General features: G+C 42.2%; 1 protein-coding gene across 1 annotated transcript; it reads right to left on the bottom strand.

The window, feature by feature from the left end:
* Positions 1–39149: 39149 nt before the first annotated feature.
* NUP58 (nucleoporin 58) lies at positions 39150–71633 on the bottom strand. The gene is made up of 15 exons (XM_080926946.1): positions 71388–71633; positions 67280–67422; positions 65082–65231; positions 64038–64175; positions 62032–62142; positions 60524–60548; positions 59385–59450; positions 58361–58535; positions 54740–54819; positions 53238–53356; positions 52794–52876; positions 49639–49840; positions 44321–44419; positions 42561–42656; positions 39150–41157 (listed from the first exon to the last, which is right to left on the bottom strand). The coding sequence occupies exons 1-15, from the start codon at positions 71492–71494 to the stop codon at positions 40988–40990; spliced, it is 1764 nt and encodes a 587-aa protein (XP_080783072.1). The 5' UTR covers positions 71495–71633; the 3' UTR covers positions 39150–40987.
* Between the last annotated feature and the right edge of the window lie 456 nt (positions 71634–72089).

Below are 72089 nucleotides of genomic sequence, written 5' to 3'. Positions count from 1 at the left end.
ATCTTGACTTTAGACTAAAAGCAGAAAAACAAAGCAGCCAGCGGGATTCTGATCCTACTCTTGCAGATGGCATCATTACCTTTCCCTTTACAAAAGGTGGAGGAGCCTCCTGGGGCTTGGAGGGCTAAGAATGAGGAGCTGCAGGAGGTAAGAAGGCGTTTGGCTCAACACGACTCAGTAGCCGGTGCTGGTTCAAACTTCAGGAGTCTGACCACGAGTGGATTATTTTAAGCATATTTGGCACAGCCGAATTTGGGGGGAAACTATTCTGGTGATGAACTCAATCCTGTGTGCACAACAAAGTATACATAAACCTTAAGAAACAAAGACAGCTAAATACAGATTGGACGAGACTACATAAACCCATAACGATGGGTTCTCTAGATTGACTGAGAAAAACAAGTTTTTGATAAGAGTCTGGGGAAGGGTCTGGTGCCGGGAAAGTCTCTGAACACACAGATAGAAAAAGAAAATGTCACCAGGCTAGGAACCACCGTCAGCCTTCTGGAGCTGTAACAGGTATTAATTCTTTCCTTTGAAGGAACAACCCTGTGTGCTTACCCCCAGGTTCCCCACGTGGGTTATCTGTGAGCACAAATACCTCCATGCCTCCTGCAATAAAGCATGGACTTTGGCCCTCAGGGTAAACATTGTTTCTGAGAAGAAAAGGATCCTAGCAGGACCAAGGAAAGAGAAATGTGTCAAATGTTGAACAGAGTTCAGGGCAGCAGAACTCAGCAAGTCTCCCAGGCTGCCGGGAGTGCTCTCAAAGCTTAGGATGACCTGAATCTTTAAAAACATTTATCAGTTATTATATATGTCATCATTATCCCCCAGACAGGAAACAACCGTCGTAACTCAACGAGAATAGAAAAAATAGACAGTGGTCCTTTGACTTCACAGAATCACAGCATAAGCTGGGCCGATTGCGCCTGTCTTTGTAAGTACCTTCTGGTAACCAAAATGTCCAACAGCTCTGGAGAAATGTGATGGTGGTATCATAGAACGGAAGGAGTCTTCCTGTGCTGGGACCCTGGGTGGCCTGATCTCTCTCCCAGGTGTAGCTCAAGATGACTTGAAACAGGAGACTATCCTCCTTCCTCAGCCTCCCGTGTGGGGATGACAGGTGTGAGCTGTCACACATGTAGGAGGAGCATTAAGCCAGTTCACTTGCTACACACAGGATAGATTGTCAAGGAAACAGTGTTTCACTTATTTCCGCAGTATATTCCCCTTGCTGCCTGGCATTAGCTACAGGATGCAGACCTCAGTCCCACCACTGAAATGACCAGTATTTCTTAAGCATACCATCCAAGGGCTACATAAATCACTCATAAGCTATGCTGAGCAGAAACCCTGTGTCCTTGTCAGAGATAGTCTGGGCTAGGTAAAAGTATGGAAGATTTGCCAGCAAGAGGAAGGAAAGGCAGACACAAAATCCAGAACAATGAGAGAGTCTGGGAGATGTATTTTATCTCTGCTTGTATGAGAGCAAAACTTTCAAGATAACTGCCTCAATTAATCGGCCAAGGCTGCAAGTTTTCCCGAGCTGGGAACAGAGCAGCTCATGGGGAGAGGGATGAGGCTTTGGGAGAGCCAGCATCACTGAGTGTGTGACTAAGACCAGCTCTAGGGCCATTTCTTTCAAAAATGTTTATGTGTGTGACTTTTTATAAACAAACATATTTAAAATGTAGAGAAGATACACCTCACTGTAAACACCCCAGCAAGGCCTGTAAGCCACCCCGATTCTCTCCATTGCTCCTATCCACAGACCAGCTCCTTCCTTACCTTTTATTTCTTCCTCCCCCCCTCCCCCGGTATTTACAGACCAACAAGCTAGACTCCGACAGCATGAGGTAAAGGGTCTTTGAAAGGAGATCACTTCGTGAAAATCTCATTCTTGTTCAGATTCTTATTAAATATCCCATGGATGCGTTTTGATGGCCTAATTCCTGTTTGAATTCTCATTTTCTTTTCTTTCTGGGGGGGAGCAATGTCCCAAACTGCACACAGAAAAAATATTTAGTAGGTTGTGACTCAAGGGTAGTAATGTAGGGATAATGTTTTTATGCCGCATGTGAAGATGTGTCTCTGTCCTTCCTTGCCTGCCTAAGGCATCTTCAGATTGGTTAAAATTATAAGTCTGCGCCTATAGCAAGAGGCAGAATAGAATGTGGGACATCCGGCAGGGTTGGGAACTCTGGGAAAGACTCCACTTAAGATTCCCCACTGAGACAGAGAGCAAGTCCGACATAAAGCTGAGGGGGTAACCAGCCAGAATGTGTGGCAGAACCTGATTAGTATAAATGGGATCGTTAAGTTACGAGCTGGATGGGAACAAACCTAGCTTAAGGCCTGGGCATTAATAAATAAAAAATAGCCTCTGTGTCATTGTGAGGGAACTGATCAGACATAGAAAAGCTCATACCGTTACACGGTAACCAAGGACAACCATCTACTGTTTTATGTGGCTCTTCACACTCATTTCTGGCATTGATAATGGCCAGCACTGAGGCCTCTCCACCTGGGCCTCTTGAGTCCTGGTGAGTGGATTCTGAGAGCAGATATGTCAAAAGACAGGGTCACCCATCCTGACCTGGCCTGGGAATGCATGGGACACCACTTCTTACACATCACGGTTGTCCACGTAGTCACACGGGCCCAGTCAGCACAAGCAGAGAGGGAACCAACTGACAAGATTCTGGAAGAGCATGCGAGTCGGAAACATCACTGCAGCCACTGCGGGGAGATGCGGTCTCACAGAACTTAGTGTGCAACGCAGCACGTTTAAGTGTGTAAAGGTATCGCCGGAAACCACACTGTAAGATAGGATATGCTGAAAACTTAATGAAAGATGTACAAATCCTCCACACTGAGTACGTGGCATGCGGGCTCCCAGGGAACTCGCTAGGAGCATTTACCATGCAAGGAGACAATAAATAGAGAAATAGCTCACCGAAACGGAACAGAGAGTCTAGAAATAGATCAGAGCCATACGGTGACGTAATGTTGGTAAAGACACTAAAAAGCAAGTCGGTAGAATGGAGACGGTCTTTTCAGTAGAAGATGGCGGGGCAGCTTAATGTCCAGACTGGAGGGATGGGGGGACAACAAAACCTTACCTTTTATCCATGCACAACACTTAAAATGAATCATAAATGCTAAAAATAAGGTATTTCAATCTTCTGGGGGAAAAGGCTGTCATTCAAGGCCATGCAAAGTTCGAGCCATAAAAGTAAGCATTTATAATTAGTGTCAGAAATAAAGCTACTCAGCAAACGACAAGATGGAGGCGAGGCAAGCCACAGACTGGGAGAGACTTTAACAATGGGTAAATCAGACAAGGGTCGGTTATGTGTGTAAATACCTGTATATATGTAAATACCTCATGCAAATCATTTTTTTTAATGGGCAAAGTACCTGAACGGAGATCAAATGGAGATCAGCAAATAGCACATGGTCATCTGAAAGGTGACAAATGTCAGCAATCATCAGGAATGTGCAAATTAAACAGCCTGCTCCACTGTGGCCAGCATGCCCAAACATTATGGAGAACGCTGGGGTGGGGGTCAGAAATTGGTGTAATCCCTTAAACAAAGACCTCGTGGTTTCTCACAAAGATGAAATACACCTTCCCTACAACCAAGAAATTCTACCTTCAGATACTCACCCAAGAGAGATGAACATGTATTTCTACAAAAACACCCAAACGTAAAATGGATAGCAGCCTTGTACATGATGAGTCCAACTTAGAGACGCTCCAAAAACCCATCAACAGGTCAAAGGAGGCACAACTGTGGTCTGTTCCTAAAGTGGATGTGACTCAGCCACAGGGATCGAATCGGCAAACAACATAGATGAACCTGGAAATCCATGCAAAATGGCTCTGCGTGAGCCCTAGGCAGCTGGATTCAAAGCAATATGTTTCGGAAATCTACTGGGAGGGGAAGGGGCTCCAGAGGACTGGGGGGGGGGGGGCTTGTTTAAAGGGTAGATACGAAATGCGTATGCTAGGACTATCAGACTATATAATGAAGAGGTTCATCCACAATTCACAGTAAACTATCTTGACTTTAAAATACTAATAGAAGACTAAACATTTTAAATGCTGAAGTATTCATGTTATTTTTAACAGGAAAAAATCTGGAAAACAGGCTAAATGAGCAGGAAGATATACACATAAATTAAAAATAAGTTATTTTTAATGTTTAAAGTTAGTGCCCGATGGGAGGCGCAGTTCCGCTGTGGCCTTTTCAAGCACACATTTTATCCCTCTCACCTGTTCCCTCTTCTGTCCTCTTTCAGCCCCGTGCCTGCCCCTAAATCGCCCTTTTTCCTGCTGGTTGGTTTTTGTACCAAGACAGAGTCTCACTGTATAGTCATCTGACTGATCTGGAACTTGATATGCAGACCACACTGGTCTCCAACCCACAGAGACCCTCCTACCTCTGCCTCCCGAGACCTGGGGTCAAAGGTGTGCACCAGTACACCCAGCCAGGGCGTTCTATTACCTTACCTTCCACAACCCTCCTTCAACATACCCTCTTCCTCTCTCATGTTTTTTTTTTTCTGCCTTCACAAGCTACACATGTGTGTACCTCGCTTAAGTGTGCATGTACACACACACACACACACACACACACACACACACACGGGCCTAGATTCTGCATATGAGAGGCAAGGTGGTATTTCCCTGGGCCTGGCTTGTTTTGCTTAACATGATTCCCTGTTGCATGCATTTTCTGGTAGATATTATTTCAGTCTCACAGCTAAATAAAATTTGTGTGTGTGTGTGTGTGTGTGTGTGTGTGTGTCACATTTTCTCTACTATTCATCTATTGATGGACATCTAAGCTGTCTCCATGTCCTCTTGGTTGTGACTGGAATAGGGAACTCGGTGGTACAAGCATCTCTGTGACGTGTTGAGTCAGAACGTTTCAGACACAGACCCAGGAGTGGTGTAGCTGTACCTTACAAGAGTTTTCTTTCTCTTCTTTGGAGGAACCTCCAAGCTGATTTTTATAGTACCTGCACCTGTTCGCACTCCTGTTCGTGTGTAGAAAGAGAACCTTGCTTCTTTTTAAATACAAATGGTTTTAAGACTGTTTGATAAGTTGGAAAGTATTTTAATGTGATGCGTTAAATTTTACATTAGTTTTATTTTATGTGTACAGTGTTTTGCCTGCATGCATGTATGTATGTATGTGCACATGTGAGTGCCTGGTACTCACAGAGGTCAGAAGAGGTCAGATCCCCTGAAAACTGGAGTGGTGGATGTCTGTGAGCAACCAGGTGGATGCTAGGAATTGAGCCAAGTCCTCTGGAAAAGCAACAAGTTCTGTGACTCCCTGAGCCATTTCTCCAGCCCCTATAAAATACCTTTAATGGAGAAAGAGCACATGCCTATCATGGGGCCCAAACTTGTAGTCCCATTACTAAGGAAGCTGAGTCAGGATGATCTCGAGTTAGGGACCAGCCTAGGCTATGTAAAGCAAGATTTTTGTCTCCAAAATAGGGGAGTGGAGGAGACTCTCTCTCCTCTCTCTCTCTCTCTCTCTCTCTCTCTCTCTCTCTCTCTCTGTGTGTGTGTGTGTGTGTGTGTGTGTGTATGTGTGTGTGTGAAAATTACACTTACCCATTTTCGATACACATATAAATTACTTGTCTTCATCAATGTATGTCTTCATATTATGTGTCTGCATCAACATCTAGAGAAACTTTTGGATCCTTCTTTAGACTTTAAATTTTCTTTTTATTGTGCTTGTTTGTTTGGTGTGGATGACTGGGATGACTGTATGCCACAGCGCTCATATGGAAGTCAGAGGATGATCTGTATCACTGATTGGGCCCATGCCCTGTCATGGTGGGTTCCCACAGCATGCATCTATAAAACATGAGCAGTTGCCCTTCTCTCTTCAGACGACTGGTCCCTAAATGCCCGCAGAGACCAAGATCCACAAGTACTTAAACCCCTGGTATAAAACTGTGACATTTAAGAATCATTATGTTTAATCTATACACACCAAGAAAACTTTCACTATTTCCATGTTATGTTTTGTTTTACATGTACTTTATGCTTATTGTAACTAGTAAGATTTCAATGCATATTATCAAACCTTTAAAAAAATCAAGTACTGACAAAATATATTCATATAGTTTTATGCTAAAATGCCTTTACTAAGATGTACATGTACCTCTTTTTTTTAAAAAAAAATAAAGTTGTAAAAAAAAAAACTGTGTGGCATTTGTATAGACCCTATATGCTTCCTCAAGAATAATTATCAGATATGTCCGGCCTATGGCCCATAGGATACCTGTAAAGATGGTTCAACATTTTTACAGAGTCGTGGTTCAATGTCAAAATGTTGGACACCCCCCCCATTACTCCTAAGTGGAATATGATACCTTCTACAATTCAAACAGCACACAAATAGTTATAATGTTAAATTGCTTGGGAAATAATGACAAGAAAACAGAGCCTGGGTGTTCAGCACTGGTACAAATTGGTTTTGTCTATTTTCCATCTGATTAATTACATCCATTATAGGATGCAGAACCAACAGATGTCTAGATACAGCTTCAATATCTATCCACCATTAAATTTCACTGGAGCAGGGCTGGAGAGATGGCTCAGTGGTTAAGAGCACTGACTGCTCTTCAGAGGTCCTGAGTTCAATTCCCAGCAACCACATGGTGGCTCACAACCACCTGATGCCCTCTTCTGGTGTGTCTGAAGACAGCAACCATGTACTCACATACATGAAATAAATATATCTGCTGGAGTGTACACTGCTGATGTGTGCACAGTTCCGTGCCTACTCACATATTTGAACTATGTGCTGGAAGCCGAGGTGAGCAGCTCCCTCTGGAAGAATCAGCAGTAAGCTATGAAGTTGGGAGTCTCGGTTTTGAGGTCTCTCCTTTGCTCTCAGGACATCCATATGACTCACAACTATCTGTAGCTTCTGTTCCAGGGGCTCTAATGCCCTCTTCTGGTCTCTAGGGCTCCTGGAGGCACATGTCACACATTCATACACTCAGGGACACAAATACAGGTGAAAGAAATGATTCTTTAATTTTTAAAAGTTGTGTTGTTCTGGATGGAAAACCTCACTTTATTTATCTTTCCCTAAGGAGTTGAATTTATGTGCCTCTAATGTGACGGACACTGTCTGTGCTTCTTGTAGATCACATGATTCACTGCGTAAGTGTTTCCGATTCTATGGCTGGGGACAGAAAAGTGAATTTTGAAATACATAGTATTCAATAGCTAAGTCCAGGATTACATCCAGTTTTTTTAAGTCTAAGAGTTCTTTGAACTGAGGGGTCGTTGAAAGATGAAAGCAGTGGTCCCTAAAATACAGCAGCTTGGCTCCCCTTGGTTTCGGAAATGCACAGGAGACCTAAGGGGCTGTAATGTCGTACAATCGGATCATGTGAAATTACAGAGAGAACGCACTGCTTAGATGAAGAGGAAAGGGGAAAGAGGCTCCCAGAAGACAAAGCCTGAGGAGGAAGTGAGTCTACAGAAAGCTTCTGTGCCTCTTCTGATTGGCCCTCGGAGAAAATGCAAGCCCTTCTGATTGGCCCTCGGAGAAGATGCAAGCTTTTCTGATTGGCCCTCGGGGAAGATACAAGCCCTTCTGATTGGCCCTCGGAGAAGACGCAAGCCCTTCTGATTGGCCCTCGGAGAAGATGCAAGCCCTCCTTCCAGCTTGGGGAGCTGAGCTTCAGCACTCAGAAAAGCACTCGGAGATGTTTGCATTCTCTGTGTCGACTGAGCCTAATGCTGTCGGCTACAGTAAACATGTCTCCACCCCCTCCATTATCTGGACTGCAGCCTAATGTAGGCCATGGGATTAGGAGAGTGGGAAAAAAACTTAGACTACCCTATGCTGAAGGAGGACCCCCCCCCATGAAAATGATAACTTACTAGACAAATAAAAGAATGTACGTACACACTCACATACACATACACACAAATACATAATACATGCACATATACATACACACACACACACACAGACACACACACACACACACACTCATTTCTGAGTTCTCTGAATATCAGGAGATAGCAAAGGGAGACACATTTCGGTCAAGGCTAGTTCCGAACAATTTAACCCCCAAAATGCTGTAGGAGGCATTTTGGCAGAATGGAGTCACTCAAGACCTTCTAAATACACTGGCCAGTGAGGAAGAGGAGGGTCCAGCAGTAGAGGTCTAATGCAGACCAGACATGAGTGGGACATGAGTCATGGGAAGTTCAGAGGCAAGATAGGTTCCCTCCCCAGGGGGTCCTCCCCCTTCTCAGAGGAGGAGGGGAGGACGATATGGGGAATGGCATGTACGGGGCGGGGGGAGAGGAGGAGGGCTGCAATTGGGATGCAAAGTGAATAAATGAATTCATGGGAAGCAGACAGGTTCCCTCTATACTGCTTTTTACCCGTGGAGCTCTCGACCCACCGGAGAGAGGGCAGCCATGGCTGCCAGAGGTTACTAAACACAGCCTGGCCTGACAGAGAGCAGGCAGACCCCACGTCTGCGGCTTTTCAGTAGCTCTTCCAGTACTGCACATATGACTGTCCCCCAGGATGGACCCACATGTCCCACCCTGAAAAACAGTGCCTCCCCAAAAAACAGCGCCAATGTATACCATTTCCTCGGTGACCGGACTTTAGGAAAACAAGTCTCTTGAATACACTCAGCCAGATTCTCCTCTCATGCTCTGAAGAACAAGATGCTCACTTATGAATGACGGTAGGTAGGAACCTGTGGGAGGTGACATGCTCCTATCAGCTCAGAGGGCAGAGGCACAAGCATTGCCAACTCCCAAATGTGGAGACCAGAGGACTGGTTTGCCAAAGGAGGTTACCAGGCCCTCGGGCTCTGAACAGTCAAGGGAAAGCATGGATGCCTCTGCCAGCCTCCAGCCACCCACCCCGACCCTCTATTCTCTCCCTTCCCTATGGCTTCCTTGGCAGGCTCCAGGACTCCTGCATGTACATCTCTATCCCTCCCTTCCCCCCTTAGAGAGAGAAGAAAAGCTCACATAATAGGGAAGACCCAACCACAAGGACTTAGAAAACTGAAAAGCCACACATTCAGGAAGGTCAAGGGCACAGAGAGTTCCACTTAAGATGAGTCCCCTGAGAGCAGCCAGTGGCTCTCAGCGTAGCTGCTCAGGGGAATCAACTGCCTACTTTAGAAACTCGCATAGCTTTGCTCAGAAAAACTACATACTTCTCATGCTTCTTGTGATAGCCTTCATCTTGGGAGGGTTTTGGGTGGTTTGTTGGTTTGTCATGGTTGTTCATCTGTTGTTTATTTGTTTGTTTGTTTTTAAGATAGAGCCTCCAAATCTCACTATGTAGCCTTGGCTGTCCTGGAACTACGTAGACCAGGTTAGCCTTGAACTCAGACCTATGCCTGCCTCTGCCTCCTGAGTGCTGAGACTAACAGCATGTACCACCATGGCTGCCACAGACATTCTTAAGTCTGCTTTCCTCTAATTGGTACTTTACTCACACTATATTTTGTTATTTTTATTTCAATTTATTTTGATTTTTTTTTCTTTGAGCTAGGCATGGGATCTCCCATGCCGAAACCAATTTCCCGTTCAAGATTCTTGAATGTTAAAGTTTTCAAACACCATGATTAACCTATATGAGTGGTTCTCAACCTTGCTAATGCTGCACCCCTTTAATATAGTTCCTCATGCTATGATGGCCCCCAACCATTGAATTATTTCCACTACTACACCATAGCTTTAATTTTGCTACTGTTTTGAACCATAATGTAAATCTCTGATATAGAGGATATCTGCTATATAACCCTTAGTTCAATCTCCAAAGGGGGGTGACCCACAGAACCGATTAGACATCACGGCTCTCAGAGAGCCAATGAAGAATCAGGGTAAGGCCCTGCCTCTTCGATGTAGATGCCAGGCTGGCCACTGAGCCACCTGTTGCCCACACTGTTCCCTAGTTACACTTCCTGGACAGAGCCCGAGGGACCAAGACATCATAGGCCACTATGCTCACAGGGGTCAAAAGAGGCTATCCACAGTGACAGCTGCAGGTAATGTGGGTCCCAGGAGAAAAAGGACCAGGAAAGCAAGGCTGCAGAAGACAAAGTGCTTCCTCCTGCTGAACTCTTCCTCCCCACCCCACCCCCTTCACCACGTTGAGTTTTGTGGCATTTGTGTCAGAAAACCCTCTTTACCTCAGGCTGTTCCTTAAAGCAACCATTCATTTTTTGGGTTTGGGGGTTCGTTTTTGTTTTTTGTGTGTCTCCCTTTTCATATTCAAACCTTCATCTCTTTGGACTATGGCTCTCGGATGATAGTAAAGGTTATTACTAAGCTCCTGGGAGCAGAAAGAATTAGGATGGGCAGGAAGATGCAGCTGTTCATTTTAGCCCCATGTATCCTACAGTCACTCCGCAGAGTAAGTGGCTTCCTCGTCACCAAGACACCACTGGGAAAGCAGTAGCTTTTCTTGTTTTGTTCTTTGATTTATTTTCATGGAAAGGTTTTTAATCCTAATCTTCGAGACAGCTTCGGGTGCTCAAGTCATACCAGGAAATGCTCTTGTAGCAAAATATCTTTGCTAATGCTTCATTTCAACTTTTCTGTGCAGTGGAACAGTAATGGAGCACCGTGAGGTGACCTCGCCGTAGCATTAAGACTCTTCATCCCCCCTCTTGCTTCCCTCCTTCCCTTTGCTATTTTTCAAAGTTTCCTAATAGGCATGTACTTTTCTTTTCAGAGCAGGGACTGAGAAGTGCTAAAATGGCTTATTAATGGTTTGGGGTGAGGGAGACCTCATTTTTAAACAGACATGTGCAATCTGGATCCAAGTTGTTCTCATCCTTCACTGACTCCCTGGTCCCTCTGCAAAAGGGAGCTGTGTGTTTCTCTCAGGATGTTGAGAGGGCAAAGGAAAGGACAAGAAAAATATGCCTAAAACTGTCATGAACTCTGCTGAAGAAAAACATAGCAGGCAATGGGGGACCCAAAGATGGGGTTAAGGGACATTCTGCCTGCTGCATTATGAAGCCACCAAAAATGCAAAGACAGGTTGCGTTCAGAGGCAGATTGTTCCAGGACCTGATAAAACCATCATGAAGAACTCACTGAAAAGGCCGCATCTGTCTCTACCGCTGGCAACTGTGGTTTTGACTTCCAGAAGGAGTCATCTGGCTTCCTGAAAAAACCATTCCAACAAACCTCCTGCTCGAAGTCTCTCATACTTAAAGATTGAGGGGACACTGCTTAACAAGGTGACCACTGCTGCAGAGTTAGGGCATGTGGACTGCAGGTCCTGTGTAAGTGCTCCTGTCTAGTGACCGCTCAGGGAAAAGTAATGGTTTCTAGTGCCTCATACATGAAGCACTTTGTGATTCTGCATTCTCAGCCACTCCACTGTGCCCTTTTCTATGACACTTACGTTTTTCAGGATTATTTCCCTTTCTCTCTCCCTAGGCTATAGAAAAAGTGTTTGTTTAGACAGGCTATATGTAGCCCCAACTGGCCTCAAACCCTGACTTTTCTAGAGTTCTGAACTCCGGGCATGTGCCACCCAGACCCTGCTCAAAGAAAGGGTGTTTTTGCTAAGCTGCAGAATCATCCCAAAGGCCTATAAAGAAAACGAGTTTCTATTAAACACCCCTTTCCCAGACCAGACCATGTAAGGTGACCTGCCGGGTAGTGTAAAGTATATGCTGCCTAACTCAGGACTGAAAGCTCATCCCTGGGTCTCAGATGATGGAAGGAGAAAACTGACTTTTGAAAGCAGTCCTTTGGGCTTCACAAGTATGCACTGCTATTCACATACCTACCTACCTACCTACACACACACACACACACACACACACACACAAATAAATGTAACAGCTCACCCCCATACGCAAGGCATGTGTCTAGTTTTCCCATGTGGTGATTCAATGACCCCCAACTACTAGAGCAGTCCTATAAGAGATATGTACATCTCTCTTGGGGAATACAGCTATGAGCTAGCCTAATCATTTCAGTTTCTCTCTGCCTAACAGAATAATAACCACCCTATTCTGAGGGAAATGGGCAGTCCTGGGTCACGGACATACCTATCAAATGGCAAATTCTGTCTATGAAAGAGAAAAGTGGGAATCAAGGTCAGGGGACCAGCTGAGTCAGCCTTGTGGGGAAATCGGAGGATGAGTGAGGATGGGTACTTAAGTCTTAGCATCGGAAGCTGGCAGCTTAGAGATCACTCAGCAAAATGGCTAAAATCCTCAGACTGGGCTCTGGGGAGCTGGGAAGAGGACTCAGCGGGCTTGGAAAATCATCTTGCACTGTGAGCTGGAACCGCACACACCACAATCAAGCTATAAATAGATGACAAGGTTTTGGGCTTGTCATTAGCCTCATCTGCTGAGACAGGAATGAATGTATTAAGGAAAGCCTGCTTGTCATTTCCAGATCAGACCACGGTGCACACAATCAAATCAGCTGTGCCCTCTGGTACAAAGGATTCTGACTCAGCCCCTCTTCTGGTCTGCTGTGTCACAGGTAATAATAGCTCTTCGTCATCTACGACTTATTTTCTTATGTTTCTGTACTTGTAGTCAATTCCTTCTGCTCTTTTTAGTGTTTCTCCCTGATCAGGTTAGTGACAGCCCAGTGACATGGAAGATGATTGAAACAGAAAATAGCCCAGGCCTGATAAGTGACCGCTGAGAAAGTTTACAGAAAAGGTACTATCTTAGGGTCCTACTGCTGTGAAGAGGCACCATGACCAAGGCAGCTCTTACAAGGGCAGCATTTAATTGAGGCTGGCTCACAGGTTCAGAGGTTCAGTCCATTACCATCAAGATGCAAGTGTAGCAGCATCCAGGCAGGCATGGTACCGGAGCAGCTAAGAGTTCTACATCTTCATCTGAAGGCCTCTAGGAAAAGGCTGTCTCCCAGGCAGCTAGGAGGTGGATGTCATTGCCACGCAGAGTGACACACTTCCTGCAACAAGGCCACACCTACTCCAACAAGGCCATACCTCCTAATAGTGTCACTCCCTGGGCTAAGCATATTCCAACCACCACAGGTGTGGAGAGGGTAAAGGAGAGTGGGGACACTCTAAAGAAAAAGCAGTGAGTTAAAATGAGACCCGTGAACCATGTGGAAACTCTTAAGATGGGTAAGGATACCTGAGGCAGTATTTCCCTCTGAAACACAATAGAACTGGGAGAACTGAACCCCCTGGATAAACTGAAAACCTCCAAAAAGAAAAGCATACCTCTGGTAAAAAGGGAAGTTTCAGCTGGGGAAAAAAAGAGTTTGTGGTTTAAAAAAAAGTTACTTAACAGTCCAACTTGGAGAACAGGAGGATGGAAATAATTAGTCATCACAAGGGTGGATGCCCAGAGGGCCAAGAGGGTAGTGGCCACCAACAGCTGAACCTCGACACAATGTTCAGCAAACACTGAAGGATGGATGGAATAGTCTATATGCACTGAAGAAATTGAAAACAAAGGAGCTGCAGACCTCAAATAACCTGAACACAGAAAAATAAATAGCAACTTCCAGGAAAGATGTAACCAAGTTCCCAGCCCCAGTCTTTGTGCAGAGACTGGGGAAGTCACCATGGAAGAGGATATAAAGAAAGCCAGGTGGAGGTGTGGTGGCTTGAGGGAGAATGGCCCCCATAGACTCATATGTTTGAATACTTAGTCCCCAGTTGGTAGAACTGTTTGGGAAGGATTGGGGGTGTGGCCTTGTTGTGGAAAGTGTGGCCTTGTGGGAGGGGATGTGTCACTGGGGTGATGGGAAGGATTAGGAGGTGTGGTCTTGTTGTGGAAGGCGTGGCCTTGTGGGAGGGGATGTGTCACTGGGGGAGGGCTTAGAGGTTTCCAAAGACTCACACCATTCCCAGTGTGTCCTCCTCTGTCTCCTCCTTATAAATCAGAGCGTGAGCTCTCAGCTCCTGCTGCAGATGCCTGCCACCATGCCTCCACTCTACCAGCACAGACTCTAGCCCTCTGGAACTGTAAGCCCAATTAAAATATTCCTTTTGTGCATTGCTTTATCAATGAAATAGGGGAAAAGTAACTAAGATGGAGGGTTTAAGGAATACCTAGAACTGAGCCAGCATGGTATGACATGCCTACAACTCCAGGAGGACCATGAGTTAAGGGCAACTAGGAAAGAAAATAAATCAATATTAAAACTCAGAAAGGAAGACAACTCCTTCCCAAGGGCAGCACTGCTGAGAACACTGTTGAAGCCCAGAGGCTGTGATCACAGAGCTCGACTCTGCAGGGCCTGAGCTGGCACCATGGGGACTGAGATCAGCAAGCGAGCTCCCTTTTAGAGAGTTAGTGACAAAATTAACTAAAGCTGGATTCTAGTAGGTTCAAGTTCCCAGGGAGAGGGGGAAAAGTGTGCTATATATAGGACCCCAGACTCCTTCACATCCCCACAAACATAACAGGTAATGTCTGAAAATCTCCTTTGTTCATACAAGGAATTAGAACTGAGCCAGGGATTTTCTGCACTAAGCTATTCACAGGGGCTCTTCTCATCTACAATGTGAACCTTTATTATATGGCTGAGGTCTCGACTCCTACCTTAGAATCTGGGCTAACCCCATGATTTCCTTTGCCAGGGCACAATGGAAGACACTCTGGGAGATCGAGATGAGGCCTTATGACTACTCCCAGTTTCCAATGATACCCTCTTCGGATACCATCCTCAGTGCAAATGCACGGTCAGAGGAACCAAGCTCCTCATCCAGCAGGGCCGTGTCACCAGCTGACCCAGCAGCTAAATGTGGCTTCGTGAATGAGCCAGGTGAGGCACCCGAAGATCCGTCCACTCAGCACTAGGAATTTATAAGCCACTGGAATTTTGGTCTTAAGCAATATTTATAATACTTGTAATTTGTTGTGGTTCTTGTTGTTAAGACTGACACACCCTCACAGATGTATGCATTATAGGATGTGTGTTACAGGACAGTTAAAAAATGTGCAAGTGTGCAAATCCACTGCGGGAAAACAATAACAACAACAGAAAACAAAAACCAAACCACTGACACCAAGAATGCAGTGCATAGTCCCCACTAAAGAAACAGTGGGGGGGGTCCACCACAACAGTCCCCACTGAAGAAACAGGGGGGGCCTCCACCACAACAGTCCCCACTGAAGAAACAGGGGGGGCCTCCACCACAACAGTCCCCACTGAAGAAACAGGGGGGGCTCCACCACAACAGTCCCCACTGAAGAAACAGGAGGGGCTCCACCACAGTATTCAATCAAGATCCAAAGTGTTCTGGGGCTGGGGGTGTGGCTTGGCAGAAGAATCCTAGCAAATAGGAAGAGGTGAATAAAATCCAATTGAAATGGGGAAATAAACAGTAGAAAAAGATGACATCATGTCAAAAAATGACAGTCCAATTAATCATTGATTAGCAAAGGAAGAAGAGACTCAAATGAAAATTCTGTAAGGAGAGTTAAAAGAAGGAAAATAGCCAAGAACATGAACAAGAAATTAACAGATAATAAGAAAATGCCCAAATGGGAGCTGAAGAGATGGCTCAGAAATTGAATGTACTTCTCTTCCACCAGACCAGAGTTTGGGCACCAGCACCCATGCATAGAGACTTACAACATCCTGTAACTGCAGCTCCAGGGAGCTGACATCTGTAGTGTGCCTGTGAACACTACACTACAATGAAATATAAAATAAACCTTAAAAGTCAAAAAAAATGAAATGGGAAACAAAATGAAGGTCTGGCGTGAATACTGACATTAAAAGGGATTGCTTACAGTTATGCCCAGGACACAGAGACCGCTCCTCAAGTTAAGCAGAGCTTGACTGCACAAGGTAAAATAAACATAGCCTAGTTAGAGATCTTAGTCACATCTTAATCTAATTAACATAATCAGAAATGAAAAAATAATCCCCCAGGGTGTCTAGGTCAAAGGTCAGAGGAACCAAAGAACTTACAAGGGCAAAAGACTTAGACTGCTGTCTGAGAATAACATAGTAAAGACAGAAGCAGCTCTTCACGGGGATGCAGAGAGACACTAGACCAGAAGATGAAGGAAGAGGAGGCAAGAGGGTCCTGCTACGTTCCTCGAAGACATAAGCTATGGGGCTGGGGTCATGGCTCGGTGGTTCAGAGACCTTGCTCTTGCAGAGGACTTAGCATCAATTCCCAAACCCACACTGCGGTTCACACAACATCCATAACTCCAACTCTAGGGGACTGGATGCCCTCTTCTGACTTCCTTTGGACATCGGTGGTGCACACACATACACACAGGCAAAGCACCTATGCACACAAAATAAATCAATCTTAAAACAAAAAATAGAAAAGATCCCAAAAATCCTAACAACCTGCAAACACACCAGGCACCACATACACAAGGGCTCAGGCACGCCGTCCTCACAGCAAAAGGTTGTATTCAAAAGCATACCTAAGGAGAGCATGGGGGGGTCCCCAAGTCATGTATTCACTGTATGTTTTGACAAGGTAGCAGTCCTCAGAGTATAAAAATTCGGGTATAGAAAGAAGGTAGAACAAGTTCATTGATTATCATATAGGTGACAGGTAAAATTAGTGAAATATTAGAAATCAGCAATCGAAAGCAAGACATGGTTATAAATACCTGTACCCTCCCCCTGAACACTGGGGATAAGGAGACAGGAAGAACAAGAGTTTGAGGCCAGCCCAGGTGACATAGCAAGAGGTGATCAGAAAACAGGAAGGGAAGGAAGGAGGAAAGGCCTTAACAAACAAGGGGATAAAGATATTACGTGGGAAATGAAGAGCAAAGGCAATACAAGGGTTTAAGGCAATACAAGGGTTTAAGGCAATCCACTAAAACAGAAACTGTAGTCAACTTTCAACTATAATTTAATTATATGTGTATGGGTGTTTTGCATATATATATATATATTATATATATATATATATATAATATATATATATATATATGCATCTCCTATGTGTATGGTACCTAAAAAGGCCAAAAGAAGATGACAGAGCCCCTGGGACTAGAGTCACATACTGTTGTGAGGCTTGGGTACTGGAAAATCAAATCCAGGTCCTCTGAGTAGTCAGGGCTCTTAATCCCCGAGACATCTTTAGCTCTTCCAAACAGAAGTCGTTCTTACATCAAAAATTAAAATCTCAGCCATAATGGAAAGTATGTGGAGAAACTGCAAAGCACAAAGTACAATAATTACAACAAGAAATAACAGGATTGACTTGTATTTAAATATACTAACTGTATCAATATGTGTGCTGGGCCAAATCATCACACTCTAAAAAGGGGGGTTTTCACCTTGGCTCACTTAGACTTATTATATGTTGTATATCACAAACACCTAAAATATAGTGACTCCAAAGGTCGAAACCAAATAGAAGAATAAATTAAACTAAGACAGCTAATGTCAAGATTATAATATCAAAACAGAATTTCACCTTGTAAAAACATTTTACGTGACTCAAAAAAATCAAAGTTATAATTCTCAAAGCCTTGATGACAGAGATTGTGAGGACCTGCGCTCCAAATAAACCACCAATCACTTACAAAACACGAAAATCATAGGAAATGTAAAGAGAAAAAAACACCAAATTAACAACAGATATTTGAACTGCCAGTTCCCAGTACAAATCAAGAAGGTAGGCAAAAAAACAAGGATGATGACGTAAGCAATATAGTTGATAAACAGCATGGGGTAGAGAGGACTTAGTACACTGATAATCAATATGCCTTCTGGGCTTCAAGATGGCTCAACAGGTCAAGGCACTTGCCACCAAGCCTGACAATTAGATTCAAACTCCAGGACCCACATGGTAGGTGAGACCTAACTCCTACAAGCTGTTCTCAGACCTCCACACACAGAACAGGATGCTTGAGTGTATATGTGCACACATACAATAAATATTTGCATGCAATTTTAAGATAAAAAAAGATGTACCTCCTTTCCTCATCCACATAGAACAACCTGGAAAAAAAGCCAGAAAAAAGGGAGCATGAGAGGCTGGGGCTATAGCTCAGTGGTAGAGCATTTGCCTAGCATGCACCAGGCCCAGGTTCAAGTCCTAGACACACACACACACACACACACACACACACACAGAGAGAGAGAGAGAGAGAGAGAGAGAGAGAGAGAGAGAGAGAGAGAGGAACACATCAGTAAGCTCCATCAAACGGTTCACATTCAAGCAGTGAGGAATGAACAGATACTTCATTTAAACTGTGCTGCATTTGGGGGGGGGGGGGGGTACGATTTCTTGCATCTCATGCACAAATCTATTTTCATTGGAAAGGCCCAAACTACAGTAATGCAATAGATAAGATTGTCCTGTGCCTCTGTAAACAACAACAAACATTTAAACACATTTTTTAAAACTTTACAAACCCATTGTCTTAGTTAGGGTTTCTATTCCTGCACAAACATCTTGACCAAGAAGCAAGTTGGGGAGGAAAGGGTTTATTCAGCTTATACTTCCTTATCTCTGTTCGACACCAAAGGAAGTCAGGACTGGAACTCAAGCAGGTCAGGAAGCAGGAGCTGATGCAGAGGCCATGGAGGGATGTTACTTACTGGCTTGCTTCCCCTGGCTTGCTCAGCCTGCTTTCTTATAGAACCAGGACTACAGCCCAGGGATGGCACCACCCACAATGGGCTGGGCCAGGGATGGCTCCACCCACAATGGGCTGGGCCAGGGATGGCTCCACCCACAATGGGCTGTGCCCTCCCCCTTGATCACTAGTTGAGAAAATGCCTTACAGCTGGATCTCATGGAGGCATTTCCTCAACTGAGGCTCCTTTCTCTGTGATAACTCCAGCTTGTGTCAAGCTGACACAAAACCAGCCAGTGCACCCATAAAGGAAAAACTGAATCCCAATGATATGAAAGCCAAAAATTTCCATCCATCAGAAGACATCACGGGTGAGGCAAACAAGCCACAAACTGGACTATGTATTTGTAATCCAGATAACCAGCCAAAAGTGAACAGCTGAAATTCTTATGTCAATAAGAAAGAGAAAAACGAGAGTTTTAAAATGAGCACCACCTGGAGGGCACCATTGAGCCCCAAATAGGTGGGCCACAGTCAAGGGACCTCTTGCTGCCTGTGCCAGTGAGGACGGGGACTCGGGAAGAGCTCCAGTCCAGATTTACCCAGGAAAACAATGTGCACAGCTACCCGCCCTAATCAGTCTTCCGACCACAATTAGAAATAGCCTGTACCTGCAGGGTGGGAAGCAGCCTGTACCTCAATACAGGAGCTCAGCATGCTTCTATAGACACATGGAACCGGTTCCACAGAATAGCCCTTGCTCTTATTATGTGTGACACGTGCTGTCGTTTTCTGGTTTTTCCACACCCTTTACACCCTCACTGTAGGATCCATATCTCCACTCTGATTCCTTACCCTGCTTCACTGAGCTGCTTTCCCAGGGTAGAGAGTACTGCCGTTTCTTTTGAGCCCGCAAGCCCCTCTCTTTTGACTTCTATTTAGAGCCCATGGTTTTTCTTCGCTTTCAGGAACCTGTCTCGGCTTGAGATGGTGCCCAGACACTCAGATCACAGATTCATCCTCTTGGCAAGCAGCTGTTGGAGTCAACAACCTCAGTTGCAGCGTCTGACATTCTAGACTCCGGCTTTGCCATGGTAACGTCTGTGAGGTCTCCAGGTAAGCCAGTACTCAGTCCCTAATGCCTACAGCATCCTATTGGTGGTCTCCCACTGAGCATGCATCTAGGACAGACAAGCTTCACAGATGGATGAAGGTCTGGCTGAACCCTGAAGTCTTCCCGTGCTCCTAAACAGCCTTTGCTTTCTGTAAGGATGCTGCTGCCACCATCCAATAAATAACCTGACCTTCACGACTATCGTGACCTGCAGTTTGAAAAAACACCTCCTGAGAGAACCTTTCATCTGATGTCTCAGGAACCCATTCATGTCAGCCATTTTTCCATAACAGGAAGCAATGTGAGCCATCTCTCCAGCTACCCATCTATATGTGTTTTAACGTGCTAAATAAGATCTAATTTCTATTTGCTATCATTCCTTAGCATGAAATAATTTCTTTATGGTTCTTGAGATAGGACATTCTTTTATATGAGAATGTTTTTACATGCTTTTCTTTTTGTTGTTGTTCTTTTTGTTTTTAAGATTTATTTATTTTATGTATATGAGTATAAATGAATACATTGTCTTCATACACCAGAAGAAAGCATCGGATCCCATTACAGATGGTTGTGAGCCACCATGTGGTTGCTGGGAATTGAACTCAGGAGATCTGAAAGAACAGTTAGTGCTTTTAACTTTTGAGCCATCTCTCCAGCCCACAAGTTTTTCTAAAAGGGTATTTTTGCTGGGTATAGAATTTTGGATCTACAACGTGGGTTTCTTATGTAAGGTGGACGTCCCACTGCCTTGCATGGTTACTGGTGAGAATTCTATGACTATTCCAATTGCTTTCCCATGTATGTGATTTACATCTTTCTATGGTGGGATTTTAATTTTGGCTTTAGATACAGTGTGTCATGCAGCCCACAAGAGTTCCAAACTCACTATGCATTTGAGGATGACCTTGACTATATTTCTGATCCTCCTGCCTCTACTTCCTGAGGGCTGGAAAGGTGTGTGTCACTATCACTCTTGTGTAGTTTGATGATGATATATATACATATATACATATATACACATATACACATGCACATACATATATATACACACACATATATATATGTATTACATATACATATACATGATATTTTAATTTTCTGAGCTTAGAGTTAAGTTATCCATAAATTTTTGCCTCAATTTTACCAAGCATCTGGCCTTCTTCATATGTTGTCCCTGGCTCAATATTTATCCCCACTCTGTTGGAGTTCCTTTTACATTTTTTACACATATTTATATGTGTGGGCCCATGTGAGCCACAGTGCACATGCGGAAGTCAGAAGACAGCATCTCACCCTCCTTCTGCCATGTGTGGTGGTTTGAATAGGAATGGCCCCAGACACTCATGAATTCGGATGCCTGGTCACTAGAGTGGTACTACTAGGCAGGGACTAGTGGGTGTGGCCTTGCTGGAGGAAATGTATCACTGGGGTGGGCTTTGGGGTTTCAAATGCCACAGCCAGACCCAGTGTCTCACTTTTCCTCCTGATGTAGAACTCTTTCTCTCCTGTACATATCTGCCTGCACACTGCCATGCTTCCCGCTGTTGCCGTAAATATTAAATGGACGGCTTAACCTTTTATCAGCCCCCAAGGATTCATTCTGAGGACATCGCTCTAGTGCAGAGCAGAGCACACACATTCGGTCCCCACACTACTTGGCACTCCAGGCCACCTCTAAGAACTCAGGTGTGGTTCACTCCACCGCCCCTGTTGCTTCTGTCCCAGATGGATACAACCACCCTGGTGTGTTCCTTTCTTCCGCTGCCCGGCACAAACATGACTCCAAAGCCCGGTAGCTTATCAAACAGGTTTACATATTGAATTCTCAATCCACAAACACTTTACACAATAAGATTACATCCAATGGACAAAGATACAAACTGCCCTTCTATATGAGATAAAAAGACCTATAGAATCTCTTAAAAATATTCATATCTACCTATCACCAATTCAGTTCACCTGGATCTAGATCCTCCTTCTCCAGCTCCATCTTGATTCCCCTCGAAATCCCCCCTCGCCTCCTGCCTCCACTTCTGCTCCTCAACCTTTACCCACCTATCTCTCTCTTGTCCAATCATATATCGCCCTAGCATGAACCTTTACCCGCCTATCTCTCTCTTGTCCAATCATATATCGCCCTAGCATGAATCTACATCCCACATTGTAAGCCTAAGTAAATGCTTTCCCTTACCAGAGTTGCCTTTGCTCACGGTGTCTCTTCACAGCAACGTAACACTAAGACAGTGTAGGCCCCAGGTCTGACCAAAGTCACATCATCAGGCTTGGTGGCAAAAGCCTTTGCCCATTGAGCTACCTGGCTGGTCCTGTGTGAGGGTCTTACTATACATATGTTGGATTTTTAGTTTGTTTTTTGTTTTGTTTTGTTTTGTTTTGTTTTACAGCATGCCACAGATTCCTAAAAGTCTAAATATTTTTCGGTAGTTTTTCTCTGTGTTCTTTAGATTTGATCCTTCATACTGGACTTGGATTTCGTGCACTCCATACTCACTTTCCTTCGGTTTACACGGACTTGTGGGTTATTCCTAATGTGCTCCAGTTCTCTACGGCTTGTCCTCCAGTTGGATTTCTGCTGTTTCTATGGGTCTTTTTTATGGTACCAGGGGGCATCCTTCCCTTGAGGACATTTCTTTGGCTCTCTGTAAATGTGTCATGTAAATTCGTGCTGTGTCCTGGGCTCTCCCAGCGCTACACCACATACCCAGGGTTCTGTTCGAATCCCTTAGAAAACGCTTATGCCTGTATCTCAGTGGTCCATTGTCCTGGCTAATCAGGTCACCTCTGGGTTTGCTTCCTGGCTTGCATCTGCCCTGCACACACATGGCTTGGGGTTCATGTGCAGAATTACACATTTCTCTTATCTGACTTTCCCCTCCTCGGGTCTCTGCCCCTATTCAACATACACACCCCAGCATATAGGGTTCCCCTGATCAGAAAGACTCAGAAGCTTCTATTAGAGTTTAGTCACCTGAATCACATGGTCAGCTGCTGGAAATTGTACCTAACATTGAGAAGAAAAGAAAAAAAAATTTTAAAATGGCTGGAGAAATGGCTCTGTGGTTAAGAGCACTGGCTACTCTTCCAGAGGTCCTGAGTTCATTTCTCAGCAACCACATGATGACTCACAACCATCTGTAATGACATCTGATCTCCTCTCCTGGTGTGTCTGAAGATAGCTGCAGTGTACTCATATAAATAAAATAAATAAACATTTAAAAATATTGAAAAACCAAAACATTCCCCAATTAAAAAAACAGAACAATGGTATACGGTTTCTATGCAGGGATGATGTTTTGGGGTACCCCAAGGCCATCATGCCACAGCTTTCCAGGGGGCCACCCATAGTCTTCTGAGTGGCAGTGATGGCATGGACTATGGTCATGAGCCCTTCCATGATGTCCAAGTTGTCATGGATGACCTTGGCCAGGGGGGCTAAGCAGTTGGTGGTGCAGGATGCATTGCTGACAATCTTGAGTGAGTTGTCATATTTCTTGTTGTTCACACCCATCACAAACTTGGGGGCATCAGCAGAAGGGGAAAACATGACGACTCTTTTGGTCCCACCCTTCAAGTGGGTCCCACCCTTCTTCATTGTGGTGAAGATGCCAGTGGACTCCATGACATACTCAGTGCCAGCATCACACCATTTGATGTTAGCAGGATCTCGGTCCTGGAAGATGATGAGGGGCTTCCTGTTAATAACAAGCTTCCCATCCTCAGCCTTGACTGTGCCATTGAATTTGCCATGGGTAGAGTCATACTGGGACATGTAGACCAAGTAGTTGAGGTAAATAAAGGGGTGAATGATGGCGACAGTCTCCACTTTGCCAGATGCAGAGTTGAAGGCAGCCCTGGTAACCAGGTGCCCAGTACGGCCAAATCCATTCATTACAACCTTCACTGTCTTGTCTACGGGAGATGTGCTGTCTCTAGAACAGGGAGGAGCAGAGAACTTTTGATTGATTGATTGATTGATTGATTGATTGTATATGAGTACACTGTAGCTGTCTTCAGACACACCAGAAGAGGGTGTCAATTCTTTGGCTTCTTTATATTTTACTCTACCACAGCTTGCTCCAAGCACCCTCTAGGTTATCGGGGTTACAGTCTGTCAGTTCATCTGTTCTGTGACTGTTGACTTTATTGTATGTTAATGTGGGTTTTGCACATTGGAGCCTGGTGGTGAGCAATTTTGTGCCATCTTTCCAACAGTAACACTCTCCGTATTGTCATGCTTTGATGATCTGAAACATCTCATGCTTCTGTTGCAGTTGTTTAGGAGGGGAACACAGTCACCCCACAGAGGGTGACTCCACTTACCTTCTCCAGCACCTCTGTTCTGCAAACATTGAGATGTGGCCAATTAGAATTAGGGACAACTGAATCCTGGTCCCTCTGTGCTTACCTGTTGAAAGAGTCCCGTGTGACTGACCTCAGGTCAACAGCCAGAAATGGTTAGGCTTAGTGAGAGAGGCATGTCGAAAGCCAGGAACAACCTACAGGCTGACCCCTGGAAAGAAACAGCCAAACCGTGAATGCAAATGTAAGGTCACAGGCCAGTGAGCACTCAAGTGATAGGAATGTTGGGACAGTCTTGAGAGGAGATCAAAGCAACCACTAAATTCCTTTAAACCAAAGCTTCATCCAGAGCAAGGACCCAGTTTTCTTCAATTAAATAAAGGTGGAGATGGCCATCAAGATGGTTTAGTGGGTATAGGAGCTTGTTGCCAAGCCTGATGACTCAAGTTCAATCCCCAGAGCTCCCGCAGTAGATGGATCTCAGATGGAACTCCCACACGTGGTTGCCTGATGCACGTGAATATCGTGTGTGCACACGCCGCCCCTCCCAGATAAACACATGGTCAGGTTATTTTTAATTTTTTAAAAAATAGTAAATAGAGGTAGATGTGTATGACAAGCTACAGGAGGCAAGCGTGAAGCCAACAGAGGTTGTTTTTCGAGAGTTAAGGAAAAAGCTGTCTCCCTGAAATCAGTGCAAGGCGAGGAAACATGGGGTGAACGAGAAATGCACACATGTGCTCGTGTTTTTAGTGCACGGACAATGGCTGGCAGTGCTACTTTTGGAATTGTAAAAACTTTAGGAGGGGTGCCTAGTAGGAGGAGGGTTCGTTGCAGGGGTGGCGTGGGGGGGTCCTGGGGTACAGTGTCCCCAGCTGTTCTGTTTCATCTCTACCAGCCTGGAGTGAGTGAGCAGTCCTCCTCCATCCTGGGCTCCCACTGGCATCATGTTTTGCTCAAGCCCATGGGGCCCACGTGACCATGAACTGAACCCTCTGAAGCATCTTCCTTCTTTGAGTTGTCTCTGTTGGGTGTTATGTCATGGCGGTAAGAAGCGGCCAGTACAAGCAGCTGGTGCTGGGGTAGAAGATGTGTTAAGTTCTCCAGATCTAGAAGAGATTGAGCCACACTCACACACAGGCTTTTAATGTTGACAGAGCACGGCTGGAGAAAAGACAGTGCCTGGCTCCAAAGGCCGACTCTCCTGTTAGAGGTTACTGGGACTCTTGACCTTTATATTAAGCCAGGATTACTTAGCATTCTGACATCCTGCAGCAGTCAGAAATGAAACAAGGTGCATGCCTGTGCCTTTTAAATGGAGCAAAGCCCAAATGGAAACCACCTTTTAGGGTTTAGTGACTCCTGCTCAGAGAAAGACGCCTTTCAGAACATTAGTGCCGACTGTCAGCACACCTGACAGCCAAATGCTCAAATGGTGGCAGACAATGAAATTAGCATGTTTTTCATGCCTGTCATCACAACATCTATTCTGCGGATCATGGCTTAAGGACTGATCTTGATTTCAAATCATTTTGAGAAATACCTCTCCCGAGTCTGAGACTGCCATTCACAGTGATTCTTCTGATGAGTCTGAGAAAAGTCAAGAGAAAGTTTGGAAAGGATTTACAGCCCAGAGGCTACTGAAGGTCATTATTCATGGAAGGGAGGGGTCACCTGACTTTCTATGTCTTTGACTCATTTTTCCCATTTGTACCCAAACTAGAATGTGTGTTCCTTCTGGTGTGTCTGACAGCTACAGTGTACTTATATAATAGATAGATAGATAGATAGATAGATTGATAGATAGATAGATAGATAGATAGATGATAGATAAACCTATCTTAAAAAGAAAGAAGATAATAAACATTCAATTTACTCTTCTTGGCCAATTTTATTTAGTATCAATGTTTCTTCCTTCATCTGTGATTGTCCCACAATCCACTATAACCGAAATGCTAGCCAACTTTCCAATCCCAGGATCTTGCACATGATCTGTTAGCTTATTCTAGAACATTGAGCTTAAGTTTTTCTTCTTGAATTCTAAACATCTTGACCAAACTTAGCCTATGCCTCATATTACTCTTCATGAATAACAGGTCACAAAATGGGTGTCAGGTGTTCCTTGCTCAGAACTGGATTTTTCTTCCCAGTTCATTCGTTTCTGTAACACTGGGTTTGCGAAATCCAGTTAAAACCTGTGGTTTTTGGCCTGGGAGAAAGAGAGAAGTAGTTTAGGTTCTGCTATGATGATGATAAGCCATTACTTACTGCATTCTGGCCTTGCACACGGTATACCGTCCCGCCCCTCCTTGTGCTAACATAGCCAAAGGCTCACAATCACTATATAAGGCAAGCACTGCCTCCTGTTTGGCTGAGGATGTACAAGTATGATCAATAATTGTGCTAATAGCAATGCTGCTCAGCAGTGGTAATGAGACCCAACCCTAGCCACAAGTTGGGTGTCTGTGAGGAGGGGTATGAGCAGGAGTCTGCGGTACTAACTCCTCTCGCTGCATCAACAGCCAATTAAGAAATACCCCTAGAGGGCTAGAGAGATGGCTCAGAGGTTAAGATCACTGACTGCTCTTCCTGAGGTCCAGAGTTCAATTTCCAGCAACCACATGGTGGTTCACAACCATCTGTAATGAAATCTGATGCCCTCTTCTGGTGTGTCTGAAGACAGCGACAGTGTACTTATATATAATAAATAAATATAAAAAAAATACTCCTAGAATTGAATCTCATGCTGTAAGTATTGGTGATAAGGACCCCTTGGATTACCGTCTAACACGGGAGATAAATGCATGACCAAATAAAAAGAACAACATGGTAGACGTGGTTTGAATGAGCTGCTCCCCATAGTCTCATGCCTTTAAATACTTGGTCCAGTTAGTGGCACTGTTTGGGGAGGAATGGGAGGCGTGGCCTTGTTAAAGAAAGTACATTAAGTTGAAATGCTCGCACCATCTCCAGTTCATTCTTTCTGTCGCATGCGTGTGGTTCAAGATATGCGTCCTCAGCCTGCCACACTAGCTATTGTGCCTGTCTGCGGCCTCTAATGAGGATCGGCTTTTGTTCCCTGGAGCTGACGGACCAAGTAAAGCCACCTTTATGTAAGTTGCCTTGGCCACGGCAACAGAATAGTAAACGAATGCAGTGGATGTCTACCGTCCACTGGAGTGAGGTGGCGTGAGGTGGCTGCGCACTGCCCGCTTAGGATCTGAGGATGGATGAAGACAGGAAAGCACCCAAAAGCTACGGCTCCTTTCAGCTGGAACCGTGTTGTCAATTATGAACTGAAACTGTCAAAGGCCACGGGGCTTGGAAGGGTCTTTGTGTGAGAGGTCCAGAAGAAAGGCCTGGTAAATGGAGTCAAGGCCAGGTTGTGAGGGCCCTGGTGTGTGAGAAGTCACAGCATAGGATCCTGTGCAGCCACGGGTATGGGCTCCACACAGTCAGCCTTGCAAGCCTTGCATTCTGAAGAGAGAACTGCATGAACTCTGAGCAATGAAAGCAGGATTCCAGACTGGATGCTGTGTTAAAGGCACTGGCTGCTCTTCCAGAGGACTAGGGTTCAAGTCCCAGCACCCACATGATCTATCTGAATTAAAGAGTCTGATATCTGAATTGAGAATCTATGGTTTCTAGTCAGCTGAGACTGAAGAATCCGTTGTGATTAACAAGAGACTAGCAGCCCAGCAATGATGCTTTTGCTTACAAGGACAATTATTGTTAGAAAACTAGTTCACCCACAGCTGAAAAATCAGGTTCGATTAGTAAGAGACCAGCATTACTGAGGCAAAATTTTCTAAGTGTTTACTTGGGGTCACCACGCAGAAGCAATGGTCCAGAGGGAGACTAAGACTGTGTCTCAAGCTGGAAGCAGAACTTGATAATATGTCAGAGGTTGCCAGACCGGACCAGCTTTGGCGACATGATGGGGTTGTGGGGAGCAGCTGAAGCCAGAGATGCTGATGAAGGTAGAGTCTCAGCTGCAGTATAATGAAGGTACAGTGGAGACCCCAGCATAATAGGAATTGCAAGATCATGGGACATCACATACACTGTGTGACCACCAAGGCTGGTGGCAGCTGTAGAATGGAGTTGGCCTGACCCTAGGAGACAAGCTCTATTCATTATGGATGACACCAGGGAAGTAGAGATGCCGTGCCCTTTGGAGCTCAGGATATAACAAGTCTCAGTTGTCAGACACTGAGCTTCAAGATTTGGAGAGGCAGTGCTGGATGTTGGTTTTTCTTTGTTGTGGTAGATTTATGCCCTGGTTCTCTCTTGGAATAAAAAGTATGTGATTTATTTTTTATCTTACTTGAGAGACTTGTACTTTTACTTTTAAAGAGGAGTTGGATTTTTAAAATGAAACTTGGATATTGAAAGCGTTGAGCTTTTTAAAAATCATGCAACTTTAATTGAACTGTTTTATATTATGGCATTAGCATATCCTGGAGATTAAGAATGGTTATAGACTGACAGTGATGTGTTTACAGTATGCCAAGTTGACAAGGAATCAGAGAGGAAACAAACCATAAGTGTATTATAAAATTCTTAAAAGAATTTTTATAAGCCAGGTTTCTGAGTATCTTAAAAACTAAACTTTTCAAGTTTCAACTTAACTTTGAATTTTAAAATGAAAATGTGGTATTTCTATTTTGAAGAATTTAAGCTAACCAGTTCATTATCAATTTGAAGAAAATTACTGTTTTATAAAATAAACAAGATGAACTCAGGCCCCAGAAGACAGGAGTTCCATGTTCTCACTTCTGTATGGCTCTTTAGATTTGTGTGTTTACACAAAATCCTGCAAAATCCAAGAAACTAGATATTACCAGGTTGAAGTGGGAAGAGGAATGGGGGGATAGGACAGAAAAGGGTATTGAGAAAGAATATCACAAATGATGTTTGTAAGAAAAACATGGAAACCCTACTATTATGTAAGTTTCATGTAGAACATGAAGAAGTTTAATTGAAGTTACCCTGTACAGGGTATGCTACCCTCCTGGAAGACACAGGTGGCCAAATGAAAGTGCCAGTGCCACATGCAGGGTGCCTTCCTTGAGTTCCTGAACACAGATGTCAGCGTACCGCCCCCAAACAGCACAGGATAATGCTGCTGCTTTGGTTGCTCATCAGAACTTGATGGTAAGACCCTTTTGCTGCAAACAGCCCAGGCATTGCTCACAGTTCACAGAGAGATCAAGCTGGTACAGATCACAAAGCTTCCCTCTTTCTGGCTAGCTGCACTTACCGGAAGGTGCTACGCAGGCTGCTGTGGGGGGAAAGTTATCGAAGGTCTTGCTCAGCTGTCAACTCGGTGAATTACAATAATGACCACCATGGTAAGGTACAAATGTTGTGAGGGTAACTCGCTGCTGTCTGCCTGCACTTAAGGCCTGCTTCACAGGAAAAAACGTATTCTTGGTAGAGTAAATCTGGTGGGGAACCCGTGGCTCATGAGCTTACAAGCTCACAAGTCAACCTATTGGTATTACCCCACCAAATGCACCTAGCACCAAGCGACCTTCCGGTCTCTCTGCCAGTATCTCGGTGCAGGTCTCAGACCTCATGGGAGTTTCTGTGACGGGCAGTGGTTAACACAGAAACTCACGATCAAAACACAGAGGAGAAGTGTCAGTGGAGCACTTAGCCACAAATGGACATCTGTATCACACCTCGTCCACAAGACTCACAGACCACTGCAGAAGAGGGGAAGGAAGGACCATAAGCGTCAGCCACCAGGGAGAACAGTGTCTTCTGAGCGTAACAGAACCAGTCCTCAGGAACTCACAGCAGCTGATTTGCCTGAACAAATCAAGCCAGTCAATTTCTAACAGGGAGTGGGGAGGGGGCAGGCCCCCCCACTGAGGATCAATGGATGAGCTTCTGGGATTAGGAGAGTCAGTTTCCTTTAGGGGTGCAACTCCTAGTAGGCTGAGCAAGATGGCCACAAACCATAAGTATACAGACAGTTACAAAGCAGGCTCAGGCAATTATGTTTTTATTTTTTAAAGACATTATGTTGTAGTGTTAGGGCCGAATGATCAGAATACCTTGCGTGAAACTCTCATTCATTTTTTTTTTTTCAAAGAAAGCCTAAGTCTTTGTGTTCCATCTGTAGAGAGGGCAGGAAAATGGATGATCTGGAAAGCATTAAACAAAGCAACTCAGACTCACGGAGACGAAAGTCATCGTCTGTGTCACATGTGGATCGTGGCTGATAATGTGTACGTGTGCACATACATGGGGAAGGGGTGAGAACATAGCCACTTGACTAGAAAGACCGCAGAGGGTGCATGTGGAGCTGAACAGTGGCTGATGGGGTGCATGGGATATGAACCAAGGAAGCCATGGGTATGAGAGAGGTCACGCCGGGGTTGAAGGCCAGAAAAGAGCAGGGTGAAGATCACCCAAGCAATTCTATCCGAAATGCCATAACAAAACTGTGTGCTAATCCCAAACTTTCTCGTATTGCACAGACATAACATTTTGCAGGCAAAATATCCATCCACACAAAATGATAAACTAGGAGGGGGCTTTGTTGGGGGAAAGGGTTTCTGTGGGAGAGGAGTGGGTGAGACAAAGGATGCCAGTGGAAAAAACAACTAAAACTCACCAACCAATTAAAACGTAAATAAAAATTAACATAAAATCGAAAAAGAGATACCACCCCCCCACACACACACACACACAGAGAGAGAGAGAGAGAGAGAGAGAGAGAGAGAGAGAGAGAGAGAGAGAGAGAGAATGAACAGAAGACATGGCTCTTTGTAAACTGTTTCTACTGGATTATTTCCTTGATACAACCACCCACATGTAGTTACAATTCTGGAATTTTGGTTTCTTTAAAAACACAAATATTACAAGACTGTGTTATTTTCATCCCAGATGTGGGGACATAGGGGACATAGGGTTGCTTTCAACTGCTCACAGCAGCTGTGATCCTCCCTGCTCCCTGGTCTCTAGCTGAAGCCAGGGGTTTGTCAGCTGCAGATAGTTTCTGTGAACGTGTGACATTTGGAATTCTGGGACCTTTTCAGAGGAAATATAAATGCCAGGGCCCCAGTAAGTGGTGTCCGAAATTCTTGGTCACTTAGGGAGGTTGGTTACAGTTAGTAGCCAGGGTCAAAAAAGAAACAGAAAGAAACTAGATTCAGAGATTTTTTTTTTCCTTTTCTTCTCTCCTTCTCTCCTTGTTTCTCTCCTATCTAATGTTAGGTGGTGAAACCGGGGCTGGGGGATAAGAGGAGGGGTAAAAAAGAACCTAGAGAGCAGCCGCTGAAGAGATGAACATGTTAGTTCTACGTGGCCCGCCGGTGTCAGAGTATTGGGGGCAGCATGGTGTGGTGCAGTGCTGGAACAGGCCGCCCCTTCCTTTTAATATTTACCACAACAGGCAGAATCAAGCAACCACCCAGAATTAAAAACCACAGCACCTATAAGGGTTTGAATCCCCCCCCCCCCCCCGTGCCAACCCACTTCCTAATAAATCTCTGGGGCCGCAAAGCCTTCAAGACTTGCAGTGGGGCACAAGAAAGTTTGTCATGTCCTCTACTGCCTCTGTTCTGCTTGGGTTGACCTTTCCAAAGAGGCAGGAAGATAGTCTAAGACCAAGTGATTCCGAAAATTATACACCTTGTTTCATCAATTGGCTAGCATCTAAGGAGCAGTTTTAAGTTGTATTAGTCATAAGTTCAAGAGCAGCCTGTAGCCTAATGATACATTTAACATATGGAGTTAGTATGCTAGCCATGAGACCTAGCTTCTATCCTAGTTACTAGACCAGAGAATACTGAGTTTTACATTCAGAGAGCCAGTCACTGTCTTTATAGCTGGTGTTTGTTTCTATCTCAGAATATAACCCTTGAATATTCCTTCTCTGGCTGTTCATAATTAAGAATAGAGTACAGCCTCAGAGCAGAAAGAATAGCACACGAGTGTAGGCTTTAGTGTTAAGACACTAACCCTTCAACACTGCAGGAGGGTCCCAAGGTTCCAGAGCTGGTTATGTGTATTTCAATACAGAGAACCCTTTCTCAATGCTGGGATTGCTGGATTGAAGACAGTGAAGTCAAAGAGTACTAGCCCCTAACTCACAGTGGGATGTGGCTACACCTGGAGGCAATGCAACCGTCCAACTGAAGGCAGGACATCACTAGTCCTCTACTTCTTCTGTCCCAGCAGAGGTGAGGGCTATTTAATGCAAATTATTTTATTGACTGTACCATCCTCACTGAAGGCTGTCACATGGCTTGTTGTTTTTTTTTTTTTTTTTTTTTTTTTTTTTTGGACTGAGCTTGTCTTAAGTTTCCACAAACATCAAGAGGCTGTCTTCAGTCCAGAGGAATCGGAGCCTGTGTTTTTGTAAGTAGGGTTCCGATCTTTGAACTTTTGAACCATTCCCAAAAGAGGGGTGAGTATGGAATCTAACAGGGGTTAAAAGAGGTGCACTGGTGTTTACATTGACAGGAGGCCTTTCTCTGGGGTTCTAAATGAGTGTGACATAGCAGGGTCCAAGCGACCCCATGCAAGAGACACAGAATGGTTCAGGGACCATGACAGAGAGCCAAGTTAACAGCAACAGATAACAGCCGTGTATCCTGTGCAAAAGAAGTGAGAGATAGCCAACAGGAACCTCCTGCAGCAAAGGCTGGGCAGTGCACTCATGAGACAGTGAGGAGAGCAGCAGCTTCCCCACCAATGGCTCACGAATAGGTCATTTGGCTGCTATAGTGACTGAAGCAATGCTGTTCTCTGATCTAGCTGCGTCTCTTGATCTCTTCACGTCCTTTGATGCTGCAACTGGATTCCTGCGGATGGTCAACTTGCATGGTGTCGCTGGTCCAAGAACACATTCCCAGTTATCAGAAGCTTGATTCTCCTAGCTATGATGAATCCTAGGAGTCATTTTGGCAGCCTTTACTGCCGTGGGAGTGGATAAAATACCAGTGAATCGGCCTCTCTGTAAAGGCTTCCGGACCTGGCCATTCCATTCTTTTCTGCAGACTGTATCTCTTGATGTAAAGGATGTGTTTGTAGTTAGGCTTACAGGAATGGTTTCCCTGGGTTTGTGATGAATAGTGACCACGGTGGAGCAGAGCTTCTGCATCCCGTCTTAAAGTGATATTACCAAATCTTTTTAGATTCTCCTGTATTTCCCTGACAAGAAGAGGATGCCCATAAAGGATTTCATAAACAGAAAACTCTGCTTCGTAGTCCCATCTGCTGGGGCAGCCATCTGAATCCTGGAGAAAGGGCCCAAAGCAGGGGGATGGAGAGAGGTAAGAGCCAGGGTTTGGCAATGCAATTAGATCAGTTTTTTTTTTTTTAAACAAACCAGTTGTTTGGTGAGCCTTTTGCCACCGTTTATCTGTAATTTTACTGTCTAGTTCACAGACCTCACCCTCCTTCACAGAAGAGAGGGCTCTGGAGAAGCCCTGTAGCTTCCAGGAGATCTTTAACCCTTTAGCTACCAATTGGATGAACTATCACAAATGCTGGCCTAAAAGCAACACGAATCCCAAACCCAGAAATGATTTCTTTTAGAAGCCATATTACTTCAGATGCCCCTTCTATAGGGGCTGGGCATATGTAACCGAGGATGCACATACAAAGACAAGCACACATCTGCAGTCCCTAGCTTAGGACAGTCTGTATAGTCAACAACCAGAGTCCAAGTGGGGCTCCTCCAGCATTCTACTGCCTCAGCCCCTCACAGGTTCTTCCTGGCATAGGGGTTACTCTGCCAGTCAGTCAAGCTATACAGGGAAGGACTGCATCGATCACTTTCCAGAGCCATCCGCTGACATGAGGTCCCTGATAGATTTGCAGAGGCAGTGGCCTCAGGGATGGCTATACTCATCTTTGAAATTTCTACCGCTTGCTGGGTAGACAGTCCCCATTTCCACTCTTAAGCCTAGCCATTTACTAGTGGCCTGGAGATAATGTGTCCGTAGCAATCGCCAGCTCCGCCCTTCCTGTGGAAGCTGGTAGTTTTCACCTGTCCATTCTGCACTTGCTCCCCAAAGTGGTGAGCATTTCCTTTCTGGTGTCCTCAAAACTGCAAGGCGGCCAATACTTTTAGGGGCTGCACAGCATCTAAGGATTGTGATTCCTTTGCCAGACTTTCCGTCTTTCCCGTCTGAGTTGATCAGTCCCTCTTCTCTACAGAGGGCTCCACGTTCACAGAGCATAGTACACACACATGTAAGAGTTGTCGATATGTCCACATTCGTCCCGCTGCCTGTCGCAGCACTCTTGCCGAAGCTTGAGTTCTGCTTTTTGTGCTGGTCCCCTTGGGCAGAGGATTTGCCTCAGCGGTAGAACTGAGGACCATCAGAGCACACAGCTGTTATATAAAACTACCGCCATCAGTAAGGTATGGTCCATCAGGGTCTTTAGGTTCTGTTAGATTTGTCCTGCCAGAAAATAACTCATGCCTTCAACATAATCCTGATTTGGTGAGGCCGGCAAAGTACAGCACTGCAGGGTCTAAGATTTGGAATCACCTGTAGGTGAACGTGTGGGCTTTCACATAAGGTTGCCTGACATCTGGCCATCTTAGCATTTCTGAGACAGTACTGACTTTTGCAACCCACCAAAGTTATCACTGTATATAGGGTCAACAAAGAGCCCTATAATCAGTTTGTCAACTCCTGTTACCGAGTATTGTAGTGTCAAGTGCATACAGGTGGAGGGCCAGCCTACAGCCATAGACCCCGGCTGTCTAGAAAGACAAGCTATGAGGTAATGCCAAGACCCCAACTGACTCATAAGTAATGATTATGTCTGGGAACCTGAAACCAGTAAGGACCAGCCCGAGTTCTTCCAAAGTTTTCTGTTGGTCTTTTTTTTTTTCCACAGTAAAGGATTTCTCCCCACTCTGACGCTTCCATTCTGGTTTGTTTGGTTTCTTTTCCCAGAACAGAAGAATTTGGAACCCAAATAAACACCAGCCTCCCTAAGAAACTCTCACACCTGACATGAGGGTCTGTAGAACTAAAAAGCAAAAGGCTGACCTGCCTCCACTGGAGTGGCCCCTGTGACAAATGAAACCTGAGATATTTGACTCTTTCTTGGCAGTTTTGTGGAGGTAAAGAGGAGGTTGTTTTGAGACAGGGTCTATGTAGCCCTGGCTGACCTGGAATTCACTACATAAACCAGACAGGCCCTAGACTCAGTTTGATCCTCCTGTCTCTGCCTCCTAAGTGCTAGGATTAAAGACCAGAACACCTAGTCAGATTGGGGCTTTTTATTAGTTTATAACCAGCTCTCCATAGCAGGGAAGAGTGTGTGTCTCCTCCAGTCTTCTTTCGTGGCTCCTGCCAGGAATAAATCATCTACACATCGGAGCAGTGACAGGTGTGCTGGTCAACTAGCACTGTGCCAAAAATGGTAAAGGGATTTTAAAATCTGGGGCAATGTGGTCCAAGCTAATTGACTTTCCCATTAAAAGGCAAAAACAGGCTGCTGAGATAGGGGTGTGAACCTTTAGACCTACAGAAAACAGCTTCAGCAGAACCAAACCCTGACAGGTTCTGAGGACTGGAGACAGCTGGTGTGAAGGTACTGTCATCTACTGCCCCCAAGTCTGCACTGGACCATAAACATCAGTCCTGTTTCTGACCTGGCAAGAGAGGCACATCCCAGGCTGTGGAGAATTCTGCTTTTAAGAGTTCTTCTAGACCCTTTAAAGCTCCACCTTGTGCCTGGAGAGGGATACTGCCTCTGGTGAGTGGGCTCACGACAGCACTGGTGGGTTAATCTCAACCAGTAAACCAAGAACTATGAGAAGCTCAGGTCCTTGTGGCGTCTCAGCCAAGCCAAATAGTCATCATCCCTTTTCCCAGGGGACAGAGAGAAAGGAGCCCTAATCTGTTTCAGGAGTTTAGGCTGCGCCTGAGGAATTAGTTATTTGAGCTAGCAGCAGCTTTCCCAGGTCAACCCAGCAGAGGATCCATGGATTATATCACAATCAACTAGGTAACTCCGGTGTTCATGTAAGTACTGGCCAGTAGCAGTTATTCTGTCTACATGTTCTTACAGGCCCAATGGAATGGGCCTGCTCTTCCTCAGTTCTCTGTGGCTGCTATCTCCTGAATCGTTCAGCTTTTCTCCTTACCTGGTTGGTACCTGAGCAGGCACTCTCAGCCTTCTGTGGGTGTGCCTTTTCTAATGCCCTCTCTACGGGAATATGCACACTGGTTCTGAGCCAATTTCACCTCTGAGCAAAGTAGTCCTCTCAGGCTTCCTAGTGGCTTCAGCCCCAGTCTGGTGGAACATCGCCCACGGGTGCCCTGGACATTCTGTCGGTACACAGCCAGATTTACCTTTGGTCAGCTTCCTACTTCAGTTCCTAGCCTCAGGAACCTTCTAAGACATCACTAACAACTACTGGCTGGCATTCATTCAACACCTTCTACAGCCTTTTTGCAGCTTGCGTTTGTTATCTCTGAGCCTTGCCAAGGCTGCATTAACCCCTTGTTGGCTCTTGGCTGCTTTTTCAGTCAAATGGACTATAGACTGAATGCTTTAGAGCCTCTCACAGATTAGTTGCAGGCATTCCACAAGCCCCATATTTACTGCCTTTCTACCTCCCCCGCCCCCGGATTAAAAGATCTGTAGTTTATCTCCTGAGCTCCAACCACACACCCCATCATCACTAGAGTCCCAATGGAACTTCCTCAGAAAACTGGCCTTGGGTGTCCTCTGGGGGCACATTCTCTTACCCATTCTGAGGTAACCTTGGTCAGCAGTAGGGGTCAGCAATCTGCCCATGTGATACCAAACTTGGGTTTGGAAAATTGATTAGATTAAGTCAATTAAGGCCTCAGAGTTTTTGTTTTCCTTGTATGAGAATTTGATTTTTCCAATTTAAGAAGTCAGTGGCAGAAAAGGATCAATAAATTAAGGTACACTGGTCAAAATAGAGGGGTCTTCAAATCTCGTGAGTGGTCTATCTATAATGTTCAAGGGGCTAAGATTTGGCTTTCTTTGTTCTTTCCCACCAGGGATTTACATTTCCAAGGGGACTGTTCCAAGTGATGGTTCTGCAGCTATTGGGCCTGCTGGCACGGGCAAGCATTGGCGTAGCGGGGCTGCCCACCGTGTGCGAGTGGCACAGGTAGCAGTGAGGGAACGGCTGTACATATGGTAGAGACTTCTGGCTCCTCAGCTAAAACAGGTTCCTCTCGGGCTTAGGCTCTGGTCTACATTGGAAGACATCATTGCCCTACGACCATCCAAGCAGGATTTTAGCCAGCACGTGCTGAAAGGACAGTATCCAGTCACCAGCTGATGGGAAACTGGTTGTGGTACTCTCAACCTTCTGTAACAATCCTAAATAATGTATTATCCCTATCCAATGGCCCCCTCAGGAGTTCACCTCACCAAAACCACAGCAATCCGATTCACAAAAAGCCAAAAAGCCCAGTTTTCTGGAAGAGTTTGGTACTGTCTACCTCCTAGCCCTTTGGAGATTCTTTGTAATACTGTGTAAAGGTGTAGATTGTACTACTGTCCACCCAGTACACGGCACGCCACTTGGTTGGGCCTTACAATTCCCCACCCTTGCCCATGGTCAGCAGTTACAGTCAATCTAATCCCACCCTTGCCCGAAGCTCAGTCACTCAGAGCTGGGCTTTTTTGTCTTTGTTGTTTTTAAGCCAGGTTATTTAAGCAGCTCGAAGACTCTTAGACAATTGTTCTTCCCTTCTACTCACTTTCACTGCACCCAAACCAAATCTTCCTGGGTTCACAGTCTCCTGGCCTGCTTCTTGGGCTTGGGTGCACAGTCAGGAGCTCTGTTCCAGATCCCCAGGAGGGCAAATCTCCTACAAATTAAATGGCTCACTGGCGCCAGGCAAATAGCCAGCCACTCTTGATCCCTGAGACCCCCGCAACCCACCCATGTGGGGAAGGCAAAAGCTGTGAAAGCACTTCCTGGTCAATGATCAGAAATGGAACAGGAAACAAAGTGAAGAGAAACCCAAGTCAAGAACCAGGAAGCAGTTTTACTGGACCCATACTCTAGTCCAGCAGAAAACAGTTTAAAGGCTGATGGCCATTCAGCTCAACAGAGCCTCTTATACTCTGTTCCCCTGCCCCTACCTACAGCAACCCAGAGTGATAGATTTTGATTAGTGATATCAAACTCGATTACTAGACTGCTTAGCTACAGATGTTTCCAGTTAGGTTCTCAGGGCCTTCTACCATGACCTAACTGACCATCAACAAGGACCAGCTAAACCGTCACCTGGACAGTATTGGGGTGCAGGGAGCATAGAGTGTGCAAATGGCGCCTCTGTGAGCTGACACGGTGAGAGGTAGGCAGTGTGCCATAAAGGGGGGGAAATCCAAGCCACTCAATGCTTAGGTTTGGGGGTTTGGTGATGGTGGGTGTGTCGACCTGCTTGTTTAAAAGGGAAGAGAAACCAATAAAATGAGCATATAAAAGAAAAAAGAAGGTGGAACCAGCACTCATGCACATAGAAAGGACATTGTAGAACAGTCTGCCAAGACAGGAGATACAACAATTAGCACACATGCATGGGCAGGACAGGACTGAGACTAAGCTGAAGGAGCCTTTGCTTTTTACTCAAATACCTGTCTACTTAATTATGATGCTTAATGTCATAATTTTCAGAAGACAAAACCAAGGGACAAAGAACCTATTATCCTCTCCCCTTTCCCTTTTTGTGTGTGGGGGGTGGGGGACGAAAGAGGCTGCTGGTGGGAGTCATTCTTGAATGCTCTTCTACCACAGTCAGAGGCAGGGTCTCTGGGTCAAATGTGGAGCTCGCTGGTGTGGCCAGTCCCCGGCTCGCTCTGGGAATCCCTTCTGACTCTGGGGCTGTATCAGAAGGGCCACACCCAACTGCATTTACTTGCATTTACCAGTGTAACAAGCACTTTAACAAAATCTGCCCAGCCAGAATTTGCTACATTGTCTTTAGCCTTTTGTTAAAAATAAAAGAGAACAAGACTATAACTTACAAGTGTAGGAAACACTAAAAGCCAAGAGGAGAATAAAGGTGCAATAATAAAATTAAATATGTACAACTGTTTGAGACCTACAAAGATTCAAAGCAACTAACACAATTTTATTATTTCCATAATAGACAAGGCGAAGACAAAGGAGACAAAGACAACATTCTGATTCCTACCACAAATGAATGTTACAAGTCTCCAGTGGTTCAACATAGGAAAATGTATATTTAAAAAAAAAACAAAAAAACAGAGAAATATAAATATTCAGATATTTGCAGCATAATACAATGTACTTTAAAAAACAGCAAAGCAGTATATTTTTATAATGGCATATGTAACTCTGACAGTAATTTAAAATGCCAAAGCACACCTTTTTCCTATCCTCCCCCAAATCTGGACTGAGGGCTGCAGACCTACAAAATATACAAATAAAAACAAGTTTAGTGCTCAGAGACAATAACTCTTCTTATTGTAATGCATCAAGATGCAAATACTGAATTCAGGAAGGCCAACCACTGTTATATGCAGATAAATAAAACAGACTAACAATACTTTTATAATCAAACACAAGTAACATTAAACTAAAAATATATGCGTATATGCATGTACGTACGGACACCACACCTATTTTAGAAAAAAAAAAAAAAGGTGCCTTGGTGAAAATGACCCTGAAAATATTCATTGAGAACAATATATACAAAACCTTCTATGTAAAAAAGTAAAACTATTTCCGTGCAATTCTATGTGTTCATCCCACATGAAAACTACCTTTACGCTGACACAGTCCTAAGGCAATTCCCTTCACAGTGGTTGTTCACTCACTCAACACCAAGAATGGCAGCACAGACAGAGGTCACACAGACACAACCTGACACACCTCTGTGGCACTCACTGGAGCTCCACTCACTCTTCAAACGAGCAGTTTATAGTTGGTACAAAGAATTTTCCTAAAATGTAGTTTCTCTAGCGCAGATTCAGACTCAGCACATTAAGAGGCTCAGAAGCCACTTCATTTGGTTTCTCATATAGCCCTATAAGAATTCTATATTGAAACAGCTAAACAAGTTCTTGCTGAATTAACATTGCAGCCTTCACCTGCATAGATTCCATTTGGCTTAGTAGCTCTTTGCCCCAGAACATCAGTCTGGAGTTCACATACACTCCTAAAAGTCCATCTCCTTTACAGAAAAGACTCCATAATAGTAGCATGAGAATATATATATAGGTTCTAAAATCGGTTTGATAAGCCTTAGCGCATTCCTCAGTTGAAGTAGCTAAGGGTCAAGGTATAAACAAAAACAGAAGAGTGGAGTCACTGAACTTGAGTGGGTTGAGTACTTATATCAAGAATCACTTCTGTGTAATTAACAAATGAAGTGAACAGGTCCCCAGTTACTCCTTTATAACCACTGGGGGTCTAAAGCATAAAGAGTGAGTAGAAAAGCATAACTACATACCATAGAAAAGGATAACAGTCTGAGGCAAGAGTTGTGGGTGTGTAAATGTGTTTTATGTGCACACACTGTGTGCATTACTCTCTATAGAATTACATACATATCTACAAGATGTCCTGCAGCACAGTTAGAAAGACCTTGTCAAGGAACGAACTACTTGTAGCACAGGCCCCAGAGTTCATACCATCTGCATAAGAAACCAATGTGCATGTACTCACAGCATAAACCTCAGCAACAAAAACATTGCTATCAATACGAGGAGAAATCATAGGTTTAGGTTGATGGATTTTCCCCCACCACTATCAATTGGTAATTTAATAACAACATTGCTTACATAGAGAATCAAAATAACAGCAACAAAACTGCAAGTGGATTTTGAATTCACAAGAAAGATGTTTGGTAAACAAACAAAGTTCAATTTCCAGAGTGAGGACTATCAAAACATTATAAATCTCCTGAGATGCAGTTCAATTACCACATCATTAGAAAAATAGATCATAGAGTAAGCGGCGCCAAGAACGACCCGAGTTTATCTCTTCCCTCTTTTGTTTCCAGCTGGAGGTCTCTTCAGCTGAAGGAGTTGTCCTCCTGTTCCAAACCCCGCAGATGCAGGATTGGACACCCCAAATGTCAAACCAGCTGAAGCCGTGATGCCAGGATTGCTGAAGTTAAACCCAGACGTACTTGAGCTGCCAAAGCCTTATGTTCAGAGAAGAAAATATTCAAATGAGAAGTTAAATCACAAAAACAAATATAAAAAAACAGGGACGAGTGGGAATTTCTAACTGAGAATACACAATTTGTAAGAATAGAAAATGCCTATGGCCCTTGAATATCTAACATGGAGCTTTACAGAAAAATAATTTAGCTAACAACTAAAGTGTTGTCTTGCGAGCTAGAAGTCTGGTGATACAGACCAAGAAAGGAAGTTAGCACAGAGAACTACAATATACAGGGAAATTCAAGCTACCAGAAACTTCTTTGTCTGTATGGTAACATTTTTTATGTGCACATACAACTGTATATAATTCTGTATACAATTATATATGTGCACAAAGTTAGATTACATCATCACGTGTATATATATGTCAGTGTCTTCCTACTCAGACTCACCAAAAACATTTTAGAAAACACATTTAAGGCATCTGGGCCTGCCCTTAAGAAAACCTCAACCCAACTCAATGTTCAAGAGAATGCTAGCAGTCTGTATTTTTAAGAGTCTTTACAATTGAGAACAAGTGTTCTGGCTGCCTGGTTTCCTGACAGTATTTAGAGTCTAGTATGATACTACTGGTTACAAATCTTACTCCACTGGCACTGCTGACTTTAAACACTACTGATAGTACGTGGAATTTCCTAAAATTAAGCCCATTTTTTGAACAGTGTTACATCACTATTTTAGATATACTATTTATCCTTACATATTACACATCAGGACAATTCAATATTTACAAATATAAAGTAAATATTTGTAAATATTGGGGTTTCCCACTAGAAGTAGATTAGACTTACTTAAAAATGAACAAAAAGTCAAGTTAGTCATTATCTATAAACTGCCCTACCTCTCAATATCAGAGGTACTAATGACCGTTTGGACTGAGATGTCTTGTGTTGGGCTGCCTGGCGTACAGGCCTACACTTTCAGCTACCAGATCCTGCTGAGGCAGGATCACAAGTCAAAGGACAGCCTGGGCACTCAGTGAGACCATGGTTCAAAGTGAAGAGCTCCGTGTAGACGAGTGCTCACTCAGTGTGGGTTCCCTGTTCCCACCCCCTGTGCAAACACAAGTAAAAAGTTCCCCTGGGTGAAAAACAAACCACCAATACAGCACAGGGTTAATTGGGGGGGGGGGCAACCATAAAGTCAGCCACTAGGGTTCAAATGAGTCTCTAGCTAACTGTTTATGAGTCAGACTAAGAAGTCTCAGTACACACAGCACTGACAGTAAGGCTGCACAGTTTACTTAGGTAGACAGGCTTCCTCAGAGTAGAGAATGAATTGGGGACCTTCAGGGGTCATTGAGAATAAGAACGTGTGTAATCTTTCGTTGAATCATTTTCACTTTTTAATCTGCCTGGAATTCAGGCAGAGGCACACAAACCTGCACTAAGACTTCCTGAGGGTTTATCTGTTGTTCCAAATCCAAATGTGGAGGCCCCTGTGGTACCGCATCCGAAACCAGAGCTAGCTCCAAATCCTAGTGGAGGTAATAGAGAAATACACAGTACACATAAAACACAGATTACAGTGTACTCACAAGAAAACCAACCACCACCATAGGCCAAATAAACGTAATGTTCACAGACACAGACTTATTGAAGCAGTGAGCTACTTACTCCTCTGCATGAGACTTCTTGAGCAGATTAATTCTAGACAAAACACTAATATATAACTACCCAAACTAGTTTGTGGCCTAGCAGTAAGTTTTAAAGAACCAAGATCACACAGGTTATTTTTACCACTGAATGAGTATAGAATATTAAATATATGCCTAGCTGAAGCATTATTTCATTTCAGAAAAATAAAAGGCTGTCTAAATTCATAAACAAACATGACTTGCACACTGTAAATACTGCAATATTCTGAGGTAAGTGTGCTGTCTAATCCTTACTAAACCACCAGACAGTCCACCACCTCATCTCTGAGACAGAAAAGTCTACCATGTTACTCTCCGTGTTAGCACTAACAGTCTTTCCTCTTAAAACACATATGCATCAAAGTCCATGAAGAAATCCTAAGTACTCAAAGAGAGTTTACCAGGTATTTCCTTTACAAACTCCAAATTCTTTGTTACTATTACAGTCTTATGTCATTTTCCCCATGTAGATGAGGATGACCCAGAACTTCTCATCCTCCTGCCTCCTGAGTGCTGGGATTCCAGGTATAAGCCCCCATTCCCGATATTTGCAGCTACGAATCAGGGCTTCATTCATTCTGGGTAGCACTCAGCCAGCTAAGATGCGCCTCCAGCAAAGTTCAAAGCCTGTTTGCTATTCTGCAATGGCTTGTGGAAATACTTAAGTTGACAGTGAACTATCACTGCCTATAAAAACAAAAATAAAAAAAAAAAAAAAGAAAAAAAAAAAAGAAAGAAGAAGAAGAAGAAAAAAAAAAAAGCCACAATGGAAAGTGGATCATGGTCAAGAGGGATTATGCTATCTCTCATAATTCTAAAATTCTCAATGTACAACAGTTTGTAATAAATAACTGTCGTAACTTAGAGCCTCTCTTTAAAATATTTTAGTGAAAATACAGGAACCTTCATTACCCTCTAATACTTTTGACAAAATACAATAAACTCTCAATTAGTCAAACAGAATTATGAATACATTTATAACTGATGCCTTTATAGACTTACCTTACTAGTTTATGAAACAATTAGAATAATCTGAATTGCTTATATATGTATACAGTCAAACACTCCAAGAGTACATCAAAATGACAAGAGTCAAGCTGTTTAATTTACAATAAAATTCTGTTTAAAGTGGTCACTCTCAGGTAAAAAAAAAAAGTTAACAATCAGGAATATCTATTTGATGTAGTAGACTGGATTCCAAGGTTATATTAGAACTAATCTTCAAGAGTTCAATTAAGTCTCAGTTGATCTAAACTAAGTAATTCTCGAGTTTACATTTCAGCACCTTGCCGGGAACACACACCTCACTGCCACTCAGCTGTAGTGCTTGCTTCTATCTACTCTGAAGCTAATGACAGAACACAATGGTTATGTCTGGAGATTCCTTTTTGCCAGGTGAAACCCTAACTTCCCAAATAGCAGCGGATCCTCTCAGAAGTGGGTTGCAGGCTACCACCAGTCCAAATGAAATAGCTCAATGAAATATGAGAAAAGGGAAAGTGTACCTCCAAGGTTTGAAGAACCTAAGCCACTTGATTGCAAGCCAGTGCCAATCCCTGAGCCGAATGGCGTTCCAAAACTAACTCCCAGAGACGGCTGTGGCCCTGGTATGAAAAAAAAAAACGGGGAGGAAAAACAAATTTGCCTTACTCTTTCAAGATTAAAGTTCCTTTATGAGATTATTTTTAAGCTGAACATTATTTTTTAACAACTCCATTTGTTAAGACTTTGATTTCAAGATGTCTTTCTCACCTAGCTTATCTATCCCAAATATTTTATTTGAAAAAAAATTTTTTTAATGAATCTGCTTACAGTTAAAAGAGGCTTACCACAATGAAAAATGTTCAAAAGTTTAAAGTACTGATAATTTGAAATATTTAATTCCTCACAAGTTATAGTTTTTATATTTCTAGAATCCTTTTAGTTCTACTTGTTTTCTGATACAACTATTTGGTGTAATAAATAAGGTTTTACTTTCCTTTTTAAAAATAACAAGCTCCCAGTATTAGAGTCAAGTTTCAATGATCAAGAGACTGACACTAACATAGCAAAACTATCATGTTACTTCATAAAGTACCCATAAAATTAGGTATAACTTCTGATAATACAGAAATGGTATATATAATAAATAGATAAAAAACAAGACAATGTTTTATTTTATTTAATTTATTGTTCATCTTAAAAGCAAACCAATTACACAGTAACATGACAATTCCAACTTGTTCACAAAAGTGATTATTGAGTTCTAGTCTTCAGCTCTGCTACATTTCAGCACTCATCACCTGACCAATAAGATCAAAAATAAACATTCACAAAGGCACACATGCACCTCGACAGACCCAATACATTCAAGGCTTCAGAAGCTCCTTTCCAACGTTCTGGAAAATGTACTCAAAGTCAAAGCCATGTGCCATCCTTCCATTCCTGCTACGTTACGGATGTGGCTGAGTTTGTTTGGCAACAATAGCATCAAACACACTAGACCCTTGTGGTAACTACTCTTTTTTTTGATAATGATTTATGAAAACTGCTCAGTAGGTTTCATGGTACAAATCTTACTCTTGGCCTCTTCAAGCCAGTGGTTGATACATCTGAGAGCTGAGGGAATGCCAAAGCAAACTGCACCTTCAAATTTAACTTCAAAAACCCAACGCCTTCACATTGTCCAATGAAGAATGAGGTTTGTATATTCAAAAGGTAGTGTAAATTTATAAAGCACAAAACAACATGAGGAAGTACATTTTGCTACCCTGGGACAGAAACTGGACTTTTAAAATAGCTTCTATCCAGAAAACAGAATAACAACTAAATAGCAGCCAGAGTTCTTATACTACTATTAAAAAAATAAATTTAAAAATATTTTTAAATTTTTATATCCAGTTTGAGATTAATTTAAGAATAAAGACCTGGCTAGCAGCTCTTTTGTAAAATGTTACAACAGGAAAAGAAACAGAGAAAGCATGTGTCCAGTTTCTTTAACACTTTAACAGGAGGCACTGCTGGTGGAAGACTAAAGAACAATGCACACCACAGTCCTCAGCCTCACAGTAGGGAGAGTTACCCAGACAGCATGGATTCTGCCATGTGTAGGTCCATTTCTAAGAGCAACAGAACAATTTCTGCAATCATATTTAGGACATCAAACGCATCTGACAATGACAAGACTTCCCATTGCACAAAAGATGCGAGATATTTTGAGTTTTCTACCTTCACACAAATTCTGAAGGCAACATCATTTGTAAAATAGTAGGCAAATGTATAACATTTTAAGTAGTAAAAGCTCATGATAAATTATCTCCCAGGCCAAAGTATTAACATAATTATACTCTGGCCACCATATATATTAGTTTTGCTATCAGAAACAGATTCTAAATCCTTCAGGTGGAAGCTATGTAAACAATTCAAGTCATTTTGAAATCTGAATAGTCACTCAACGAGGGGCTCTTAGTTCTACACGTAAAATCAAATCAATAATATAGACCAATGATTGCCTACAGTAAAATTTCCATGTAAAGAAACATTTTACAAAAGTTTCCATAATAAATTCACATACAACATAATCAGGTTTAGCACTGTAATTCATATTTTCTAGAATAAATATTCACCTTATCTAATGTAAAACTGTATTTATAGGAAAAAGACTAAAGTGCTAGAATTTCTTGTAATTTTCCATGGTCACCAAAAATGTCTAATGTAATTACCACTGTTACTTGTAAGCTCCTTTTAAAATAACAAAAATGCCTTCCCCTAATAAGAAAAACTTATTCTTGCTACTTTTAATGGGGAATGTTCCTTTGGTTATTAAAACAACAAATTCATGAAACCACAAGAAACAAAAATGAAATATTTAACATTTCTGATTTAACACTACGCCTTAAATGTCCAGGCCTTCACCTAAAGCTAGAAAACAGGAATTCCTCACAAATACCTTAGCTCTCCTTAGTAAAAACGAAAGCTAAAGTCACATGAGAAAAATCTTATGTAAACATCAACAACTTTTAAGTGTGAAAACACAACAAAATTTAACCTTAGTATACTGATTGAAAAAACATCCATTCTAAACCAAGATCATATTGAAAAGCCTAGTATGAATCTACTAAGGTGTTGGGAGATCTGAGGAATATTTGTAGACAAGTGTACATGAACTTATCCACACACTGATATTTACTTTATGTATGAATAATCTGGGTTTTCATGAACTCAGTCTTCACAACAAAGAAGCACAAATTAAATATACCTAAACTCAACTGTGTATTTGCTTTCATTAAAAATAAGAAATAGAGGATTGGGGGAGCAGTTCAGTAGTAGACTTGTTAGCATATACAAGGTCCTGGATTCAATCCCACTACCACTACCACACCAAAAACAAGACAAAACAAAACTGCAAGTCCTTTAAAAGTAAGTTTATCCTTCCATCTCCTAGAAAGACAACAGAAAAAAGGAAAGCTACCTTTAAAAAAAAAAGCAACAATCTAAGGAAAACTCTTGTCCTTCTGTGTCCCTGTTTCTATCAAATAAATAAAAAAAATCTATATGCAAATAAAGTTTACTAATGGACATCTATACAGCAACCGCTGTGTATAAAAACATAGAAGCTTTGTCCAGTTTCTCTAGATGGTTTCAAATTGGGACTTAAAGGGGTTTCATAAAAAGTACTGCACAGGAGTATCTACCTGCGTACAAAACAAAATGTAACAGAGCTCAACTAAATGGGATGCAATTCATAACACCATTACCCATGTATCTAACAGAACTCCTAAAACCTCACGATCTAGCATCCTCCAGCGTCCTAAGGAAGGACTAAACTAGCATTTGTAATGGGAGGATATAAAGTGACTACAGAGCCAGAAAGAAGCTTTTAGGGAAACAAAATGGGAAAGAAACATAATGCAAAATTGTTACCACTGTTATATATCAATAGTTAATAACCTGATTCAACCAAAGTACAAATACTGTAAGATTACCAAGGTTAATAAATTCCAATTCCTGCCACCTAATTAGAGAGTCTTAGATATACCCTAAAACTACAAGAACATACTATAAAGCAGGAATTGTTCCTGGTGCTTGTGTGGGGGTGAGGGTGGGGAGGGGGAGTCAAGTAAAAGTAACAGGCAAAATTAAAGCCCATGAGCCAAAGCTCCCAACAATTCCTGAAAGGTTAGCAAATATTCTTTAAAAGACAAAGTAAAGGCCTTCCCTGTGTTATCTACTTCTGTTTTTGACCAATGTAGCTCACAGGAAACACCGTATTTAAAGAATAAGCACTTAAGATTATACTGTTTACATGCTAAAAAAGTTTTTTAAAAAAGCTGGGTGCAGTGGCTCATGACTTTGATCTCAGCACTCTGTAGGCAGAGGCAAGCAGATCTTTGAGTTCCAGGACAGTCAAGGATACAGAGAGAAATTTTATTAAAAGGGAGTGGGGGGCAGCCCTTTGACAGGTGATTTTTGCTTCATATTTAGTTATTTACCACAGAGGAGATTAATTTGGAGTTCAAGAGTTTGGACAACTCTCTTTTCTCAAGGTTTACTTACTCTCTTGAAAACAAAGTATATTTTATTGACATGTATCCAAACCACACTTCTCTCTCTTACCTTAGGGATGATGAACAGTGACTGATTTGCTATTAAATAATGAGAACTGAAAAACCATACTGTTGGGATTGACACCCCATTACTCCAAAGCATTAGTCTGTCTACAGAAGTCTATAATCTAGCCAGCTAGAGAGCTACTAGATAGTGCCTATGGGAACCACCATTCACACAGATCCAGCCATGGAACGTGGAGGATTTGGCCTAATTCCATCAACAACTTTTTACTCAACGGCAGGTCAATGCTGTCATTCAGGTGTGAAAATAGTGGCTAGAGCATGCTTCCCGAGTACAGGTGGCCTGGATGCAACCCAAACATCTATTTTGTTTGGTTTTCACTTTTTAATATTGCAGTTTACTACTGGATTATATGAAACTGTTAGAAAGACATACACTACAGAATAAGGCTCACTCAAGAATTTATAAATCATCAAAGGGTAAACTATTAAGACTGCATTCTTCTATGCCAAACTTCAAACCCAATAAAAACTACCAGGAATAAGACAACTAATCAACTTCCAAAATTCCAAATGAATATCACTGAAGAACCACATCACAAAAACACTGCAAATGGTATTCCACCAAGAACTAAGGTCCTACATACATAGTGTACAATCCAGTCTCAAACCTGCTAGTGCTCAGTCCACTATGGAGTTAACCCCCCAGCATGCATCTGTTCAAACCTCATTTCTATTCTTTAGATGAACTGTTACTTTGTTTCCAGTCAAAGTACATCCAAAAGAACCTATTAACCTTCAACACACATCTTCAATAGAAATATAACTGATTCCAGATTGCAAGTACTCTGCAATCACTATGTGGGAGACTGAGAATGCACCATCAACTATCATACCTAAAAAATGCAACATATGATACAGGTGGATTACCTCTGACTTTAACACAATAAAGGCACAATCACAACTGGAGAATCTAATGTTTTTCTTAAGTGTAATTCAGTAGTGAAACACTATATTCTAAAGGGCGTCTATAGCAATACAGCAAATAACAGTAAGTAAATTCACAATATTCAACATCGGATGTATAATTATTGCTAAACTACCCTGCCTTTTGCTTCAGGTATGTTTATAATTGTGTCTGTCACATTTTTTAGATTGGAACAGCTATTCATAGAAATTTTGTCAGTGCGCACACAAAAGGAAGACTTATAAAAATGCACATAATGTTCTCTGCATTTGAACAGTAAGAAGCTATAACTTGAATGCATTCAGACCTGTAGCAGGCTGTTGCTGCTGTGTAAGTGTTGCAGCCATGGCAACGGCTGCTGCGTTTGGCATGGTGCTGAAAGGAGTGGGTCCAGTAGTAACTCTGGGTGCATTCTGCCACTTCTTGGCTTCTGTTCTCCTGGCTTCAAACACATCCACAGCATCACCCAAAAACATTTTTCTGTAGCTGAGATACTGCTCTTTAAGCACCTAAAAGGTGAGAGGGAGGGAAGGGAGAAAGAAACTAAGTTCCATGTTGGGAACATGTGATTATTAAATATATTAAATGAGTTGGCCACATTATACGGCTACTAACTGACAGGCCTGAAGCCATCACTCCTGAGAAGATCCTGTTACTGCTGTCACAAATCCTTACACCCAAATAAATACCCCACTAAAAATACGCTGGCTTCACAGGCCAAGATTACAGGCAAGCAGAATAATATTTAAATGGGTACTACAGTTTATCACAAAGTTTTTCCTTAAGCATCCAACTTCCTTACACCTTCAGATAAGTATTAAGTACATACCAGTTACACACACTTTAAATGACTGGGGACCAGTCACTGATACGATTCCACACTTTAATACAGAAAGGCTGAGGGAATAAGCAGGGATTCAACTTTGTCAAATAAAATTTCCAAATTACCTAATTCAATATCTAACCTGATTAGGGCCATCAATCCTATTCCATATTAAGCAGAAAACATTTTCATTACAGATTTCACTCCAGTTTGAAGAGAGGTAGTTTTCACATTTCTTACCTTTCTTAATTATTAGGCTTTGTCACTACAAATCTTATCAGCACACTACTTAAAGCTATTGTCATCCTTTTGTGTGGCTGTCCATGTTTAATACTTCTACTGTTAAAGGACCAAAGTAGACCCGCTAAGAACTGAGTATTAAGAAATATAGCATTAGCAGCAAGGTGAGGAAAACAAACCTGTTACTGTTCTCAAATCCACTCCTCCTTTCCCTGTGCTCCATATACCTTCCCACACATGGTGCAACTCCCAATAACAGGAAGTAACAGCCCCCAAGACTTCACAAAAATATATTTTTAAAAGGGGGAAGGGACCACACACACACACACACACACCTATCACAAACCATGATTTATAAAGTGATTTTTTTCTTTTTCCTGGAAAAATCCTGTTTTTCTAGACAAGGTTTCTCTGTGTAGCCCTGGCTGCCATAGAATATATGATGTATTTTAAAACTTCACACTTTGATAATGTCACTGAAGAGTGCTGGTAAGGGAACTGAAGTCTCTTTTAATTGGTAAATGCCCATAGGAACCAAGGTAATTTCTTTAAGATCCAAAATGATAAGCACAAATCTGGAGCTTGTATGTTTAGATTGCTTAGAACTTAGTATGAAAATTAGATGGTAAAATGATTTCCTGGCTAGTTGTTAACGTGACATAAGATAGTTATCTGGCACGACAGAGTCTCAACTAAGAACACGCCTCTGTAGGACTGGCCCACTGGCAAGTCTGTCAAGGATTTTCTTCATTAGTTATTGATGTGAGAAGCCCCAGACCACTTGTGAGTGGTGCCAACCTTGGGCAGGTGGCCCCTGACTTGAATGACGAAGCTGGCTGAGCAAGACACAAGAAGCAAACAGTCTCTGCTTCAAATTCCTGCCCCGACTTTCCTTAGTAACAGAGTGACCTGAGATTTTATAAGAGGAGATAAACCCTTGCCTTCCCCAGGCATTTTTGGTCATAGTGTCTAGTCACAGCAATAGAAACCCTAACTAACTAAGACACATAACAAATCTGACCAAAGTCACATCTTTGGCTCTTAGATACATAATAAATAAAACAAGAAAGAACTAGGGCAGCTGAGACAGGAGCTCCAGACCACTTTAGGCCATATAGCAGACCCTGTCTCAAATAGAAAGCAAATGAGAGACAACAGCAGACAACTAAAATATCTATTTATTATGGCGATCTCAGCCTGTTCTATGTCCTCTTTAACAAAAAGGCTGTTCTTCAAACCATCGTGGAAAAAGTTGGTAACTTTAACCAGGCCTGGTGTTACAGGTCTAAAATCCCAGATACGCCTGAGATGCATGAGAGCTCAAGGCTGGCCTATGCAGTTATTAGCTCACAAACATCTGCAACTCCAGTTCCAGGGGAACAGAAGGTCTCTTCTAGTCCATGGGCACCAGGCACACACATGATGCACAGATGTGCATGCATGCAAGCACTAAATAACAAAAAAGCAAAAGCTCTGAGAGTGGCAAAATGATCAAACAAGCAGGATGTGATGAGGGCGGAAGGGAAGCAGAGCCTGGGCACACATGATACCATGTTCTACTATGTTTGCTTGGAAACATTCATAATAAACTAAATCAAAAAATAGCACAAGACATAGCTCAACAAAGAATAATCTTGATCAATTTAAAATCTTAAAGCAGCATTTATCATAGATTGATAAGATTCTGATAGTCTTCCTTCAGAAATTTTCTTAAAAAATGCTTTGAAGTTTCAAATCTTTTGGTATATACCAACAATTTTTAAATGACCCAGTTTAATACAGTTAACTTTTTAAAAATTCTTTAACCACAAATCAAACAGGTATGAACATACTCAATGAACTGTCTTCATAACTTACTCAGAGTAAGGTTTAGCAGCTTTGAATTTATGCAGTTTCTGGAGTAAAGATAACTGAGGACTTACATTTAATTAGCTGCAAAAAAAAGTATACTTTTACATTCCACTTATAAAAAAGCCAGCTGGGGCCTGCACATAAATAAAAATTTAAAGCTAACATAATTACAAAAGATCAAAATATTCAGTAATAAATTATTTCATTTACAGTGTTCAAATAAACATTACATTATTTGGTTAAAAAAGTTTCCTGTACTTAAGAGGAATTGTAAATAGGTTTTCTTTAGCTTTATCATCAATAAATATTAATAAAACACACATTACACTGAGTCAGCACAAAGAAAGATTTGTCAATAGAGATGCTTGTTTTCTAAAGTGCAATTTATAATGGAAAGAGCTGGAAAGGATCTGAATGCAGGTTACACAAGCATCACATAAACATGCATCAACTCTGCAATTACAGCAATAGAGTTGAGGGAAATGGGTGTCAGCATCAGTTATCCCAAGGTCCTATGTGCAGACAGAGAGCTAGCAATGGATGCTTACCTTGACATTCTCATGAATAGACTGAAGTTGTGCAGCTAAAGCTACAAATGTCTGATAAATTTTCTGCATAGCCATTGATAAATCTACAAGAGAAAATTATGAAACAAATATATAGCAATTAATTTTATTTTTCTACTACTCTGACCTAGTTTTGGTAGTTAAGTGTGTAAAAGGACAACGATCAATGCTCCTTTACAATACAGAAGACAGTAGGCTAAAGACTGAGAGGATGCTTCTAGCAGTAACCTAGAAAGAAAGAGGACATTCTAGACTGTCCCCTCTTGGCATTTGCAGGGAACTAAGGTGTAGCAGAGACTTTTTAGGAGATGTTCACGTACAGCTTAAGACAAGCACTAACAGTCATTAGTGGTTGCACATACTGTACAGGTTACCACCCATCAGTAACAGTGTTCTATCACAGAACTACCAGAGGAGGGATGTTACCTTGAGGAGTTATATGTGAATTGTTTGCTTGAGTGGCAAGATGGTTTTCTAGTTCTTCAATCTGCTGCCTGTACTGCTGAAGCTGTACCTCAAACTGCTGAACCAAGATTCTGAAGTAGCTATAAAGAGTTATACCAAATATTTGAGACATTATTCTCTTTATACTTAAAAATACAAATAAATAAGTAAATGTCCTCTTTTAAGTGAGGCTTTCAGTTTAGGATGAAGATATAATTCACATGTATCATTGAAGCAAACTCCCAAGCACTGAATATTATTGATGTATTATTATTCCAATCATGGAGGGCACATTACAAAGTGACTTTATAGTCTTTAGAAGTAGCAAGATCATCTAACACAAGTTAGGACTGATTACAGGCAAGTAAAGATTAAGGAAAATTACAAATAAATGCAATATAACCCTAACCCCACAACAGGAAGGAGGGGAATCAGTAAAATTCTCAGCTGTTTTAGTTAAAAATGTTTTATCAATGTTAGTTTCCTGCTGTTGATAATTACACTACAGTTCCACAGTATGTTACCATTAGGGTCAGTAAGGCAAGAAATTTATGCAAATTCTTTATACTACTATTTTTTTCATGTTCTCTAAAAGTCTAAAGTTTAAAAAGTTAAATCAAAGTACAGCTATCACTAAATTTTACAACCAAGTATTTAACAGTCTTTAGAATAATACAAGAAATGTGTGTGTTTGTCTCTAAGACATGTAATTGGTGGCTGGGAGGTACAGTGAGTGGGAAGGCACAGGCCAGGAAAGAGGTAGCAAATGAGGGGAGGGGAGGGGAAGGGAGGAACGATTAGGTACAAAAACTTTTGCCAACATGAACGATGCTGTTAGTATGAAAAAGGCAAGGTGAAGTCAGCATGGAAGCATGTCGTACTGATCTAAGTAGATGAGGATCAGTCATTTCCTGAACTTGGTTATCTGTAGTGTCATGTAGGCGATTATCCGTAAGAAGCCATTATTCTGCAAACAATACAAGGTGCTGGGGGAGGGAGGTAAGCAGACATACAGAATAAAAACAAAAACACGCAATAAATTTAATAAGTGGAGGACCTGGATAAGAAGCACATAGAAATTTTTTATTGTTGAAACTTTTTGCAACTAAAATAACTTCCTTAAGGAAAAGGAAAGAGGAAATCAGAAGAGCAAGAATCACACACACCCATGCACTACCCTCAGCTCCAAGGTCACTATGGTAGAAGAATTCTTTGAAAGAAGAGGTAGCTCAGGGCCAGAGTGTAGCACACTAACTGACCAGTGAACACTTGAACTCTGCCATCTTACCAAAGTTAGTTGGACATTCAGAGCTTAGCCTTTAAGTGGGACAGGAATAAACCGCTCTCTTAGGATAATTAGGAGAAATTATTATAAAAATTCAAGTTAAGCTTCCATGTAGCAAACCAAAACTTCTGTGTATGATTACTGCTCAGCTGTTATCAAATTAAAAACTTTCGTTTAAAAAAAAAATCCAGTAACTTACTCAGCAGGAGCTGTATTTTCATGTTGGAGTCCAGGTGGTGTTTTCTGGGTTCTTAAGGCTATTTCAGCATTCTTTAACTCCTAATACACCAGATATTAAAAACGCATACAGGAAACAAACAAACAAAAATACCAGGTAAGAGGCTACTATATAAACTATTTCTTAACTGAGATGTCAAACAACTAAATGGACATGCTTTAACAAGCAATAGAACAAGCTGCTTTACATGCTGCTGAAGCCTCTTTCAAAAGAAGACAAATTAAACTTTCAGTAAATATAATGAAAAAAATTATACTAATCTTTTTTGAGGAACTATGCATAAAATTCTGTAATTTTATAAAATAAACTAAACCACAATGATAGGATTATGGTACTGTTTTAAAACCTTCATTATGCAAATGTAGAAAATACTATTTTTAAGAAAAGGCAAGCAGTTAGAAACAAAGCAGAGGCTGATGTCAGCAAGGATTACCATCTGGATGGCCGACACCAGACACTAACACTGCTAAAAGCTTTACTCGCGCCACCTTGGCAGTCAAGAATGAGCCTGGAACTCAGCTGCTTGTCTTCGTACAGATGAGCAAGTGGGTCACAGACTCTACTGTCTTCCCCAATGCCATCTAACCTTCTATCCAATGAGTCTTCAGGACCAATACTCTCTTTAACACCTTATACTCCTTATTCCTGACATCCCCTGCTCTTTTCAACCTCTATTTTTTAACTTACTTTTCAAAAAGTAATATAAATTTATGTTCCCTATAGTAACCCTTTCCCCTTATTAAACTACCAAGCTGTTAAAGTCAAAATGGTTCTTTGAACCATTTTATTTTTGTTTTTGAGAGAATGCCCTATTATGTAACCGAGACCAGCCTCAAGTCACAATCCCTATGCCTCAGCCTCCTAACTACATCTCCTGCATCACTATACCAGGCCTTTTTACCTTTAGGTTTCTACCACCCCAGCACCTCTCACTACCTATTTCTGTGTGCCTAATGCACAGGCATTCCGCAGTAACAAGCTGCTGGCAGGCCTTCACATATGCTGGGTCATACTCCTGGCATCTGCCTCTTCTCTTCCTGAACACAAACCTTCGTAATACTTAAAACCTTTCTAGGACCGGAGAGATGGCTCAGTGGTTAAGAGCACTAACTGCTCTTCCAAAGGTCCTGTGGGATCCGCCCTCTTCTGGTGTGTCTGAAGATATAGACAGTATACTCATATACATCTTAATGAATCTTAAAACTTTTCTAGACAACATAAACATTATCATACATTAGATTCATGCTAAAACTGTCCATTTCAGTCCTTTCTGCCTAGACACATTATATCTCATTGATTTAAGAATGTTTGTTTTTAGCAAAATCAGTTTTTGGTCCCTAAAGCCCAAAGTCCTTGAAAAATACAGATTTTAAAACAGTTCATTGAATGCTATGACAACTAAGCCCAACAACATAGCATTAATAAACCATCTGGCAACCATTCCATTCAAACAAACATGAAAGAGCACAACCAACTAACTTAATTTTCTTATTAACTTACATAGTACTTAGAGTTGCTGTGCCAAAAAACATGATAGACAGACGGACAGTTTATGAGGCTTTGTATCCATCAGTCTGTCAACCTTCAAAGAATCGGTTTAGTTCCTAGAAAGTCTTTCTTCAAAGAGAAAGTTTGAAGCAAAGATAGGTAATAATGTCACAAAGGACTCGGTGTACTAGTTAAACTGATAGTTCAAACTGTGGGTGAGGATTAGTTCTTGACATACTTTGTGAACAAACTCAGATGGCACTTCCTTAAAGATCTGTCACCTGAGTGTTACTACCCTCAGGTTCTACCTATGTAAGCCTTTTACTATTTCATTCACTGTATCTTTTTATCTCAAAAGACTTACCAATTCTGCTATATACAAGTATCACACATTTATAGGTAGAATCATGAATCATCCAGTTTTAGAATAACAGTACATCCATGAATAGTGTTGGGATTGATCTTGGCTATTCTTAGTTGTCGACTTCAGTATACATCAGGAATTAACTAAAACCTTCATATCTTGTGAGGAATTTTTTTTTTCAATGACACCTTCTGAGGTAGGAAGATCCACCATCAATCTGGGCCACACCTGGTGGCAGCCCATAGAAAGGACATGGAAGAAGGAAGCTTGTTCTCTTGGCCTGCCTGCTCTGTTAAGTCCACTTCTTCATGGACATTAAAGTCTATTCCTTTGGGAGTCCAGCCCCCACTGAAGAGCAGCTGAGACATGCAGCCTCATGGACTGAGAAGCTCTGGTTGGTAGACAGCCATTGTTGGACAAGTGAGACAGCAGCCTGTACGCCATTCTAATACATCCCCCTTCTGTGTGCATATACAGAGTTATTCCATAAGTTCTGGTCCTCTAGAGAACCTGACTAACACAGATTCTCTGTTTGCCAACTCCATTACTAGCTAATGTATAGATCCATGTATTTCACATACAAAATTCGGTTTCGTATGATTTCATGTTTAATCAAAACCTAAATATTCACTTACCTAAAGTATAATTAAAATTTTGGGGTTTTTTTTTCCCCCTAGAAAGAGCCCAATGATAAAATGACCAAGAAAATGACCAAAAAAAAAAAAAAAAAAAAAAAAAAAGACCGAGAAAAACACAGATGAATATTGTATTTATAGTTAATGAAAAGATTAGGCAGTAGGACCTGAGACCAAAAACGTCTTCCAATTCCTTCTAAACATCATAGTTTAAAACAGCTATTTTAATTGTACTTTTTAAAAAGTATATTATAAGTATTTTTGAATAAACGACATAAAAGAAATATTATAAAGCTACCTTTGGATATTCTACTGAAAATTCTATCACTTCACTGTGAGGAGCAATTGATAAGCCTAGAATAAAAGGGCAGCACATGAAACTTACTCCATAACTCAGTCAAGATGACAGGAAAAGCTGACTTCCTAATCACAATCACAACACACAAAGCACAAGTATTTCATACGTCATCACTCTCCGTCTACGAGGTGGGTAAGAACCACTTATCTGTATTATGTGGATGTTGCCACACTGGTCAGTGACAGATATTAGTCTTATTCTCACTATGAAGCTTTAACCAAGAGCAGGAAATAACCAGTTAAACTTAATGCTATCAAGGCATGTCAGTCTTTAATCTGTACAACTGACAAGTTAAGAAGCACTTCCTGTCTAGGTATTTTCTTCCTTTATAAGGTGAACTCAGCCAGAGGCATTAAGGGTGGAGCTAGTAGGGTCTGTTCTTCCACCTCTTAACAAAGTTCTCTGCAGATCTAATCACACACTAAGGATAACAGTTATCTATTCCAAATGGCTGTCATGAAAACTAATTTGGGCTAAAATGTATAAACTATAAATTAGGATATTGTTATATATACATTGAGTCCATGTTTAACATTAAATAAAAAGTACTAACATAGCAATTTAAGGTTTTACAAATGCTCCAGTTTTCTTAATAGTGTGCAATATCAAACTTTATAATTAAGTAAATTCCTACTTGAGGAACAAACACACACACACACACACAGAGAGAGAGAGAGAGAGAGAGAGAGAGAGAGAGAGAGAGAGAGAGAGAGAGATATGGCTGCCAACTGGCGTACCTGAGCAGTTTCTAACTTAAGTTTGTCGATATTGAGTGTGTTCCTTTGCAACCCACTGGCAGCCAATGACAGAAGCTGCTTCAGGGCCTTGATGTCTTCCTGGACTTTAAGCATCGCTTTGGAAGACATTCGACTAATTTCTTCTTGGACTTGTTTTTGTTCCTTGACAAATTTTCTAAAATAACAAAAGAACACAAGTGACAGAAATGAGGGGTGGAAAGGAGGAATGGAAATGATGTACGTGTAGGTTGGCTGGAGCGATGGCTCAAAGACAAGAGCAATACACCACCCTAGCACAAGTCCCAGGTTCAGCTCCACACCCACACCCACACCCTGCGCACGATCCCCTCACCACCTTCAACTCCAGTTCAAGGCTCTCTTCTGACCTGCACAGGCACCAGACACACAATGCAGACATACAGGCAGGCAAAACACTCATACAAATAAAATAACTTCAGGGAAAAAAGAGAGACCAAGATTTAAAAAAATAATTCTTCCCCCTAGAGAAAAAGAAGTACATTTAAAATAAATTGATCATAGTCTAAAATTTGAAAATTTAATTCACTTTTTTCCCCCCAGACATGGTTTCTCTGTATAACCACCCTGGCTATCCTAGAACTCTATTTGTACATCAGGCTGGCCTTGAACTCATAGATTCCTAAGCCTCTGCCTCCCAAACGCTAGGAGTAAAGAAAGACATGTGCTACCACCACCTGACACACTTTAATAGAATAGTACTTACAGAATTTTAATTCTTACTTTTCTGATTAAAATTTCAACATTATTTTTGTGTGCATTCTATTTTCTATTAATTTGACACAAACTAGAGACACGTGGAAAGAGAATCTGAATTAAGAAACTGCCTCCATCAGACTGGCCCGTAGACAAGGCTGTTGCGCATTTTCTTAATTAAAGATTGATGTGGGAAGGCCTGGTCCATAAAATATTTAGCAAAAAGATGTTTCCCCGAAAATGTACCAAAGGATCTTCAAGTTTTATTTATCTAATGATACTTGGTACTTACTGGAGATTTTCAACATCCTGACAGATGACAGGAGGCAGATTTTCATCTTTCAGTGCTTTACTGTCCCTAAGGAAAAAGCCACACCTGCATTAATGTCGTCCACAAATGCATTAATATCACCCAGTCTGAGAATTGACAAATGAGTTTTATTTTCCTATTAAGAAATAAGAATATAGCTATGTTCTCTAGTTACATTTTATTCCACTCTTTATAAAGTCATTTTCTTAACTTGAAAATAATTTTAACAATTTATTTAACACCTGATGCCCATCATAAATATTCTGAAAAATATTTAAATGTCTGAAAAAAAATCAGAAAATACTAGACTGAATGAGATGTTAAACTAAGTTTCTTCACATTCAAAGATTCTGATTGACATTCAATTTTTAAAAAATTAAGGTATTAAGGAAAACCTTTTATGAGAAAACTTTTTTCATGAGATTATGGTTTTTCAGCATAATTTAGTATTTCATAACCTCCACTCAAATAAAGCCTATTGACATAAGCTTTCAATTTTGGGTTATTTATGGTCAGCTAATTGTTACTTTATTTAAACATACAAAATCTGAAACACTTCCAGTCTCACAGATACTCAACCTTAAGAGGTTAAAGTAACACATGCTTGTGAGGAGTGAGCCTGACTATGTCCTTACGAATGATTCATATACTAAGCAGGTAGCCAGCAAGTAAACAATGGCCATATTCCAAATGCATTTGATATACATGGAAGGCATTGCCTTGGCTGAAGACTGGAGGAGGACAAATGCACTAGAGTGGTGAGTAATGTGTGTGTAAACCTGACTGTGAGGGCTGCAGGAATAACTCGTTAGTAAAGCACACACTTAGCAGGCACAAGGCCCTGGATCAATACTCAGCACCGACAAGGATAAAAACTAAAATGTCTGTATTACTGGGAAATGTCAAACACTTTTTCCTAAAAATGGCTATAAATTTTCTCAATGTCTAGTATTCTCAATGACATTTCAGAGGGTTTACAGAATAATTTATTGTTTTTGGCAAACACGATTTTTTTGCCTTCTCAATATACCTGGTTATAATTTACTTGCACCTATACAATCTGCCAACAATTTAGTAAATAAAATGTAATTAAAAATTTTTAAGTTAAATAACAAACTTACTCTGGCCTTGTTCCTGTTTTATCACCTAAAAAATTCAAGAAGCTTCATGTAAAAATGGGTCATTTAACATCACATTAACACATTCCAAGTTCTAAATTAACAAGAATTAAAGAAAATACAAACGCAAGTATGTGATTCCCAGTACTGAAGGAAGAAATGACACTGTGATGGAGACCTGACACCAAGCAGACGTATTACAGAGCTCAGCTGAGTGTGCTCCCTCAAGATGAAATAACTTTTTCAAGTTTTCTTGTATGGATCGTTTATGTCCCTGTCTACCAGTTTAACTCCAGAAACTTAAACACCACTATCCCCACTCAGTGTCCCAACTTCTCCAACCTAACTATCCATAAAAGCATTCTCAACCCTTTAAGACAACTGTTTCCATGAACCTTCCCACCTGCCTCATACGCTTAACAGTAAGCATCGCTTAAATGCCAATCCATACCATTCATCATCCATTCCTTACAGTAGCAGGGAGGTAGGTGAGAATGTTTTCTCCATCCGTGAACTCCTCAATCCTGTGCTCACTGCGTTCTCCGAGCCACTGCTCTTACTGCTAAGTTAGTCAACACTGACTGAATCTGTCTCATATAAAGAAGTCTGTATCTCTAAAACTTAATCCATAGGATACACACTGACTTCAGAGACATTAAAATGTGAGAAAGCATGTAAAAATCAAGTACTCTACATTTTAATGTCATTTGTCACTTTCAATATAAATGGGCTTTTAGCTTTTTCTATAACTATTCATATTTATTTTCCATAAGATATGGAATAATTAATTTATCATTATCTTTCACTGCTCAATATTTAGAAATTTGGATACTTCCTTCTATAAATGAAGTCTAAGATTTGATGAGACAGGGTAATAAAAACAAGGATTCAATTTTGTTTACCTAAATAGCTCATTTTCTTAAAATTAATGTACTGTGGTGGTTTGAATGAGATGTCCTCCATAAAATCTGAATACTCAAGATGCCAGTTTGTGGCAATTTGGATAGGATTAGAATGGGTGGCCCTGCTGGAGAAGTTTGTCACCAGGGGCTGGGTCAGTTTTCAAAAGCAACATGCGATTCCTAGTTTACAGTTTGCTCTCTCCAGCTACCTGTCACCTTCCATCTCTGCTCGGTTATAGTTGACTATTAACCCTCTGGAACTGTGAGCCAAATATCCCTTCTAGAGTTGCCTTGGTCATGGTTTTCAATGCTAACTGAGCTAGAGTAGATGACAAATATACAGACCATTGTCCTGACTTACAAATAAGCATTCACATATGCAGTTACATAGCTATACGAGACATAAATGTAAGCCATTTTCAAAAGTCAACAGTTTATGCTCAGCATACAGAATCTGTGGAACACTGATGACGATGTAGGCCAGCGTTAAGGTTCCACACTAACCAGTCTGAGTGACCGACCGCACTAGTGCATTTCAGGGAGTTCTGAGGAACCTGCAAGCATCCTAGCAATGCTGCTAGAACACGACTGTGGAGTGACATTACTTACTCTTTTTATCTGATGAGGTACTAAAATCTATACCACCAAGGCCTTCATTGCTGGCGGCGGAAGTAGGTGCTGCAGTCCCCAAAGACAAGCTTAAAGCATTCTGTCCAAGACCTGTAGATGAACGAAACACCATTATCAACTTTCCTGACTTTAAAACCATAGATTTGTCTTCCTACTTGTTTTAGGAGAATACCATGAAACAGATCTGGGGCGTGATTTGGGTAAATACCAATACTCTTGTAGGATTCAGTGATCTATTTTGTTTGGAAATTGGGATCTTTCATTATCAAAGGGCCTGAGCATATCTATTTGAAATAGGTAAACATCCTATTTTTAAAACTTTCCTACAAAATCCATTTCACATGATATATTTTCAGGTGAATGCATCCTGCTGTCTGAAATTTTGTAACTGCATCATTTTAAAATGATCTAGTATGAATCTGTAAAATACAAGTGTGACATCTTAACTGCTAACTCCCAAGTTATTCTTTAAAGAAAAAAGAAAAAAACTATTTAAAAAACTAAGTAACTTTTATTTACTTATTTAAATCTCACCTCACTGGCAAAAAGGCTCAAATGGATCCAGTTAATCATAGTAACTGTATTTACGAGATTGTTTTGTTGACAAACCGATTTCCCACAAGCCAATGCATTCCTACACTACAGTGTCTGCTACTGGACAGGATGGTATCTGCTCTAACAGCTGAGATGTGATGCAATAACTAAAAATTAGATTTAAGTTGTGTCGGTAACTGAAAGAATAGTTTGATAAACACTATGCTAGGGAACCCTAACCCACCATCTGAAAGAATTTTGGCCTCAAGCACTTCATGAAAGTGACATGCCACCTTCAACTCTTAAAAGTCAATGGCGCTTCTAAGTTAGCATGGGTATAAAATAAGCACTGAGCATTGTGTCAAGAGTCTACGAAGTGGTGCAGATTTGGCTGAGAATCCTCTGCTTTCTGATCCCATGGAGATGTGAACAAGCCAGGAGGCTGCAAGCTCTTGGCAGCATAGGCAGCGCTGCCCCAGCACTATGCTTTAACCTCTGCTATACTCCACTTAATGGAGCTCAAGTTGCTTCTATAAAGAGTTTGGTTACAGCAATAGGGAAAGCAAATGCAGTGTGCTAGGGGGTTATATGATTAACTCTTGCCTCTCCTTGTCATTGTATTGTCATTTTATTTCATACAGATCTGTGTGAAAATGTTCATATGCTTATTCTACAAGCAGGCACAATACAGTCATTACATGTCTGGTTACTGGAGGGTGTTATGAGTATATACAAAAGTAGAGAATGGCAAAAATTAGCAATCAAAAGATAAGGCGATTTGAGCACAGGTTCTCTGACCCACTCCTTCCCTTCCTTTGAATTGCCTAGATCTTTTCCATTCACTTCATAGAAGACAAAGAATTACCAGGCTCTTTGGCAGAAACCATCAGGCCATGCCTTTCCACCTTATACAACCAAAGGAAACGCTAATATTATGGGCCTTAGAATTCCATGGTTCCATATTCTAATTGGTAAACCATGGAAATTCCTGAGATTACATACTCCTACAGGAAATAATTACAATGTCTTATAACAGGAAAGCTTTATTCACCCTCAAAAATACCCTCTCGGATTTCTAAAATGAAAACCATACTTAGAATACAGGTTATCTGGCTGTAATACATGAAGTTAGGATGTAAACAATTTTTATAGCTCATACTGAATAAACATCACCACTAAACCATGTACCCTGCCCAAGACAAATGAACTGACATTTACTTAAAAGACAAATTTTTGAGGAAATTTTCTGAGTCTTTCTTTAAATAGGCTAATCGAGGGAAAGAAACAGCATGCTCTACAATATGCTACCATGTCCACTTACAGAGGAAATTATTTTAGTTTTCATACTGATAGAAAAACAGATTACAAGAAAAAGTATTCTTCTAGCAAGCTAAAATAAAGCAAATTTAAATACAAATATTTACTTTTGGAAAAGAAATACTATCAATTACCTGATGTTGCTGTGTTTCCACTCTGGAAAAGTGAACCTCCCAAACCAGCTAAGGCTCCTCCTAAAGAAAGCCCGGTTGATGCTGTTGTAGTTGTAGCTGGTGTTGCTCCCAAGTTATTCAAAGTAAATCCTGTGGATGCTGAAAGTGAGAGACAGAGAAAGAGATGAACAGCCTTCGCATAGATAGCACTTTAAAGCACCACAGGGAGGGGCTGGAGAGATGGCTCAGCGGTTAAGAGCACCGACTGCTCTTCCAGAGGTCCTGAGTTCAATTCCCAGCAACCACATGGTGGCTCACAACCATCTGTAATGGGATCTGATGCCCTCTTCTGTTGTGTCTGAAGAGAGGGACAGTGTGTTCACATACATAAAGAAAATAAATAAATCTTTAAAAAGAAATAGAAGTACATTCTGAAAACCAGAATTTAGACACATCTGAAACCACACGTTGGAAATACTCAGAATAAAGAGTAATAGTAGTTTCAAGGCAGAAACTAGTGAGGTCCTCCCGTTTCCCCCTCATCCAACAAAATCCCCTCCTCCTTTGGGAACTATTATAATGGTACTAATTATAAACAACAATTTTGCCTTCATACATAAATGAATCATGAACCAGGTAAGTATACAAATGTCCTTACACCTTCCGCCATCAACAGTCAACAAAAGATAAAACTCTCTACACTTCACTCCTCGGACTCTCTCTATTCTAAGTAGTAAAGAGCATATTTCAAGATAGCCATAACAGCTTTAATAGCCAATGATTAACTTATTTTTCCAGATAAAGTCTTGTCACATAGACAAGCCTTGCCTTGAACTCATAATTCTCCCGTGGCTCCCTCCAAAATCATAGATGTGAGCCACTAAGTCTGATTCTGAGAAGTCAATAATTCAATAAAACAAAATCAATAACTAATTCAAATAAAATTTCCAAAGAATAGTCGTGCTTTTAAAATGGTTTATGTTTGTACAGTAAAACCATTTACCCACTTAACCATCTCTCCAACCCAGAGTTCTTTAATTTAAATGGCTACTGATACTCTCTCACCTGCTGGAGCTGATGTCAGAGCAGACGAGAGAGTAAGACCACTAGCTGAGGTAGAAGTGACAGGCAGGGCAAATGGTGTGGCAGACGCTGCAGGCTTACTGAATCCTAGACTAAAGCCTGTTGTAGACGCAGATGTAGTAGCTGTTGTTCCTATTTAAAAAAAAAAAAAGGAAAAAAAAAGAAATCTCATTTTTATCTTAATCATACAGATATTAAGCTACTCCGAATTAGTATTTTATGTCTGTGATCCTTATCTCTACCATAAGAAATAGGACAGAGATACAAAAGCTGGGACTAAATCATGGTGAATATAAAACCTCTGGGTTAAGAAAAAGAAATGAAAGATGGGTGTGGAGGCTCACACCTTCGATCCCAACATTCGGAAGGCAGAGCCTCTTCTGTGAATTCTAAGCCAACCTGGTATACTGATATGTATAGTAAGTTCCAGTAGAGGTAGAGCAAACAGTGAGACCCTGTCTTGGAGGGGGGTGGGGGTGGGATGGGGAAGGGATGGCACCCAAAGAAAAAGAAATGCAAAAACAACTACTTCTAATACTGTGATCAATTTCCATTTCCCTTCCCAGGCCTGCCTACAATATAGTCCCTTCTGTCCCACCCAGACTGTAGTTCTCCTGGAAACCCCCTTCAACTGGACTCCATCCCTGCAGCACTGAGTTCCCTCCCCACTCCTGAGTTCCCTCCCAGGCCCTGCCCGTGCACCTCCTTCCTGCATTGCTCCCAGAGTTCTCTTGCTGCTTCCACGATGGATCTCTCCAGTGTCTTCATTCCAACTACAGGTATATGACTCCAACCCTGACTGCCACCAGCTTCTGTGGTTTACTGAGGCAGTATCACTATGTAGTCAGAGAAATCCTACCGTTTTAGCCTCCCTAGTACAAAAAGATCAGGTGTGCATCACCACACCCATCTACGAGCCTAAACCTATGCCTACCTGAATCCCCACTGGTTGGTGTCCCTGAGCCCTGCATCTAACCACAACACATAAATCTGCTAACACCCTCACTCCATCCACTCAGTCACTCATGGAAGAAACCCCGATACTTCCTCCCTCCTTTCACTGCTTTACTTCAAACTCTCACTATTAGTTTTATTTCAAAAATATTGCTAGATTACTGGCACCCTCAAAAACATTGTGAGGCCACATAGGTAGTTTTAGATGTGAATTTATGTTCATTACATTTTTAGATATATGAGTCTTTAGTGGAAAAAAAGACTATGTGGACAGTCTTAAAATCAAGCCCCTTAGAATCAATCTGAAAAGTTGTAAGATGTAAAACTTTTAGTTAACTGTAACATCATAGAATTATGGGGCTGGGAGCAAAGCTCTCAGTGGAAGAGCACTTGCTTTTTTGTTTGTGAGGTTTAATCCTTGCTGCTAATTAATTTTTTTAAGGCAACTAGTGAAAAGTTTTGGATCCACATCCAAAAGTAGAGATGCTTAAAATATATCTATAGCTTACACAGGCATGACATTGAAGCCTTCCATTTTTATATACCCAAATACTGAAAGGTTTCTGAAAAAACAATTACGTGGGATCCATACAAAGTTCGTTCTAATTATTCTCCTTTCCCCTACTCTGAGATAGTACAAGAGGAGAAAAATCCACAATTCATTAGAAAAGCAGTTGTTCACTTCTCAAAAAATTCCTACCCAGAATTAATTTTATGGTTGTAGTTGCTATTCCCAAAGACAAACAGACAGACTGAATGATCAATGAAGATAGTCTCCTTTTAGATCCACCTTCAGAGAATACACTTATAATAAGATTGACATGTATTACAGCAACAAACACAAGCATTTCCCTCGAGGACTAAAGGTAAATAAGCAAAGATATTTGAAGCAATAGTACTAAAGCTGTAAGGTACCATCACTCAAAAGGCTACCACCCAAATGTGTACCAGAAACTTTCAAGAACTAGACTTTTTTCTACTTTAATATAAAAATTCAAAACAAATTGATAAACTGTCTTAAGCATCTTTACTAAAGAAAAAGTACTGCATTATATAATTTACAAAAATCATCTTGATTCATGTTTACAACTTTCAAGTGTTTCTCTGGAGCTGCTCCTTCATCCATGTAAACATCCAATTCCAGTGATGGCTTCTTAAGTAAACAGAAGATGGAGACCAGGAAAGAAGGATCTGATTTACCCTGCGATCAGGACCATCCTCCTCACCTGCACTTGTTCCTCCCAGAGTGAATCCGGTGGTCGGCTTAGACCCAAAGAGTCCTGTTCCAAAACCACTGGCAGAAGCAGATGTAGTTGCTGGGGTGACAGAGCTTCCAAGAGTTCCAAAGTTGAGCCCCACAGAAGGCGTGCTTGTTTATAGAAACAAAACAAGACAAAGTCTGCTATGGCTAATATTTACTTTGGAAAAATAAAAAATTTACTGTTTAAAATTGTTTTCTCTCATAAAATCTATGATCCAAAAGACATTAAAAGAAATACGCCTAACAAATTCAAGCACCTTCCTTTTCTCCTGAAAAACAAGTCAAATGTAAAGTTCATGTGAAATAATACAATATTGAACCTGTTAGCTATTTGGGAGGCATGGAAATCACACTTTCTTGGCCTGTGTGGGCTACATAGTGCACTCAAGGACAGTCTAGGAACCTTAATGAGGCCACCCCTCAGATTTAAAAAGCAGAAGTGTGGCGTGAGACCTAGTGCAGCAGTCTCGAGCTTGCTTAGCATGTGCACCACTGGAACCTCACCACTACAAAAGCAAGAACACACGGCTGGAAAAGCACACTCCACAGCAATTAGGATGTCAGGTCACAAGGTAAGCATCAACAAGGAACACGATGCTCTCAAGTCTTCACAATACCCTTAGCTTTAAATGGCCAATGATGATCACTTTCCTTTGATGTACTTGAGAACAGTCCACACTTCTAATTATAACAGTTCAACAGCTACTCACATAAGTGACTCTAGGTAGGTTACTGTTGCCCCTTAACTGCTATAGTATCATGTCCTCAGTGAAGACTAAGTGTTTATAGAAGAAACCCTTTACGTAGCTTCTGGAAACCTAAATGAATAGCTGGACTGTGAAGTTCAAAACTTAACTGCTTGTCCCAACCCTCAGAGATTCAAGTTTGATACCTACAGGGGAAAGATTCTAAAAATAACCAACAAGTTCAACAATTTGACACCTCAAATATCATGTAGGAAAATTAACAGACTATAACATAAAACACAACTCGAAATCTCACTATTCATGTTATCTATTTATTACTTCCAATTCTGCCACTTTTGAAAGTCAAAACCACACCAGCATGGTAACATGCTTATAATCCCAGTTAATCGGGGAAATTACAAATTTCAAGCTTGCCTGGACAACTTAATGAGACAGTGTCAATTCTTTTTTTTAAAGGCATCTAGAATTTGTGGCATAGGTCTATAATATCAGCCACTTAGGCAAGTAGCAGGACTGTTAAATCAAGGCCTACCCAAGCTTCAAGTGAGTTCTGGATCAACTTGAACTTCTGAGTATGCCATGAAATAAAATGCAGAAAGAGCAATGGGGTACAGTTCCACAGCACAGCACGTCCACTGTGTAAGACCTTCATTCAATGCAGCACAATACCTGCTTTAAAATATTTAAAGAGGCTGGGCATGTCTACCAAGCACAAAGCTTCAGGTGTAATCCCCAAAACACACACCACACACCACACACACACAAAGAGAGCTCCAACTTAACAGCCATTTGCTAGCTAAATTAAGACAACCACAATTCTGGTCAGAATATCATGCTCCTTAGGTCCAGGAACCATCAACACCACAGCCATTCAGTCTTCTGCACACCCTAGGAGACCAAGGGGTAGAATGGAAAATTATACTTTCAATAGGTAGGCTTAAGTAGCCTATGATGCCTAGTAAGCAGAGGGTCATAGTGACAAAGGAGCTTCTTATGTGTGTGGGGCTATCCATGGCTCGAGAGGCTCTGAGCTGGGGGCTACCCAGTGCTCTCCCGAATCCCTGGGCTTTACTGATGCAGTGGCCCCCAGGAAGACACAGAGCCTCATTAGTGATGCACACTGGGTGCCCCCTGACAAGGCACACTGGATAGCAGAAGGACCTGGGGAAGTCACCAGAGGTCCCAGTGACTGGAAATAGACATTCAAACTTCATGCTGACCAGAGGGGTCTGAGAGGAGACCCCCGACTGGGAGGACCCTCCTTGCACAGCCTTTGGGCAGCTGGCTAGGCTGAGTTTCGTCCTTCTAAGTGGCCAGGGCAAAGGCTGCAGAGGGACCCCAGTTTCACCTCCCATGATGCAATCTGCGAAGCCTGAGGGTAGGAAGGCAAAGTTACCCAGAGTGGGGTCTGGGGCACCAGGGCTCTACAGGCTTCGATATAGGCTCCTTAAGGTGCCCAGTCCTCCTCACACTCCAACCAGGCCACAGGGGGGTCTGGCCTTTGCCCATCAGTCAAAGCTGCCAGGGAGAGAAGATGGGGTGTCCCAGGCCTGGGGGTTAAAAGTAAGGCGTGAGGTTGGACAGATGGGGCCTCTCCCAGCCTGCCAGGGTCACAGCCTGGAGTGGAACTCTGTATGACAGCTCTGGAGACCTACATTGCAGGGGGCCACAGGATAGATCTAAGGCAGGGGGTGGGAGGTGAGCCTCTGTCACCTCCCAGAGTGCTCAGCAGTTTCTCTCCAGGACCCACTGGCCCCTCCTTTTCAGTGTCTGCAAGAAATTCGTGTTCCTGTGGCTCTCACTCGGCTTGCTATATTTGGTATATTTAAGCAGCACGTGGTCCATGTTGCTGCTCCCCATACTAGAAGAGGCTTGCGAGCTGCTCAAGATGATCAGTCACAAAGCACGCTTTCTTCATCAGCTCGAACTTGCGCTTGGCGAAGGTCACCTGCCTGTTCCTTTGGTCTAGAATGTGTGAGATCTGGATATTTTTCTTCCCCATCATGGGCGGCTGTGCAGAGTGACTGTTCCCTGTTTGCTTGGTTTAGGCTGGCAGACCTGAGGATTCCACCAAATGGTCCACATTGGGATGTGAGGAGCTCCTGGCCTCCCTGGCAGGGCTTCCAGGAGTGCTAGACTAGTTTGGGCTATGGTGAGAACTTATCCGCTGTGCACTGCGGAGTCCAGGCGCTGCGGCACTCGAATAAGGAGCTCCTTAAAGAACTAGAACTTAGGATGGATGAATAAAGTATTTTATTGTGTTAGTCTCCTAATGACTTAAAACAAAAAGTATCTTAGTTCATATTTTATATATCTTACAAGGTGAGATTCTCAGCATCCATAACAGGTAATTTACCATGGCTTCTGGCCTCAATATCATAACCAAGGTCTTCAGCCTCCCAAGACCTTCCCTCATTTTAAATTTAAAACCTGGCAGCTAGCAGTGGGCCTTAACTCCAGTGGGGGGGGTCTGACGCCCCCTTCTGGTCTCTCCGGGCAATACACACTCATGGTACACAGTTGCAAACAAAGCATCCAGGAACATTAAATAAAAACAAATGACAAACCTAAAACCAATGAATCAATCGAACAAGAAAACACGGTGAAAGTTTAAAAAGAGACAGTAGAGCATACAGTCACTTGTGCTTTAGGAGATACCTGTCCTTCAAGTACACATTTCCTGATTTTATCAACTCTTTACCAAAGACTGAATGGTTAATTCTTTCACTGGAATAGCTTTCTGGAACCCCTACATATTCCTCAGTCACTACCTGAAGATATCACACAAACAGAAGAATATATGACTTAAGCTTTTAGTGAAAGGGAAAGACCATGTGGATGATTGTAACACAAAGTGCTTTACGATGCTACTGCTAATCTGTATATGGCACGCACACACACACAAAACCTATGACAAATGCCATAAAAGCTTAAAAAGACAGATAGGGTTTTGTGGTACAAAGGCTTGGAACAAAAATAATCATAAATCCAATGCACCGTGACGTTCAAAACAGTAGATACTGTAATAAAATCTAAACCACTAAAGAACATTTTCTTATGGTCTACCTATTTTTCTGTTCCTAAAAGACAGGGACAAGCTGTCATTCATTCAACGTCCATTCTATCCCTGAGCCCGACGTGTCGCGTAGGGTAACCGCGATGCCAGGCCGCTTCCCGAGGTCGGGCCCACTCCGCGCCGTCACGGCGCGCCTGGGGACTGCAGAGCCCCGGCAGACGTCCCCACCCCGAACACCCACAGCCCGCGGCGGCGCTCCTAGGGAAGCCAAGCAGCCTGAAGGCAGGCCTCGATACGCCGACGCTCGCGGGCGTGCACCAGGGTCCCGAAGGCTTAGTCAGCTCGGTTACCTAGACGCGCCGGTCCCGAAGGAGAATCCGCTGCCTGTGCCGGTCCCGCCGGGGGCCACAGTGGTGGAGCCGAGAGTCCCGGACCCAAAGGAGAACCCCGTGGCCATGGCGGCCTCGGGCGCGAAGCCGGCAGCAAGGGTGGAGAGGGTTCGGACGCTTCTGTCCCTTCACTGCCGAGGAGGGATGTACCACATAGCTGTGGCCAGCGGAGGCCGGGCGGGAAGTTCAACCCGGAGTAGCTGCGCGGCGAGGCCGGAGAGGGGGCGGGACCACACGAGAACGCATGCGCGAGGCCGCCGGCGCGCCGAACGCACTAGAAGGGCGCCCGCTGCGCAGGGTACCCTGGGATCGGGATGGAGGCGGTGCTAGTGTGAGGCCGGCCAGATGAGGTAAGGAGGGCGCCCCGCCTACTCTCTTAAAGAGACAAACTCCTGAAGTGCCCGAGATTCTCGCGGTATTTTGTGATTTACTTCCTGAATGAGGAACCCCCCAAGTACGGTTTCTGTCTGGCCTCCTGTCAAAAACCACGCGTAGAGTTCTAGAATTGGGGAGGACCTTGGTCACCTCACATTCCTCCAAGTGGACGTCTGAGTTTCATTGGGTGTCACCGCACCGGAGTAAAAGGGAGGGTGTCTACCTTTTGAGGATCCGGAAATTCACAGGTTTTCATTTACACTCGCTTCCGGTCAGTACTCTAGGGCA

Source organism: Micromys minutus (assembly GCF_963924665.1).
Source record: "Micromys minutus genome assembly, chromosome: 12".
Classification (NCBI taxonomy): domain Eukaryota; kingdom Metazoa; phylum Chordata; class Mammalia; order Rodentia; family Muridae; genus Micromys; species Micromys minutus.
Note: the sequence above shows the minus strand (reverse complement) of the source record. Positions and strands in the feature narration are given on the sequence as shown.

Bases quoted from the DNA above. Each gene is read 5' to 3' on its own strand.
- NUP58 (XM_080926946.1), bottom strand. From the start codon at position 71,494: ATGGCCACGGGGTTCTCCTTTGGGTCCGGGACTCTCGGCTCCACCACT. The intron at 65,232-67,279 runs GTGAGGAGGATG...TTTTTTAAATAG, and splicing joins TCTGGGAGGAACAAGTGCAG to GAACAACAGCTACTACATCT. The intron at 59,451-60,523 runs GTAAGTTTGTTA...CTTTTTCCTTAG, and splicing joins AAAACAGGAACAAGGCCAGA to GGACAGTAAAGCACTGAAAG.